The sequence below is a fragment of the Scyliorhinus canicula genome, chromosome 30 (genome assembly GCF_902713615.1).
Source record: "Scyliorhinus canicula chromosome 30, sScyCan1.1, whole genome shotgun sequence".
In the NCBI taxonomy this organism is placed as follows: Eukaryota; Metazoa; Chordata; class Chondrichthyes; order Carcharhiniformes; family Scyliorhinidae; genus Scyliorhinus; species Scyliorhinus canicula.
This window is the reverse complement of record NC_052175.1, coordinates 7,422,680-7,494,768: the sequence shown is the minus strand read 5'-3', so window position 1 is coordinate 7,494,768 and position 72,089 is coordinate 7,422,680. Positions and strand designations below refer to the sequence as shown.

At 45.3% G+C, this 72,089-nt stretch overlaps 1 protein-coding gene across 3 annotated transcripts; it reads left to right on the top strand.

The window, feature by feature from the left end:
• The first annotated feature begins 26,014 nt into the window (after positions 1 to 26,014).
• On the top strand, positions 26,015 to 58,565 carry LOC119958673 (phospholipase A2 inhibitor and Ly6/PLAUR domain-containing protein-like). Of its 3 annotated transcripts, none has more exons than XM_038787247.1 (6): positions 26,015 to 26,210; positions 27,282 to 27,392; positions 41,138 to 41,275; positions 42,354 to 42,497; positions 45,730 to 45,870; positions 55,247 to 56,478. In XM_038787247.1, the coding sequence occupies exons 1-6, from the start codon at positions 26,033 to 26,035 to the stop codon at positions 55,279 to 55,281; spliced, it is 747 nt and encodes a 248-aa protein (XP_038643175.1). In that variant the 5' UTR covers positions 26,015 to 26,032; the 3' UTR covers positions 55,282 to 56,478. The 3 variants fall into 3 exon arrangements, with proteins under 3 accessions (XP_038643175.1, XP_038643173.1, XP_038643174.1); XM_038787245.1 differs by lacking the exon at positions 55,247 to 56,478 and adding an exon at positions 57,507 to 58,565 and having other exon boundaries at positions 26,019 to 26,210; XM_038787246.1 differs by lacking the exons at positions 41,138 to 41,275; positions 55,247 to 56,478 and adding an exon at positions 57,507 to 58,565 and having other exon boundaries at positions 26,024 to 26,210.
• Positions 58,566 to 72,089: the final 13,524 nt, after the last annotated feature.

Genomic DNA, 72,089 nt, shown 5'->3' with positions numbered 1-72,089 from the left:
ATTCTAAGTCATGTCTAATGGCATCATAATTGCCCTTCCCCCAGCTATAACTCTTGCTCTGCGGGGTATACTTATCCCTTTCCATCACTAACGTAAAGGTCACCGAATTGTGGTCACTGTCTCCAAAGTGTTCACCTACCTCCAGATCTAACACCTGGCCTGGTTCATTACCCAAAACCAAATCCAAAGTGGCCTCACCTCTTGTTGGCCTGTCAACATATTGTGTCAGAAAACCCTCCTGCACACATTGTACAAAGAACGACCCATCCAATGTACTCGAACTATATCTTTTCCAGTCAATATTTGGAAAGTTAAAGTCTCCCATAACAACTACCCTGTTACTTTCGCTCTTTTCCAGAATCATCTTCGCCATCCTTTCCTCTACATCTCTAGAACTATTAGGTGGCCTATAGAAAACTCCCAACAGGGTGACCTCTCCTTTCCTGTTTCTAACCTCAGCCCATACTACCTCGGAAGAAGAGTCCCCATCTTGCATCCTTTCTACCACCGTAATACTGTCCTTGACTAGCAGCGCCACACCTCCCCCTCTTTTGCCCCCTTCTCTGACCTTACTAAAGCACCTAAACCCCGGAACCTGCAACAACCATTCCTGTCCCTGCTCTATCCATGTCTCTGAAATGGCCACAACATCGAAGTCCCAGGTACCAACCCATGCTGCCAGTTCCCCTACCTTATTTCGTATACTCCTGGCATTGAAATAGACACACTTCAAACCACAGACCTGAACACTGCCGCCCTCCTGCGAAGTCAAAACTGTGCTCCTGACCTCTCTACTCTCAATCTCTCGCACCCCAAAACTACAATCCAGGTTCCCATGCCCCTGCTGAATTAGTTTAAACTATGCCTTCTGCCAGTCAGCCAAATCTCTATCAATGCCAGGATCTTACTTTTAACACCATGGGCTTTTAACTTATTTTATAGTCTCCAGTGCGGCACCTTGTGAAAGGCCTTCTGGAAATCAAAATAAATCACGTGCACTGCTTGTCCTTTGTCTGACGCATTTCTCAGACACGACCCCCCCCTTTGACAATGCCGTGCTGACTCAGTCCTATTTTACCATATACTTCCAAATACTTTGTGATCTTATCTATAATAACAGACTCTAAAATCTTACCAATTATCGAATTCAGGCTAACCGGTATATAATTTCCCGTCTTCTGCCTCCCTCCCTTCTTAAACATTAGCCACTTTCCAGTCCTCCGGGACACTTGCTGCCTTCAGTGATTCCTGAATTATCATCACTTATGCCTTCACAATTTATTCAGCTATCTCTATTTTAGGAAACTGGATTGCAGTCCATCCGGTCCAGGTGACCTATTCACCTCAGACCTTTGAGTTTCCTCATAACCTCCTTAGTAATGGTCACTGCACTCACCTCTGTCTCCTCTTCCAGGTTAACCTGGAGCTCTGGCATCCCACTGATGTCTTCCACAGTGAAGACTGATGCAAAGTAACTATTAAGTTCGTCTGCTATTTTTTTGTTTCCTATTATTACTTCTCCAGTCACATTTCCCAGTGGTCCAACGTCTGTTTTTGCCTCTCTCTTACATTTAATGTATTGAGAAAAATTGTTCCTATCTTTCTTCATGGTGGTAGCTAGCTTGCACTCACACTTCCTCTTCTCCCGCTTATTGATTTTTAGTTGTGTTCTGGTCGCTTTTAAAGTTTCCCAATCCTTGGCTTCCCACTAATCCTCGCCACTTCGTATCGCTGTTTCCTTCGCTTTTATGCTGTCCTTGACATTCCTCATCAACCATGGATGCCTTTTCCTCCCCTTAGCATGTTTGCTCCTCCTTGGGATGAATTTCTGTTGTGCCTCCCTAATAACCCCCAAAATCTCTTGCCATTGCTGTTCCACTGTCTTTCCTGCTGGACTCCTTATCTAATCAACTCTGGCCAGCTCCTCCATCATGTCTTTGTCGTTACGCGTATTTAATGGTAATATCGTTACATCTGATTGCAGCCTGTCCCTCTCTGGCTGAATTCTGTCATATTGTGGTCACTGCTCCCTAAGTGTTTCTTCACCTTAGTTCCCAAATCATGTCTGCTTCATTGCACATTACCAAATCCAGAATTACCTGTTCCATAGTAGGCTCTGACACGAGCTGCTCCAAAAAAGCATCACTTTGACATTCCACAAATTCCTTTTCTTGGAATCAACTACCATACTGCTTTTCCCAGTCCACCTGCATATTGAAGTCCCCCTGATAATTGTAATATTGCCTTTTTTACATGCCTTTTCTATCTCCTGATTTATTTTCTGCTCCACATCCTGACTACTGCGAGGGGGGCTGTACAGTGTTTGGCCGACTCTGGCGTAACGGAAGTCGTGTATAACTGAAGTCATTGAGAAATACTGGTACAACTGTCCACTGATGGAGCCATGACAAGCGCAAATAAATGAGCCTGTCGTTCTTTCAAGACACGCATCTGAGCCAGAACACATTACTGGAGGTATTTATCAGAGTTTAGGGGCCTCACGGTAGCATGGTGGTTAGCATCAATGCTTCACAGCTCCAGGGTCCCAGGTTCGATTCCCGGCTGGGTCACTGTCTGTGTGGAGTCTGCACGTCCTCCCCGTGTGCGCGTGGGTTTCCTCCGGGTGCTCCGGTTTCCTCCCACAGTCCAAAGATGTGCGGGTTAGGTGGATTGGCCATGCTAAATTGCCCGTAGTGTAAGGTTAATGGGGGGATTGTTGGGTTACGGGTATACGGGTTACGTGGGTTTAAGTGGGGTGATCATTGTTCGGCACAACATCGAGGGCCGAAGGGCCTGTTCTGTGCTGTACTGTTCTAAAAAAAAAGTATAGTTCACTGGGAAGCACGGTCGCGCAGTTGTTAACACTTCTGCCTCACGGCGATGAACCCAGGTTCAATCTCGGCTCTCGGTTACTGCCTGCGTGAAGTTTGCACATTCTCCGCCTGCTTGCGGGTATTTCACTCCCACAACACAATTATGTGCAGGGTAGGTGGGCTGGGCACTCGAAATTGCCCCTCAATTGGAAAAAAAGTTAATTGAGTACTATAAATTTAAGACAAAAGCAGGGTCAAGAACCTTCAACTGATTCATCAATAATCTTCACTCTCAAATAAGAAAAGGAAGTGGGTATTTTCGATGATTATCGTGCTCTATTCATTTCTAGAATATGTACGTACTGGAGCTTCTAGTCCCCATATGTAAGAAATCATGGACATAACCCAGTCTTGGGCGCAATAGTGAATACAAGCATTTGTGCACCAGAATTCCCAGGGAATAATCGATCTGAAATGAATGCAATCTCAGCATCTTGCTGTAATCCAAATTTATTGATATCGTGGGCAGCAGGGTAGCATGGTGGTTAGCATAAATGCTTCACAGCTCCAGGGTCCCAGGTTCGATTCCCGGCTGGGTCACTGTCTGTGTGGAGTCTGCACGTCCTCCCCCTGTGTGCGTGGGTTTCCTCCGGGTGCTCCGGTTTCCTCCCACAGTCCAAAGATGTGCGGGTTAGGTGGATTGGCCATGCTAGATTGCCCGCAGTGTCCTAATAAAAGTAAGGTTAAGGGGGGGGGGGGGTTGTTGGGTTATGGATATAGGGTGGATACGTGGGTTTGAGTAGGGCGATCATGGCTCGGCACAACATTGAGGGCCGAAGGGCCTGTTCTGTGCTGTACTGTTCTATGTTCTATTTTTAGCCCTTCAACAGACATCCGAAGCGTAAGCATTAACTACGATTTTAGAGTAATAGGCCAAGACTGTGCATTATGCATTAATTAAATGTCCACTGTCGACAATACACAACTGAAAGAAGCACTTGCATGGTTGACAACAACGAAAAAACTGAAGAGTTCCCACAAAAATGAAGCACTGATCTTCCGCTCATTTAACATAATTAGCTCAGTTGCTGCAATATGTACCACATGCAACATTTATTGCCGTTGCTGAGCAAAGCTCCACGGATAGGACTTTTAACTTGGGTATGGTGCACTAGTTGGTGCATTGCCCCTCATTGCAAATATATCATCCATCCTTCAATGCTGGATGTTAAAAATATGTAACTCCCTCATTAATACATGGTGCGAAGTGATATAATAGCAACTGAAGGTGTTCAATATCGGTTCAGCACATCGATCTGGAGGGCAGCTGGTCAATGAAAAGTGAGAAAAACAGAACAGGTGACTTCGTATGCATTAGGGAAATGTCAGGCTGATTATATCTACGGCGCTGAACAAGGAGGCCATTCGGCCCATCGAGTCTCTACCGACCCACTTAAGCGCTCACTTCCAGCCTGTCCCCGGAACCCAATAATCCCTCCTACACTTTTTAGTCACTAAGGGCAATTTACCATGACCAATCCACCTAACCTGCACGTCTTTGGGGGAAACCTGACCACCCTGAGGAAACCCACGCAGAAATGGGGAGAACTTGCCGAATCAGAACAGACAGTGACACAGTGGGGAATCGAACCTGGGACCCTGGCGCTATGAAGCCACAGTGCTATCCACTTGTTCTACCGCGCCGCCCATACTCACCACTATATTCGCATTCTTATTCTGGAAGCAGAAGAGACAAATTATGGATATCTATCAAATGAAATTCGTCTCTATGGAATCACTTCCAGAAATTTCGAACATTGTTGCTTCCAGTCATGGTGGTGTTGAAGAATGATAGGGTAGAGTGTGTAGATATTGTGAGTCGTTTTGATATTAATGCAACACGGTAGCATTGTGGATAGCACAATTTCTTCACACCTCCAGGTCCCAGGTTCCGTTCCGGCTTGGGTCACTGTCGGTGCGGAGTCTGAACATCCTCCTCGTGTGTGCGTGGGTTTCCTCCGGGTGCTCCACTTTCCTCCCACAGTTCAATGATGTGCAGGTTAGGTGGATTGGCCATGATAAATTGCCCGTAGTGTCCAAAATTTCCCTTAGTGTTGGCTGGGGTTAATGGGTTTTGGGGATAGAGTGGAGGTGTTGACCTTCCAAGAGCCGGTGCAGACTCGATTGGCCGAATGGCCTCCTTCTGCACAGTAAATTCCATGATAATCTATGATAATCTAATAAAGTTGGACATTTAATAAAACAATAAAGTAGATAATACTTAGGGTTGGACGGGATCATTCCCAGAATACTGAGGGAGGCAAGGCAAGAAATTGCTGGGTCGTTGACAGTAATGTTTGTATCGTCGTTGGCTACAGGTGAAGTTCTGGAGCACTGGAGAGTAGCCAATGTTTTTCCATTGTTTCAGAAGGGCATCAGGGATAATCCATGAAATTATAGGCAGGTGAGCCGTACGTCAGTGGTAGAGAAATTATAGGACAATATTATTAGAGACTGGATGTATTACATTCGGAAACAAATAGAACATAGAACATAGAACAGTACAGAACAGAACAGGCCCTTCGGCCCTCGATGTTGTGCCGAGCCATGATCACCCTACTCAAACCCACGTATCCACCCTATACCCGTAACCCAACAACCCCCCCATTAACCTTACTTTTTAGGACACTACGGGCAATTTAGCATGGCCAATCCACCTAACCCGCACATATTTGGACTGTGGGAGGAAACCGGAGCACCCGGAGGAAACCAACGCACACACGGGGAGGACGTGCAGACTCCGCACAGACAGGGCTTAGTAATGCTGGATAGCATGGTTTTGTGGAGGTGGTGCCCCACTAAGTTAATCGATTTTAGAGGAAGTAGCAAAGATGATAGACGAAGGAAAGGCTGTATAAATGGACTTCCGTAAAGACTTTGCCATGGCACCTCATGGTGGACCGGTACAAAAGGTGAAGTAACATAGGATCAACGGAGAGCTGGCAAGTTGGATACAGAACTGGCTTGGGCATAGAACTCAGAGTGTAGCAGTCGAATGGTGCTTTTCTGAATGAAAGGCTGTGACTAACGGCGTTCCACACGGATAACCTCTGGGACCTTTGTTCTCTGTATTGTATATGAATGATTTTGAAGAAAATGTAGATGGTCTGATTACTAAGTTCGCAAACAACATAACACTTGGTGGAGTTGCGGATAGTGAAAGGGATTGTCAGAGGATCCAGCAAGATATAAACTGCTTGGAGACAGGGACGGGGAAATGGCAGATTGAGTTTAATCCGGACAAGTGAAAGGTAATTCAATTTGAAGGTCCAATGCATGTAGAAATTACGGAACGTGGCAGCACATGTGGATAAAGTCGTCAGGAATTCATATGGTAGGCTGGCCTTCATCGGCCGGATCATTCAATATAAAAATTGGCAAGACATGTTGAAAATGGGCAGCAGGGTAGCATTGTGGTTAGCACAATCGCTTCACAGCTCCAGGGTCCCAGGTTCGATTCCTGCTTGGGTCACTGTCTGTGCGGAGTCTGCACATCCTCCCCGTGCAGAGGGCAGCAGAGCAGAGCATCTGATTGGCTGTTCCGGGGAGATTTGCATACGTGCAGTGCGGTCAGCGTAAGTTGAAGGTGCACCTGCATCAGTGACCCGAGGAGTTCGACGGAAGGTGAGCATCCAGCAGAGGGCAGCAGAGCAGAGCTTCTGATTGGCTGTTCCGGGGAGATTTGCATACGTGCAGTGCGGTCAGCGTAAGTTGAAGGTGCACCTGCATCAGTGACCCGAGGAGTTCGACGGAAGGTGAGCATCCAGCAGAGGGCAGCAGAGCAGAGCTTCTGATTGGCTGTTCCGGGGAGATTTGCATACGTGCAGTGCGGTCAGCGTAAGTTGAAGGTGCACCTGCATCAGTGACCCGAGGAGTTCGACGGAAGGTGAGCATCCAGCAGAGGGCAGCAGAGCAGAGCTTCTGATTGGCTGTTCCGGGGAGATTTGCATACGTGCAGTGCGGTCAGCGTAAGTTGAAGGTGCACCTGCATCAGTGACCCGAGGAGTTCGACGGAAGGTGAGCATCCAGCAGAGGGCAGCAGAGCAGAGCTTCTGATTGGCTGTTCCGGGGAGATTTGCATACGTGCAGTGCGGTCAGCGTAAGTTGAAGGTGCACCTGCATCAGTGACCCGAGGAGTTCGACGGAAGGTGAGCATCCAGCAGAGGGCAGCAGAGCAGAGCTTCTGATTGGCTGTTCCGGGGAGATTTGCATACGTGCAGTGCGGTCAGCGTAAGTTGAAGGTGCACCTGCATCAGTGACCCGAGGAGTTCGACGGAAGGTGAGCATCCAGCAGAGGGCAGCAGAGCAGAGCTTCTGATTGGCTGTTCCGGGGAGATTTGCATACGTGCAGTGTGGTCAGCGTAAGTTGAAGGTGCACCTGCATCAGTGACCCGAGGAGTTCGACGGAAGGTGAGCATCCAGCAGAGGGCAGCAGAGCAGAGCTTCTGATTGGCTGTTCCGGGGAGATTTGCATACGTGCAGTGCGGTCAGCGTAAGTTGAAGGTGCACCTGCATCAGTGACCCGAGGAGTTCGACGGAAGGTGAGCATCCAGCAGAGGGCAGCAGAGCAGAGCTTCTGATTGGCTGTTCCGGGGAGATTTGCATACGTGCAGTGCGGTCAGCGTAAGTTGAAGGTGCACCTGCATCAGTGACCCGAGGAGTTCGACGGAAGGTGAGCATCCAGCAGAGGGCAGCAGAGCAGAGCTTCTGATTGGCTGTTCCGGGGAGATTTGCATACGTGCAGTGTGGTCAGCGTAAGTTGAAGGTGCACCTGCATCAGTGACCCGAGGAGTTCGACGGAAGGTGAGCATCCAGCAGAGGGCAGCAGAGCAGAGCTTCTGATTGGCTGTTCCGGGGAGATTTGCATACGTGCAGTGTGGTCAGCGTAAGTTGAAGGTGCACCTGCATCAGTGACCCGAGGAGTTCGACGGAAGGTGAGCATCCAGCAGAGGGCAGCAGAGCAGAGCTTCTGATTGGCTGTTCCGGGGATATTTGCATACGTGCAGTGTGGTCAGCGTAAGTTGAAGGTGCACCTGCATCAGTGACCCGAGGAGTTCGACGGAAGGTGAGCATCCAGCAGAGGGCAGCAGAGCAGAGCTTCTGATTGGCTGTTCCGGGGAGATTTGCATACGTGCAGTGTGGTCAGCGTAAGTTGAAGGTGCACCTGCATCAGTGACCCGAGGAGTTCGACGGAAGGTGAGCATCCAGCAGAGGGCAGCAGAGCAGAGCTTCTGATTGGCTGTTCCGGGGAGATTTGCATACGTGCAGTGTGGTCAGCGTAAGTTGAAGGTGCACCTGCATCAGTGACCCGAGGAGTTCGACGGAAGGTGAGCATCCAGCAGAGGGCAGCAGAGCAGAGCTTCTGATTGGCTGTTCCGGGGAGATTTGCATACGTGCAGTGTGGTCAGCGTAAGTTGAAGGTGCACCTGCATCAGTGACCCGAGGAGTTCGACGGAAGGTGAGCATCCAGCAGAGGGCAGCAGAGCAGAGCTTCTGATTGGCTGTTCCGGGGAGATTTGCATACGTGCAGTGTGGTCAGCGTAAGTTGAAGGTGCACCTGCATCAGTGACCCGAGGAGTTCGACGGAAGGTGAGCATCCAGCAGAGGGCAGCAGAGCAGAGCTTCTGATTGGCTGTTCCGGGGAGATTTGCATACGTGCAGTGTGGTCAGCGTAAGTTGAAGGTGCACCTGCATCAGTGACCCGAGGAGTTCGACGGAAGGTGAGCATCCAGCAGAGGGCAGCAGAGCAGAGCTTCTGATTGGCTGTTCCGGGGAGATTTGCATACGTGCAGTGTGGTCAGCGTAAGTTGAAGGTGCACCTGCATCCGTGACCCGAGGAGTTCGACGGAAGGTGAGCATCCAGCAGAGGGCAGCAGAGCAGAGCTTCTGATTGGCTGTTCCGGGGAGATTTGCATACGTGCAGTGTGGTCAGCGTAAGTTGAAGGTGCACCTGCATCAGTGACCCGAGGAGTTCGACGGAAGGTGAGCATCCAGCAGAGGGCAGCAGAGCAGAGCTTCTGATTGGCTGTTCCGGGGAGATTTGCATACGTGCAGTGTGGTCAGCGTAAGTTGAAGGTGCACCTGCATCAGTGACCCGAGGAGTTCGACGGAAGGTGAGCATCCAGCAGAGGGCAGCAGAGCAGAGCTTCTGATTGGCTGTTCCGGGGAGATTTGCATACGTGCAGTGTGGTCAGCGTAAGTTGAAGGTGCACCTGCATCAGTGACCCGAGGAGTTCGACGGAAGGTGAGCATCCAGCAGAGGGCAGCAGAGCAGAACTTCTGATTGGCTGTTCCGGGGAGATTTGCATACGTGCAGTGTGGTCAGCGTAAGTTGAAGGTGCACCTGCATCAGTGACCCGAGGAGTTCGACGGAAGGTGAGCATCCAGCAGAGGGCAGCAGAGCAGAACTTCTGATTGGCTGTTCCGGGGAGATTTGCATACGTGCAGTGTGGTCAGCGTAAGTTGAAGGTGCACCTGCATCAGTGACCCGAGGAGTTCGACGGAAGGTGAGCATCCAGCAGAGGGCAGCAGAGCAGAGCTTCTGATTGGCTGTTCCGGGGTGATTTGCATACGTGCAGTGCGGTCAGCGTAAGTTGAAGGTGCACCTGCATCAGTGACCCGAGGAGTTCGACGGAAGGTGAGCATCCAGCAGAGGGCAGCAGAGCAGAGCTTCTGATTGGCTGTTCCGGGGAGATTTGCATACGTGCAGTGTGGTCAGCGTAAGTTGAAGGTGCACCTGCATCAGTGACCCGAGGAGTTCGACGGAAGGTGAGCATCCAGCAGAGGGCAGCAGAGCAGAACTTCTGATTGGCTGTTCCGGGGAGATTTGCATACGTGCAGTGTGGTCAGCGTAAGTTGAAGGTGCACCTGCATCAGTGACCCGAGGAGTTCGACGGAAGGTGAGCATCCAGCAGAGGGCAGCAGAGCAGAGCTTCTGATTGGCTGTTCCGGGGAGATTTGCATACGTGCAGTGTGGTCAGCGTAAGTTGAAGGTGGTTTGTGAAGGGGCTGTTCTCGAGTGACAGCTTTACCCGAAACACTACTTACGTAGTGTCTCCCACCCATCCTCCTCCTCTAACCAAAAAAAAAAGCTCTGTCCATTGGATTGCTAAACTAACAAGTTTTTTATTTTTTTATTTTTCAGTAGTTGGGAAGTTAGTTCAGTGGGAATGGAGGCTAGGGCAGTTGAATGTTCCTCCTGCAGAATGTGGGAGGAAAGGGTCACCTCTAGTGTCCCTTCTGACTACATCTGCGGGAAGTGCACCCAACTCCAGCTCCTCGAGAGCCGCATTAGGGACCTGGAGCTGGAGCTGGATGAACTTCGGATCATTCGGGAGGCGGAGGAGGTTATTGAGAGGAGATATAGGGAGGTAGTCACACCTCAGGTAAAAGAAGAAAGTAGATGGGTTACCGTCAGGGGAGGGAGAGGGAACCGGCAGGCAGTGCAGGGATCCCCTGTGGTCGTTCCCCTCTATAACAAGTATACCATTTTGGATACTGTTGCGGGGGACGACTTACCAGGGGTAAGCAATAGGGCGCAGGTCTCTGGCACAGAGTCTGTCCCTGTTGCTCAGAAGGGAAGGGAGAAGAGGAACAGAGCACTTGTCATTGGGGACTCCATAGTTAGAGGAACAGACAGGAGGTTCTGTGGGAACGAAAGAGACTCACGGTTGGTGTGTTGCCTCCCAGGTGCCAGGGTTCGTGATGTCTCTGATCGTGTTTTTGGGATCCTTAAGGGGGAGGGGGAGCAGCCCCAAGTCGTGGTCCACATAGGTACCAACGACATAGGTAGGAAGAGAGATGGGGATTTGAGACAGAAATTCAGGGAGCTAGGGTGGAAGCTGAGAGCTAGAACAAACAGAGTTGTTATCTCTGGGTTGTTACCCGTGCCACGTGCTAGCGAAGTTGGAAATAAGGAGAGAGAGGAGTTGAACACGTGGCTACAGGGATGGTGCAGGAGGGAGGGTTTTGGTTTCCTGGATAATTGGGGCTCATTCTGGGGTAGGTGGGACCTCTACAAACAGGATGGTCTTCACCTGAACCAGAGGGGTACCAATATCCTGGGGGGGAGATTTGCTAGTGCTCTTCGGGGGGTTTAAACTAATTCAGCAGGGGGATGGGAACCTAAATTGTAGTCCCAGTGTACAGGATGTTGAGAGTAGTGAGGTCAGGGATAGGGTTAAAAGTTCGAAAGAGGGCACCGGCAAGCAGGACGCTGGTTTGAAGTGTGTCTACTTCAACGCCAGGAGCATCCGGAATAAGATGGGTGAGCTTGCAGCATGGGTTGGTACCTGGGATCTCGATGTTGTGGCGATTTCGGAGACATGGGTAGAGCAGGGACAGGAATGGTTGTTGCAGGTTCCAGGATTTAGATGTTTCTGTAAGAACAGAGAAGATGGTAAAAGAGGGGGGGTGTGGCATTGTTAATCAAGGAAAGTATTACGGCGGTAGAAAGGACGCTTGAGGACTCGTCTACTGAGGCAGTATGGGCCGAGGTTAGGAACAGTAGAGGAGAGGTCACCCTGTTGGGAGTTGTCTATAGACCTCCGAATAGTCCCAGAGATGTAGAGGAAAGGATTGGAAAGATGATTCTTGACAGGAGCGAGAGTAACAGGGTAGTTGTTATGGGGGACTTTAACTTTCCAAATATTGACTGGAAATACTATAGTTCGAGTACTATAGATGGGTCAGTTTTTGTGCAGTGTGTGCAGGAAGGTTTTCTGACACAGTATGTAGACAGGCCAACAAGGGGCGAGGCCACATTGGATTTGGTACTGGGTAATGAACCCGGCCAGGTGTTAGATTTAGATGTAGGTGAGCACTTTGGTGATAGTGATCACAACTCGGTTATGTTTACTTTAGCAATGGGCAGGGATAGGTATATACCGCAAGGCAAGAATTATAGCTGGGGGAAAGGCAATTATGATGCTATTCGGCAAGATTTAGGAGGTATAGGATGGGGAAGGAAACTGCAGGGGATGGGTACAATCGAAATGTGGAGCTTTTTCAAGGAACAGCTACTGCGTGTCCTTGATAAGTATGTACCTGTCAGGCAGGGAGGAAGTTGTCGAGCAAGGGAGCCGTGGTTTACTAAGGAAGTTGAAGCACTTGTCAAGAGGAAGAAGAAGGCTTATGTTAGGATGAGACATGAAGGCTCAGTTAGGGCACTTGAGAGTTACAAGTTAGCCAGGAAGGACCTAAAGGGAGAGTTAAGAAGAGCGAGGAGAGGACACGAAAAGTCGTTGGCGGATAGGATCAAGGAAAACCCTAAGGCTTTCTATAGGTATATCAGGAACAAAAGAATGACTCGAGTAAGATTAGGGCCAATCAAGGATAGTAGTGGAAAGTTGTGTGTGGAATCAGAGGAGATAGGGGAAGCATTAAATGGATATTTTTCGTCAGTGTTTACACTGGAGAAAGACAATGTTGTCGAGGAGAACACTCAGGTTCAGTCGACCAGGCTAGATGGAATTGAGGTTCAAAAGGAGGAGGTGTTAGCAATTTTAGAAAATGTCAAAATAGATAAGTCCCCTGGGCCAGATGGGATTTATCCTAGGATTCTCTGGGAAGCCAGGGAGGAGATTGCAGAGCCTTTGTCCTTGATCTTTATGTCGTCTTTGTCGACAGGAATAGTGCCGGAAGACTGGAGGATAGCAAATGTTGTCCCCTTGTTCAAGAAGGGGAGTAGAGACAACCCTGGTAATTATAGACCTGTGAGCCTTACTTCGGTTGTGGGTAAAATGTTGGAAAAGGTTATAAGAGATAGGGTTTATAATCATCTTGAAAAGAACAAGTTGATTAGCGATACTCAACACGAAAAGAAGGGTATATTGGATCTTTTAAAAATATTTTAAGGTAGGAAAGTCTCCTGGGCCGGACGGAATTTATCATAGAATACTGAGGGAAGCAAGGGGTGAAATTACTGCGGCCTTGACTTATATCTTTGTTTCCTCATTGGTTACAGGTGAGATCCCAAAGGACTGGTGAATATCTAATGTGGTGCTGCTATTTATGAAATGTAGCAGGGAGGATCATGGAAACTACAACTTCGGTTTTTGTTAAATCATTGGAGACAATTCTCAGGAATGGGAATAATGCACAGTTGTAAACACATGGAATCGTTAGCGATAGACAGCATGGTTTTGCGAAGGGGTGGTTGTGTTCTCGAGTTTTTTGAGGCGTTGACAAATTTGATTGATGAGGGGAGGGCGGTGGATGTTGTTTATATGGACTGTACAACGCATTTGACAAGTTGCCTCATGGCAGAAGTGAGGTGGTAAGATGGATACAGAACTGGCTCGGTCACAGAAGGCAAATAGTAGCAGTAGGTGTGTTCTCGTGAACAGACGGTTGGGACTAGTGATGTTCCACAGAGATCTGTGTTTGGGTCTCTGTTGTTTGTACTGTACATAAACAATTTGGAGGAAAATGCTACTGGTCTGATGAGTATGTTTGCAGATGACGCCAACATTGTTGGAGTGGCAGATAATGTTGAGGATTGCCAGAGGATACAGCAGGACAGAGGGAAGTTGGACACTTGGGCAAATAAGTGGAAAATTAAGTTGAAGCGGAAAAATGTGAGGTCATGCATTTTGTTAGGTCTAATAGAAAGGGAAAATACGCCGTAAATGTCAAACCTCTTAGGAATATAGAAATTCAGAGAGATCTGGGCGTACAGGTCCACAGATATTTGAAAGTGGCAACACGAGTGGGCAAGACATTCAAGGAAGCAGACAGAATGCTTACCTTCACTGGACTGGGCTTAAAAACTGGCAAATCATGCTACAGTTGTATATAACCTTGGTAAGACCGCACTTGGAATATAGTGCACAATCCTGGTCACCGCATGACCAGAAGGATGTAGAGTTTTGGTGAGGGCGCAGAGGAGGTTTCCCAGGGTGTTGACCGGTCTGGAGGGTGTTAGTTATGCAGAGATGTTGATTAGACTCGGAATAGTTTCATTTCAACGACAGAAGTTGGGTTGACGTGACAGATGTCTACAAGATTATGAGGGGCATGGAGAGAGTGGAAGGACAGGCACTCTTTCCCAGGGTGGAGGGGTCAGTTACCAGGCTGCAATGGTTTACATTCACAGATTATAGGTCATAGAATTTACACTGCAGAATAGGCATACCGATTTCCCTTGGGAAGAGCACCCCTCCAGAGCCTCCACCTCCACCATATGCCCGTAACCTAGGAATCTTACCCCATCGTTTTGGACACGAATGGCAATTTGGCATCGTCCATCTGCCTAACCTACACAGCTTTGAACGGTGAGAGGATACTGGAGCACTCAGAGGAATCACCCACAGACAGGCGGAGAATGTGCAGACTCCGCACATACAGTGACCCAAGCCGGGAATTATTAATAAACATTAAATTATATAAGTCTCCAGGGCCTGATGGGTTCCCACCCCTCCTCCCCAGGATACTGAGGGAGGCAAGGAAAAAGGTGCTGGGGACTTGACAGTAATCTTTGTATCCTCACTGGCTACAGGTGAAGTTCCAGAAGATTGGACAGTAGCCAATTTTATTCCATTGTTTAAGACGGGCAACAGGGATAATCAAAGAAATTGTAAGCCAGTGATCTGTACGTCACTGATAGGGAAATTATTGGAAAATGTTATTAGAGACAGGATTAACTCACATTTTGAAACACATGGACTTAGTAGTGATGGATAGCATGGTTTTGTGAAGGACAGGTCGTGCCTCACTAATTTGATCTTATTTTTCGAGAAAGTGACTAAGATTATAGGTGAGGGAAATACACTACATGTTGTAGATATGGACTTCAGTAAAGTCTGTCACAGGGTACCTCATGGTGGACTGGTACACATGGTGGTGTCACATGGGATCAGAGCAGAACTGACAAGTTGGATACAGAACTGGCTTGGGTACAGAAGAAAGAGGGTAGCAGTCGAAGGGTAATATTCTGAATGGAAGCCTGTGACTCGTGGCGTCCGACAGGGTTCTGTTCTGGGAATCATTCATATACACTGTTGAAGGCCCAATGCATGTAGCAATTACACAGATAATGGTAGAACCTTTGCGAGAATTGGCAGACAGTGATATCTGGGCGTGCGTGACAAACGATCACTGAATGTGGCATGTGGATAAGGTAGTCAAGAAGGCATGCGGCATGCTGGCCTTCATCCGTCGGGGCATTGAATATAAACGTTCAAAAGTCATGTTGCAGCTGCACAGGATCTTAGTTAGGCCTCATTTGGAATATTATGTACAATTCTGGTCGCCGAATTACCAAAATCATATCGATGCTTTGGGAGGGTACAGAATACGTTTACTGGGATGTTGCCTGGTATGGAATGCATTAGCTATGAGGACAGGTTATATAAACTCGAACTGTTCTCACTGGAACTGTAGGGGTTGAGAGGCGACCTGATAGTGGTCGAGGGGCAGCACGGTAGTATAGTGGTTAGTACAGTTGCTTAACAGCTCAAGGGTCCCAGGTTCTATTCTGGCTTGGGTCACTGTCTGAACGGAGTCTGCACATCCTCCCCGTGTGTGCGTGGGTTTCCTCCGGGTGCTCCAGTTTCCTCCCACAGTCCAAAGATGTGCATGTTAGGTGGATTAGCAATGATAAATTGCCCTCAGTGTCCAAAAAGGTTAAGTGGTGGTTACTGAGTTATGGGCAGAGGGTAGATACGTGGCTTGATAGGTTCTGTTTGTAAGGGCTGGTGTAGGCTCGATGGGCGAATTGCCATCCTTCTGCACTGTTAAGTCTATGATTATGACTATGACTACAAGATTATGAGTTACATAGACAGAGTAGATAGTCAGATGCTCTTTCCTCGGTAGGAGAGTCAAATACTAGATGGCAGGGGTTTAACATGGGTCGGGAAAATTTAGAACAGATGTGTGAAGCACGTTTTTACACAGAGACTGGTAAATATATGTAACGCGTTGCCTGGGGAGGTGTTGGGAACAGGTACGATAGCGGCATTTAAGGGGCATCTAGATAAATATCTGAATAGGGTGGGAATGAAAGGGTACGGAGTCTCTAAGTGCAGACTATTTTCGTTCTGGCGGATGCATTGGTCGGCGCAGGATTGGAGGGTCGAAGGGCCTGTTCCTGTCTTGTATGGTTCTTTGTTCTTTGAGGTCAGGAAGCATCTACGAGGATTAACACGGAGTAACTTTAAAATGTTAATCAGGTAGGTCAAATGTATTCGATTTGAAACATTAACTGAGTTACACTTTCCGAACATGTTGACTGCCTTGCTGGCATTTTCAGCGGACGAGATTCCCTATTCCACCAGCCGCCTGTTTCTCGGCCGGGCTCCTTTCGGTGACAACGGGATTCAACCTTCCTGCCGCTTATTTGAAACTATCCCACACCTCCGTGAACGGAATGGCTGGGCCACTCTGCCAGTAGGATAACGCAACAAACGCAACAAACGAGACCTGGATAGCGATTTCAGACTTATTTTCTTCTTTGTTGATATTTAAACAATCTTTGTTGGTTTTTTTAATGTTCTATTTTGTATGTGCCTTGGCCCATAAATGATCCTGGGTTACAAATATTATTCATTAATCACAATTTGATCTAATGTTTAGCTAGGGGTTCCCAAGTATATGATGCCCTTGTCCTTCCTGATGGTAGTGGCTGTGGGTTTGGATGGTGCCCAAGTAATCTTGGCGAGTTACTGCAGTGCATCTTGTGTATGGTGTGCACAGCTGCCACTGGTCGGCGCTGCTGTAGGGTTTCAATGTTTGTGGAAGGGAGGGGCAATGAAGCAGGCTGTATTATGTTTAATAATAAACTTTATTACTGTCACAAATACGCTTACATTAACATTTCAATGATGTTACTATGAAAATGCCCTCGTCGCCACATTCGCCTGTTCAGGTACACTGAGGGAGAATACAGAATGTCCGAATTACCTCTACCGAATTATGCCTTCCGGGACTCGTGGGAGAAAACCGCAGCAGCCAGAAGAAATTTAGTTCTTTAATTAAACAATGAATCATCGATACACAGAAACCCAATTTGTTTTTATTTTCAGTAGCATTGAAATTTCGACGAAATGGACCCGATTGTAGTACTGCTCTTTCGAGCTCTGATACGTGTTTCTGTCAAATGTTACGGCAGGATTCCATTTGTTCGACTAGGGTTTGTGCTCCTCACTACGCCCTTGTGACTGAGTGTTGTTATTGTGTTGCTGCTGTTTTCGCCCGCCTCTGATATTATTTTGAATGTATTCCCGCAGGCAACATCACTGAAACAACTTGCGTGGGCGTTGATTGCTGGCTGCTTCTCAATTCCTGTGTGGAAATTACCTGCAGCATTCCACACATAATAGCGGTGAGTATTACTTAAAATAATTTTATGGAGATGAAACATTTTCCTCGAGAAGGTTATACATTTGTTCTTTATATTGGACACACATGTTCTACTGTTATGCTGAATGTTGTCGACCAAAGGGGGAACTTCTGCAAATCTTGACAACACACAGAACATACAGTTGAGAAGGAGGCCATTCGGCCCATCGAGACTGCACCGGCCCACTTATGTCTTCACTTCAACCCTATTCAGGTAATCCATTAGCCCCTCCGAACCTTTTTGGTCATTAAGGGAAATTTATCACGGCCACAACGTAAACTGCACGTCTTTGGACTGTGGGAGGAAACCGGAGCACCCGGAGGAAACCCACTCAGACACGGCGAGAACGTGCAGATTCCGCACAGACAGTGACCCAGTGTTACCGTGACAATGTTATATCGGAAATGGTTTTTCAATATTTAAACACTGAATAAGCTTTAAAAGTAATAGGATCACATCTAGTTGAAATGTATGTTTGTGCTCAAATGTAAGTCAGTGTCTCGTGTCCTGTTTTAACACACCTTCGTGGATGAGACATGTTTTAAACTGTGCATTTGGAAGGCATGAGCTGCAGACGTTCATATGCCTCGAATAAATTCTTTTTCCGACACTCTAATTAATTTGGGAGTTTAATGTGATCCTGCAAGACACGTGAGCAGCGGATATGAGGGCTATCAACAGACAGCCAGTGTTCACTCCACCTGTCTCTCAAACTCCGACTATTGGAATCCCTATTTTTATGTTCACGTGTTAACACAAGGCGACACAAATGGATGCATTTCGCTACTTCTTTTAACAGTTTTACTGGCGGCCTGTTTCTGTCATAATGTCTCAGTGTGGTGTGTCATTTCTCAGGCAGCTTTATTTTTAAATTTGATCATAGTTCCGACAACAAACTCGTTCTTCCGCTGCTATCTGCATGTCATACATAACATAGGTGAGTATGTGTTGGGCCAACAATTGTTCACAATTGACATAGATGATTTGGAGCTGGGGACCAAGGGCAATGTGTCCAGGTTAGCAGACGACTCTAAGATGAGTGAGAAAACAAAAAGTGCAGAGGATACTGGAAGAACGCAGAGGGATTTGGATAGGTTAACTGAATGGGCTAGGTTCTGGCAGATGGAATACAATGTTGACAAATGTGAGGTTATCCATTTTGGGAGGAATAACAGCAAACTGCATTATTATTTAAATGATAAAATATTAAAACATGCCGCTGTGCAGAGAGACCTGGGTGTGATAGTGCATGAGTCGCAAAAAGTTGGTTTACAGGTGATTAAGAAGACAAATGGAATTTTGTCCTTCATTGCTAGAGGGATGGAATTTAAGACTAGGGAGATTATGCTGCCATTGTATGAGGCCACATCTGCAGTAATGTGTTCAGTTTTGGTCTCCTTACCTGAGAAAGGACGTACTGGCGATAGCGGGTGCGCAGAGATGATTCACTAGATTAATTCCAGAGCTGAAGGAGTTGGATTACGAAGAGAGGTTGAGTAGACTGGGACTGTACTAGTTGGAATTTAGAAGAATGAGGTGGGATCTTATAGAAAATATAAAATTACGAAGGGAATAGAATCGGGCAGGTTGTTTCCATTGGCGGGTGAAAGCAGTTCTGGGGGCCATTGCCTCAAAATAAGGGGAAGTAGATATAGGACTGAGTTTAGGAGGAACATCTTCACCCAAAGAGTTGTAAATCTATGTAATTCCTTGCCATGTGAAGCAGTTGAGGCACCTTCATTAAATGTTTTTAAAAAAAGATAGATAGATTTTTGAAGAATAAAGATATTAAGGGTTATGGTATTCGGGCCGGAAAGTGGAGCTGAGTCCACAAAAGATCAGCCATGATCTCATTGAATGGCGGAGCAGGCTCGAGGGCCCATATGATCTTCTCTTGTTGCTAGTTCTTATGTTCTTATGTTATTGGTGGATTATCGAACATGATTTCACCATAATTCAACAAGGCAGGTGTGGAGAACTACCTGTCTCTTGTTTTCGCTTGTGCATGTCTCCCTAGATACATGTTGCTCTTTCAGAAAGGATGCAACATAGATGCATTGAAGGGGTTTGCTTATCTTATGAAAGCAGCCGGACAGTGGCGCTCCAGTTCACAGTCCTTCCCTGTAACATATGCTGTTGTGTTTAGTTGTGAAGTGAAAACGTGAAGGAAATAATTAAACAGTTAAAAGGAAAAGAACACGTCTTATTTCCGTGGTCTGTTTTAACGTTAACAGCCAAATGCAATCTGTTCCTCATTATCACCTCCTCCTCTCACGGAAAATTACTCTGCTCGAACAGAATGTGGATCATCAGGCATCTGATCCCCTGAGCAATCACACAAGATCGCTGAATAAACGTTCCCAACTTATTTTTGCAGGGCTGCTTCCAGGAACATGTTGTGCAAGCAACATTTAATCCATAACATAAAGGGTTTCGTGTTTATTTGAGGCTGCGTGGGAAACTTATCTCTGGCCATTGCAATAAAAATGTTGATTACATGAAACATGTAATTGCCATGGTAACAATTTATTATGATGCTCAAAGTGTGGAATGATCTCTCTCTGAGTCTTTTTAGTTGTGTGGGAGTATGGGGTTGCAGGGACAAGGCGGGAGATTTAGCCGAAGTATCGTGTCATTTCAGTGCGTCAATGCAGACTTGATGTGGAGAATGGCCTCTTTCTGTACTGTCGTAATTATGTGAATTCAATGGATATCTGTATTTATTGTTCTTACACTACCCACCATTCCGATATATTTTATTTTACCTTTGGATCGTAACGCAATTTAATCGTGTTGTCCACCTCCGTCTCTACTTTATTTTTGTGAATTGTGGAGGGCATTATCTGTTTGAGTCGAACTGTTCTTGTCAATGGATGCGTGCATGCACCCTGTGAGCGCCGTGAGGTTTTGATATTAATACTGCAGTCATTCTCCGATCTCTGCTATCATGGTTATCGAATACCCCTCAGATAATATTGGAGAGTTTATTTCAGCTGAATAGCTACATGTGGGAACTTATGAATATGAATTACGGCTGCACCATTTGCTATATAATAACGGCGACATAAAAAAACATGGAACTTATGTTCGGTTAAGCGATTTTTGGGCACGACCCTTAATAGAAGTGTAAATTTGAACACACGATTTGAATTTTACTTCGGTATTCTGTCATTCCGATGGAAGTGAATAGATAGTAATGACGGTTCAGGGGGATCACGTGTTCGGGCAGTGCGGAGCACGGTGTGTGTTTGGCGTTTTTTGTTATACGTCGGGGTTGGTGCGTGTGTGAGGGTGGGGGGGGGGGGAAAGTTAGCCGTGCCGGGAGAGTGTGAGAGGTCGGAATTTCTACTCCACCCAGCCTATATACAAGTTTATTCATTCGCTTCTTTTTTTGATAAATAATATGTGAAAAATCAAATGATATTGTTACTTTAAATTTAATTTTATTTGATTTATTATTGTCACGTAATGCTATGCAGTGAAACCTATTGTTTATTGCATGATATACAGATAAAGCATACGGTACATAAGGAAATAAGGAGAGAGTGCAAAATGTAATCTGACAGTCGTAGCCAGAGTGTAGATAAAACATCAACTTAATACCCCGTCCGATGATGGCAAGCATGCTGTATGCCTTCTTGACCACTCTATCAACCTGCATTGCCACCTTCTTGGTACAAAGTACCTGAACTCCCAGATCTCTCTGCACATCAATTTTCCCCACGACCCTTCCATTGACCGTATCGTCCGCTCTTGAATTTGATCTTCCAAAATGCATCACCTCGCATTTGCCTGGATTAAACTCCATCTGCCATTTATCTGCCCAACTCTCCAATCTATCTACATTTTGTTGTATTCTCTGACAGTCCTCCTCGCTATCTACAACTCCAACAATCTTAGTATCATCTGCAAACTTGCTAATCAGACCACCTATACCTTCCTCCAGGTCATTTATGTAGATCACAAACAACAGTGGTCCGAGCACGGATCCCTGTGGAACACCACTAGTCACCCTTCTCCATTTTGAGACACTCCCTTCCACCACTACTCTCTGTCTCCTGTTGCCCAGCCAGTTCTTTATCCAGCTAGCTAGTACACCCTGAACCCCATACGACTTCACTATTTCCATCAACCTGCCATGGGAAAACTTATCAAACGCCTTACTAAAGTCCATGTATACGACATCTACAGCCCTTCCCTCATCAAATAACTTTGTCACTTCCTCAATGAATTCTATTAGGTTTGAAGACATGACCTTCACTGCACAAAACCATGCTGCCTATCACTGATAAGTCTATTTTCTTCCAGATGTGAATAGATCCTATCCCTCATTATCTTCTCCAACAGTTTGCCTTCCACTGACGTCAAGCTAACAGGTCTAGAATTCCCTGGATTATCCCTGCTACCCTTCTGAAACAAAGTGACAACATTAGGAATTCAAATACGTCCAGTTAGCAATTAGGAAGGCAAATGGGACGTTAACATTCATGTCGAGAGGGCTAGAATTCAAGACAGGGGTGTATTGAAGCATTATAAGGCTCTGCTCAGACTCCATTTGGATTGTTGTGAGCATTTTTAGGCCCTGAATCGAACGATGGTCTTGTAGCCCAGGCAATACCATCGTGTATCTTTCCTGCACACCATCAAGTGTAAAGATACAAGGGTTTGAGAGATTGCTGAAAAATATTTCTAGTTCTTGCAAATTTGGATTTTGACAGCAATCTTGAAGTTGTTTTACAAACTGCAGATAACATTTTTGAAACTGTACCTTATGTTGAAAAGTACAAACGTTAGAGGAAATACGAGCATTTCGATTAGAAAACTATCAATATATTTCCTGTCATCCGTGGTTTGCCATATTTTTTTTTCGAAGCTTCATTGGAGAGAAATTCTGTTTTTTATGTATGTATGGGGGTCTGTCCATTTGGTTGTATACATCGATGCTTCTGGTTGTCTTTGTATCTGTGCGTGTCTTTGAGTGCATGTTGCCTGTATACTGCGAATATGATAGTGTGTATTTGAGAAACAGACAATGAATTAGAGAGGGCGATAACAGAGAGAGAGAGATGTAAGAGAAATGGATTGAAACACTATTGCCGGAATATCTCATTTTCAGCATCATTATTATAACTCGCAGGGCAGAAAATTGTCTTATTTAACAGTTAACATTGTCGCACGGACCGGTAATACATTTATTGCTTAAATATTTTGTAAAGTATGTACACTCAGAGTCGCATTTATTGAAATGTTGCAGATAATTTTAATAAGCTCCTACAAATATCAACAGGAAGGAATACATCGTGTTTTTAATCTTCCACCATTTGCAATACACACATATATACAAGCACACATACAGAAACAATCAGTCGATCACATATAATAACGACATGGAAGACATGCCAGAAGCAACACTAGGCATGCCTAAGAATGAGGCGTCAACCGGTCGAAGTTACAACATAATACCAATTGCATGCCAACAGCATTTGCAACAAGTAAAGACCGACCGAAGAATGGTATTCCAAAAACTTTTCTGAGGAAGGTTGTTCTTGCTCCCCAGCGAGTGCAGCGAAGGTTTGCCAAACTGATTCGATTGGATGGCAGGACTGTCATATGAGGAGAGATTGACGAGGTTATTATTTTTCTCGCTGGAGGTTAGGCAAATGAACAGGGTCTCACAGAAACTGATAAAATCAAGACTAGGCAGGGTAGATGCAGGGAAGGTGTTCCCGATGCTGGGTGTGCTCAGAACCAGGGGTCACAGTCGAAGGATTCAGCGTTAACCATTCCGGACAGAGATGAGGAGACTGATATGGATAAATATTTAAGAGGCGGCGTGGGAGTGCGAAGTAACGCCTCATTTAAAAATCTGCCAAACAAACTGCTTTTCAAATAAATTCCTGGAACTGTTTTCGGTTTTAACTTCGAAAACTAAGCAACAAACTAATCGCTGCTTTTAAAACAACTTTTGTTCCAATTGGGAATTTAAACCACACTTCCGGTCCGCAATAAACATGAAAGTTGTATTATTGTAGTCTGATTAGAGATGCGGAAGTGAGCAGTCGCGTGTCTCGTCTGAACCTGATCACATTAATTATGGGATCCTGCTCTGTCCAAAATATCCACAGTAAATCCTGCAATGCAGCATTCATGATTTTGCAAAAAACAATGAAATTTAAAGGGCTCATTCGGGTGTCAAACCAAGTGCTCATATTCTCCAAGTATCTTTTTATGACTGAAGAATAGTTATTGGTTTCACGGCGCTCGAATTAAATGGGAGGTCGATTTGATTTGGGAAGGCATTTGAAATCATTTCACTGACGGTTTCAGGAGGATATCTCCAGCAGTCCAAGTTTTACTCCAGCTTTTTTACCCTGCATCTGCCTCTCCATCTGAGCCTTCCCGCCCACCATCTTGGTGTCGAATGACAGATTGCCTCATTACACCCTGTTCACTCAACTAAATACTGTGACACATGAATCCAGTGCCTGGTATTTAGCATTGGAGGTGATGGATGAGGAACATATTATCCAGGATCGAAAGGTCGAGCTGTTTCAATGGCCGAGTGGCCTAATTCTGCTACTACATCTTATCAACCGTTGAAATTATGAACAGGAATGCACCTTTGTGTTAATATTTGATCTCTTACTTGCGCCGTGTTGATTTAAACGGTCTCCTCTGTTGATCTTGTGTTCAGTGAGGTTTTCATAGAATTTACAGTGCAGAAGGAGGCCATTTGGCCCATCGAGTATGCACCGGCTCCTGGTAAGAGCACCCTACCCAAGGTTAACACCTCACCCTATCCCCATAACCCAGTAACCCCACCCAACACTAAGGGGTATTTTGGACACTAAGGACAATTTATCATGGCCAATCCAACTAACCTACACATGTTTGGACTGTGGGGGGAAACCGGAGCACCCGGAGGAAACCCACACACACACGGGGAGGATGTGCACACTCCGCACAGACAGTGACCCAACCCTGAATCGAACCTGGAACCCTGGAGCTGTTAAGCGATTGTGCTATCCACAATGGTACCCTGCTGCCCTATTGCAAAAGCCCGAAATTGTATCACTCTGAAACTCTGAGCAATGTGTTCCCTTCAGGCAACATAACTCAGAAAGTTACATATGAATTATTTATCATGGTTATTATTGCTAACTTGATCGTAGAATTTACCATGCCAAAATTCCCGACATCTTTGGCCGTCGGCTGCCCAATTATAACGGTGACCATGTCTGTAAATGCAAACAAGATACATGTTTATTTGTAAAAATAACTATTATGAAATATGCAGCACATGCTCCTGGTTAACTGTGAACTAATAGCTTCCCCCACCGTCCACAAACACACCCACGACAGAAAAACAGAGAACAGTGGAAACGGGTAAAAATAATTCGTGAAAGGCTGTGTCTTTGTTTCAGTGATGGGTTTTAGTGCATTTTTCTCCACAATAAACTTGCACATTACATTTTCTGTTGCAGCCTGTAATGTTCACTGTAAATTGGTTGATCTATACATGTTCACTGTAGATTAGCTAATTCAGTTTTCGCAAGGCTTCTTCAGATAAATAGTTGCCCAGAACATTGTTTGCACAGTCTGTAACGGTCCCCCGGAATACATATGCAGTCAAGCCCCCAGTCCATTCAGAAATACGGATAATAATAATAATCTTTATTGTCACAAGTAGACTTACATTAACACTGCAATGAAAATACTGTGAAATTCCCCTAGTCGTCACATCCTGGCGTCTGTTCCGGTACACAGGGGGATAATTGAGAATGTTTAATTCACCTTACAGCACATCTTTCGGGACTTGGAAGAGGAAACCGGAACACCCTGAGGAAACCCACGCAGCCACAGGGAGAGTGTGCAGACGCATCACAGACAGTGACCCAAGCCAGCATTCGAACCTGGGACCCTGGAGCTGTGAAACCATCGTGCTATCCACTGTGCTACCGTGCTGCCCATTTCTTCCCTGGCGACGAATGCAGGAGAGAGGGTAGGAAGAGTTTTCCCGGTAGTGCCGGGAACAAATTGAAACCTTGGGACTCGGAAAATCATGGCAGTGCAATAAAGTCCAATCACCACTTGTTGCTGGGCATGACACAGCCCTCTGGGCCATTCCATTCGTCACCAGTCAATCACTAAAACCGATTCTCAACTTATCTCTATCACTGGGCACCAGTGGGCGGCACGACCAGTATGAAACTAGAGTTTAAACCAGCACATCCTTCTGGATTCTTCTGCTTTCATTAAAGATATAGCCTACTTGCCGCAAATAAATATGTCAATTCATTACCATTGGATCAAAAATGTAACTGTAAGAATAAAACAAAGGAGTACCAAGGAATAAGCAGGAGGTACAAAAGCGAGACCCTTACAGTAATCTGCTTCCTCCAGTGGATCCACTGTCTTGTTTGTAATAAATGCAGTACAAATTTACTCAACTGATCACTCCCCATAACATCGACTCTTCTCCTGCTTGCCAGCCATATCATCACACATTGTAACATCTATCCCAGATGTCAATATCGCCAAAAAATCAAGGCATTAAAAATATCCGCTGATGTTTGTTTTGACATGTTATGATTTGCTTTGTTTTTGCTTTCTTCCTGTTGTACTCTCAACAATAATCACTCAACACATTTCTACAGACTATACTCACATTTCCATATATGTTACGTAAGCAGTATCATTGCGAAATACAGGTGTCTTACAAAATCTTATTCTTGTTAAGGTGCAAAATGACAGGAATGTTGAACAAAGCTATAAGCTGTGTGTCATCTGATTTGTCAGACCAACCTGTTAGTATATAATGTGCATTGGATTCACCTGTGCAGAGTTGGCTTCCGCTGTTACTTTGAAAGGTCTAAACACAGAAAGCAGGCAACTTTCCAAAGAGAGAGAGAGCAGATATTTGGGAAGGGCAGAAAAGCGAACGAATATGAAGTTCTTGTTTGTTATTGCCATCGTCTGCAATTATGCAACTGAAGGTAAGGTTTCTTTTAAATAAAGTTCTGAATGCGTTTGATGCTGGGATTTATTCACTACCTACAGATTTTTATAAATATTTAACGTCGGATCTGCAAGCCACGTGCATGGCGACCAAGCACGCAGAATGACGCCAGGTGCATTTTTCTAATAGACTGTCAACGAATTGATATGTTCCTACCCTCAGCTTTGTCCAGTCCAATATTAATTGTCTTGTCAAAATTAGAGTACAAATTGAAACCACTTCTTCCAGATAAAAGAGAACTTGTGTTGACGAAACTCAACAGAAAATGTAAGTAAAGGCATCAATACAACTTCCAGATTTTAATTGTGTTTGAACTCTTTCACCACCTTATAATTGCATGAAGGTTCGTTGCGGCAGATCTGTGCTGGAATATGGCCTGTTCACACGTCTCCTCGAACATTTACACCTTCATGTCACCAATATCTGAGGGATGGGTGGATGACATAAGGGAAAAATAAATTGATAGACAGATGTGGTTCGATGAAAGGGATGTTAGGAAGGACGTCCACATTGATAATACTGGCATTAGCCAAAGGGGTTGTTTTACTGACTTACATTATGGGTAATTCAAATCACATGAATCTATTGGTACGAACGTGTGTATTTATTGTCTGTTAGTTAAAGCACTCAATTAAATCATATAATTCTGTATGAGGTAATCATAGAATTTACAGTGCAGAAGGAGGCCATTCTGCCCATCGAGTCTCCACCGGCTATTGGAAATCCAACCTGGCACCCTGGAGCTATGAAGCAACTGTGATTGCAATTGTGCTCCCGTGCAGGTAATGTTGGGCCCTTTGGCGTGGAGATGGCATTTGACCAGTCTTCGAAAGTTCTGAGCGAACACAATCAATTATTAATTTAACAATGTGATCAGATTTCTCTTAAAAGTGTGGTACGATTTATACGTTTATCGTGTGATCAGTTGTCGTCGGTCAGTATTATGAACGTTTTCGATACTGCGAGGAAAATGGATAGAACCAGCCCACTGAAGCGCCACACAGTGAATTTCTGAAAATGGCTGACTTTTCCCTTTTTTTTCATTCAGCAGTGCGACCTATTATCTGTTTCAAATGTTCTGGAAGAACATGTCAATCTACTGACGAAGTCTGCACTACGGAGCCCAGCTGCCAGACCATTTCGATCACACGAGCTACCGGTAATGTAAATGCAATAAAAAAACGTTTTATGTACCATACAAATCGTGAACATTACAGACGCTGTTAGTGAATGCAGAGACGCGTCCCTCATTCTAAACTGCTCAGCATCGAAAGTAATTGTGAACAAATAATGAAGATAAGAGGTGATTTATACATTCTATTAATATAAAGTGTCTCAGTGCCACACATTTGCCTTAATATCGGAAGTGTTTCAGAGTGAATAGATTAAATACATCACAGTAATGTATTTTCAATGCCAGAAAGTTCTCAAAATGAATGAGCTTTGAGCCAATAAACCAACGGAAGGAGGATTTGTTTTGGGTGGAGGGCAGGGAATTATGTCAAATTTGAAAACGCTATCCCAGAGTGGCACAGCAACAGTACAAAGAATATATGACTGTTATCAATGGGTATGAAATTAAAAGGAAAACTACTTAAAAGGGTGAATTGGACGTTCTGAATTCTCCCTCAGTGAGCCCGAACAGGCGCCGGAATATGGCGGCAAAGGGATTTTTTTACAGTAACTTCATTGCAGTGTTCATGTGAGCATATTTGTCACAATAATAAAGATAGTTATTACTGGTATTAATATTTATATGTAGCGTGGGGGTAGCGTGTGTTAATGTGTGTGCCATGGGAGTTGTGTGAGTGGAATTCATTGACTAGCCGTGTCATGAGTTAGAACTGAAACAGTAAAGTAATCAAACATTCTAATGATGTATAATTTCATTACTCTACAATGTCGAACGGAGGCCGATTCTGGCAATTGGTTTGAAAAATAAATTGATAAGTAGGTTCTGAAGTTGTACGGATTGGCAGCAGTCTACTGATTAATGTGGGTAGCCTGAATGTTGATTGATGCAAAAGTCATGGATGTACGTTCGTTTACGAATGAATGAGCAATAAAGTTCAGAGCCTACAAAACACCATGATCCTAGCCTTCTCTACTATCTTGAAAATCAATATATACATTTTGTATCCCTCTATCCGTGACCCAATGTTGTTCGGCTGCATTCTGGGTGCATTGTGCTGTCTTGTGGATGGCTGGTTGTATCATATGTCGAGGACATGTGAAAACAAAATTCGGTCTGGTCAAAGTGAGACCTGGCTGGGCCAATAGACAAGCTCAAAGCACCATGATTTCATAAAGCCAAGCAGACAGATTGTTTTCTCAGAGTCTCTGCTGACACAAAATGAAATTTGAAAATACCAATAGCTGACAGATGTAAGGGTAATTTCAGCTGCAATCAATCCAAATTGTTGTTCCAAATAATGTTGCAGAGGGATAGTGCAGCGATAAGGCCCTGTTGGTGCTAAAATGACTGACTACAGATATGTTGCAAGGTTTTGGTCAACTTATAATGGCCCAGCCCTATTTATGGAGAGTTTGCAATGTCCTGATCAAAAGTTTGCAGAATGCAACGACCAGGAACTCCGAGCAGGCACCTGTGACCACAATGTCTGTAGTGGGCTCTGCACCGAGAGTCTGCGTTCCCACGACTCACTGCTAGCCTATGGATCACCGTTTCGTTCCTTAGGCGCTCATACCGCTGGTGCTGTACTGGGGACAGTCGCAGAGTGAATAAGGCTTCTGATGCAAGGTCAAAAATAGGTTTTATTTCAAACAAGGTGAAATCACCAAACTTACACGACAATAAAACAAGTTGGATGAGGGAGAAAGAAGGAACACACAACATAAAACAAACAACGCCAACCTCCGACGTCCCTCTCCTGACTGACTGGATTTTTTTTGCACTGGAGTGCTGAGCTTGTGGCATTTGAGTGCTGCAGTGAGAGTTTGGTGACTGAGGGAGTATAAGGGTTCATTTTTATTTAAAGTCTAGTATTTCTTTTATTTAGTTAATTAACTTAAAAGTTGCTGTTTCGTCTATAAGAAGGTGAATTTTGAATCAGCTTTAAACAAGGTTCTACTTGTACTTACTTGCAGCTGGAGCTTGTTAATTAGTTAATTGCATTAGGCCAGTTTTCAGAGGCTAGAGTCACAGTATAAATAGGAGATAGTTACAGTGCAGACTTTGTTTGCACTGGAGTGCTGAGCTTGTGGCATTTGAGTGCTACTGTGACAGTTTGGTGACTGAGGGAGTTACGTGAGGAGGGAGTAAGGTGCTCCTTACATTTCATTTCCTATATTTATCAAAGAGCGTGAAGGGAGCCAGGAGTTTAGAGTACAGCTGACAGGAAGCAGAGTCGGAGGGCGGAGGTCCAGTTGGACCACGGGGCAGCTAATTCAGTAAAGTAAGAGGAGATGGAGGCTAGGGCAGTTGCATGCTCCTCCTGTAGAATGTGGGTGGTGAGGGATACAACTGGTGTCCCCGCTAACTATTCCTGCGGGAAGTGCACCCAACACCAGCTCCTCAGAGACCGTGTTAAGGAACTGGAGCTGGAGCTGGATGAACTTCGGATCACCAGGGAGGCAGAGGAGGTTATCGAGAGGAGTTACAGGTAGGTAGCCACACCAAAGGTACTCGACAAGAGTAGCTGGGTTACAGTCAGGAGGAAGAAAACTAACAGGCAGCCAGTGCCGGGATCCCTCGTGGCCGTTCACCTTCAAAACAAGTATACCGTTTTGGATACTGATGACCTACCTGGGGAAGGCCCCAGCGACCAGGTCTCTGGCACTGAGTCTGTCTCTGGGGCTCAGAATGGAAGGGGGAGCATAGGAAAGCAATAGTAATAGGAGATTCAATGGTTAGGGGAATAGATAGGAGATTCTGTGGTGGCGAGCGAGACTCCCGAAAGTATGTTGCCTCCCGGGTGCCAGGGCCAGGGATGTCTCGGATCGTGTCTGCAGGATCCTGAAGGGGGAGGGTGAGCAGCCAGAAGTCGTGGTGCACATTGGTACCAACGACGTAGGTAGGAAAAAGGGTGTGAAGGTAATAAACAAGTTTAGGGAGTTTGGCTGGAAGTTAAAGGCCAGGACAGACAGTGTTGTCATCTCTGGTTTGTTGCCGGTGCCACGTGATAGCGAGGCGAGGAATAGGGAGAGAGTGCAGTTGAACACGTGGCTGCAGGTATGGTGTAGGAGGGATGGCTTCAGGTATTTGGATAATTGGAGCGCATTCTGGGGAAGGTGGGAACTGTACAAGCAGGACGGGTTGCATCTGAACCAGAGGGGCACCAATATCCTGCGGGGGGGGGGGAGGTTTTCTAGTACTCATCGGGAGGGTTTAAACTAATTTGGCAGGGGAATGGGAACCGGATCTGTTGTCCAGCAACTAAGGAAGCCGATATTCAGGACGCCAAAGCACGTAGTGATGTAGTTGGGAAGGTAACACTGAGAAAGGAGAGTACTTGCAGGCAAGGAGATGGGTTGAAGTGTGTATACTTTAATGCAAGAAGCATCAGAAATAAGGTGGGTGAACTTACGGCATGGATCGGTACTTGGGACTACGATCTGGTGGCCATCACGGAAACTTGGATAGAAGAGGGGCAGAAATGGTTGTTGGAGGTCCCTGGTTATAGATGTTTCAACAAGATTAGGGAGAATGTTAAAATAGGTGGCGGTGGCATTGTTAATTAGAGATAGTATAACAGCTGCAGAAAGGCAGTTCGAGGGGGATCTGCCTACAGAGGTAATATGGGTTGAAGTCAGAAATAGGAAAGGAGCAGTCACCTTGTTGGGAGTTTTCTATCAGCCCCCTAATAGCAGCAAAGATGTAGAGGAACAGATTGGGAAACAGATTTTGGAAAGGTGCAGAAATCACAGGGTAGTAGTCATGGGTGACTTCAACTTCCCAAACATTGAGTGGAAACTCTTTAGATCAAATAGTTTGGATGGGGTAGTGTTTGTGCAGTGTGTCCAGGAAGCTTTTCTAACACAGTATGTAGATTGTCCAACCAGAGGGGAGGCCATATTGGATTTAGTAATTGGTAATGAACCAGGGCAGGTGATAGATTTGTTAGTGGGGGAGCATTTTGGAGGTAGTGACCACAATTCTGTGACTTTCACTTTAGTTATGGAGAGGGTAGGTGCGTGCAACAGGGCAAGGTTTATAATTGGGGGAAGGGTAAATACAATGTTGTGAGACAAGAATTGAAGTGCAGAGGTTGGGAACATAGGCTGTCAGGGAAGGACACAAATGCAATGTGGATCTTGTTCAAGGAACAGGTACTGCGTGTCTTTGATATGTATGTCCCTGTCAGGCAGGGTAGAGCTGGTCGAGTGAGGGAACCATGGTTGACAAGAGAGGTTGAATGTGCTGTTAAGAGGAAGAAGGAGACTTATATAAGGCTGAAGAAACAAGGTTCAGACAGGACGCTGGATGGATACAAGACAGCCAGGAGGGAACTGAAGAAAGGGATTAGGAGAGCTAAGAGAGGGCATAAAAAATCTTTGTCAGGTAGTATCAAGGAAAACCCCAAGGCCTTTTACACATATGTGAGAAATATGAGAAAGACTAGATCGAGGATAGGTCCGATCAAGGACAGTAGCGGGAGATTGTGTATTGAGTCTGAAGAGATAGCAGAGTCTTGAACAAGTATTTTTTTCAGTATTTACAATCGAGAGGGGCCATATTAATGGAGAGGACTGATAAGCTCGAGGAGATACTTATCAGGAAGGAAGATGTGTTGCGCGTTTTGAAAAACTTGAGGATGGACAAGTCCCCCGGGCCTGACGGGATATATCCAAGGATTCTATGGGAAGCAAGAAATGAAATTGCAGAGCCGTTGGAAATGATCTTTTCGTCCTGTCTGTCAACAGGGGTGGTACCACAGGATTGGAGTGTGGCGAATGTCGTGCCCCGTTCAAAAAAGGGAATAGGGATAACCCTGGGAATTGCAGTCCAGTTCGTCTTACTTCGGTGGTAGGCAAAGTAATGGAAAGTGTACTGAGGGATAAGATTTCTGAGCATCTGGAAAGGCACTGCTTGATTAGAGATTGTCAGCACTGATTTGTGACGGGTAGGTCTTGCCTTACAAGTCTTATTGACTTCTTTGAGGAAATGACCAAGCATGTGGATGAAGGTAAAGCAGTGGATGTGGTGTACATGGATTTTAGTAAGGCAGTTGATAAGGTTCCCCATTGTAGGCTTGTGCAGAAAGTAAGCTGGCATGGGATAGTGGGAAATTTGGCCAGTTGGCTAACCGATAGAAGACAGAGAGTGGTGGTGGTTGGCAAATATTCAGCCTGGGGCCCAGTTATCAGTGGCGTACCGCAGGGATCAGTTCTGGGTCCTCTACTGTTTGTGATTTTCATTAACGACTTGGATAAGGGAGTTGAAGGTTGGGTCAGTTATTGTGCAGATGATACGAAGATTGGTGGAGTAGTGGATAGTGAAGAAGGCTGTTGTCGGCTTCAAAGATACATAGATAGAATGCAGAGCTGGGCTGAGAAGTTGCAGATGGAATTTAACCGTGACAAGTGTGAGGTTGTCAATTTTGGAAGGACAAATAGGAATGCGGAATACAGGGTTAACGGTAGGGTTCTTGACAATTTGGAGGAGCAGAGAGATCTAGGGGTCTATGTTAATAGATCTTTGAATGTTGCCACTCAAGTGGATAGTGCTGTGAATAAGGCCTATGGTGTGCTAGCGTTCATTAGCAGAGGGATTGAATTTAAGAGCCGTGAGGTGATGATGCACTGTACCAAACCCTGGTCAGGCCACATTTGGAGTACAGTGTGCAGTTTGGTCGCCTCATTTTAGGAAGGATGTGGAAGCTTTGGAAAAGGTGCAAAGCAGATTTACCAGGATGTTGCCTGGAATGGAGAGTAGGTCATACGAGGGAATGTTGAGGGTACTAGGCCTTTTCTCATTAGAACGGAGAAGGATGAGCGTCGACTTGATAGAGGTTTATATGATTATTAGGGGAACAGATACAGTCGACAGTCAGATACTTTTTCCCCGGGTGGAACACACCATTACAAGGGGACATAAATTTAAGATAAATGTTGGAAGATATAGAGGGGCTGTCAGATGTAGGTTCTTTAACCAGAGAGCACTGGGGGCATGGAATGCACTGCCTGTTGAAGTAGTTGAGTCGGAAACGTTAGGGACGTTCAAGCGGCTATTGGATAGGTACATGGATTAGGGTAGAATAATGGAGTGTAGGTTAACTTCTTAAGGGCATCATGGTAGCATTGTGGATAGCACAATTGCGTCACAGATCCAGGGTCCCAAGTTCGATTTCGACTTGGGTCACTGTCTGTGTGGAGTCTGAACATCCTCCCCGTGACTGCGTGGGTTTCCTCCGGGTACTGCGCTTTCCTCCCACAGTCCAAAGATCTGCAGGTTGGGTGGATTGGCCATGAAGAATTGTCCAAAATTCTATGATTAACCTAGGACAAAAGTTCGGCGCAACATCGTGGGCCGAAGGGCCTGTTCTGTGCTGTATTTCTCTATCTCTATCTATCACAGGAAGGCTGTGATTTTATTGGTAAATGGGGAATCTGTGTTACGCTTGAAAACCCGCGTTACTGCAGTTTATAAATTGATTTCAGACAGAAATAATAAGGAGAGGTTTTTAAAAAATAGTTCTTAAAATAAATTATTACAGTATTGAGAACAAAATTAAGAAAGAATTAACTAAAATGGACATCGATATGCATGTGACGCGTTGCTGCTGAATGATGTTTGAGCTCATGGATCCATTATGATTCTAAGTGAGCACATCTGGACGATGCGTTGGTTGCTGAGAAACTCCGTCTCAGAGTTAATGAACTGAAGTCAGATCATTGTTCTTTGCGGCACACCCAGGAGGGGGAGAGGTACTTGGACACTGTATTCCAGCAAGCAGACAGAACCCTTCGAATAACTAACACAAATTCGGCCAGTGGTCAGTGACAGGAGCGTGTGACTGCGAGTGAGGCAGGTGGCGAGATCCAAGAGGGAAGGTTTCAGGAGTCTCAACCTTTATCCCTGTCGAACAGGGTTGTTTATCTTGTGCACTGTGTGGAATGCAATGGAGACAGTAGGGAGGATGAGCAAACTGACAATAGAACCGTGGTACAGGAAGCCATTCAGGTAGCGGGAGAGAAAATAAATGAAGTTGTAATCAGGGATAATATAATTGGGGACATTCACACTGTCCGGGTCACCCTATGGCGAGTATCGAAAGCCTGGTGCTCGTTTTCTCATTTATGCTCCAGAGAAAATTGGAGTGGGAGGGAAATTATCCAGTTACCATGGTACACCCTGGTACCAACTACATGGGTAGAACAATGACAGAGGTTATGCGAAGAGGGTATAAACATCGAGCGGCTCAATTAAAAATCAGAAACAAAAATCTCTTTATTACAAACCTGAGCTACGAGCTAATTGCCACAGGGTCAACGGGTTAAGGATGTAAATGGGTGGCTCATAGATTGGTGTGGGAGAAATGGGTTTAAATTCAAGGGACATTGGCGCCATTACTGGGGAAGAGGGGGACCTTTTCCGAAAGGACGGATTGAATCTTTCAAACAAATTGAGATTGAAACTGAACCCCAAATAGGCCCAGTTTATGAAATGACAAGAACAACATTTGGAAAACGAAAAATAGAAGAAGGTGGATGATTTGGACATAGATGGTTTGTAGTTGGGGGACCAAGGGCAATGTGTCAAAGTTTGCAGATGACACTATGATAAGTGTTCAAGCGTAAAGTGCAGAGGATACTGGAAGGCTGCAGAGGGATTTAGATAGGTTAAATGAATGGGCTAGGGTCTGGCAGATGGAATACAACGTTGACACATGTGATGTTATCCATTTTGGTAGGAATAACAGCAAACGGGATTATTATTTAAATGTTAAAATATTAAAGCATTCTGCTGTGCAGAGAGACCTGGGTATGCTAGTGCATGAGTCACAGAAAGGTGGTTTAGAGGTGCAATAGGTGATTAACTAGGCAAATTGAATTTTGTCCTTCATTGCTAGAGGCAGGGAGTTTAGGACAAGGGAGGTAATGCTGCAATTGTATAAGGTGTTAGTGAGGCCACACCTGGAGTATTGTGTTCAGTTTTGGTCTCCTTACTTGCGAAAGGACGTACTGACACTGGAGGGCGTACAGAGAGATTGACTCGGTTAATCCCACAGCTGAAGGGGTTGTATTACGAGGAGAGGTTGAGTAGACTGGGACTGTACTCGGTGGAATTTAGAAGGATGCGGGGAGATCTGATAGAAACATATAAAATTATGAAGGGAATATATAGGATAGATGCGGGCAGTTTGTTTCCACTGGCGCACAAAAGCAGAACTAGGGGGCATAGCCTCAAAATAAGGGGAAGTAGATTTAGGACTGAGTTTAGGATGAACTTCTTCACCCAAAGGGTTGTGAATCTATGGAATTCCTTGCGCAGTGAAGCAGTTGAGGCTCCTGCATTCAATGTTTTTAAGGTAAAGATAGATAGTTTTTTGAAGAACGAAGGGATTAAGGGTTATGGTGTTTGGGCCGGAAAGTGGAACTGAGTCCTCAAAAGATCAGCCATGATCTCATTGAATGGTGGAGTAGGCTCGAGGGGTCAGATGGCTTTCTACTGCTTCTAGTTCTTGAAATGACATGAAAATTAAATGAAAACGCTTATTGTCACGAGTAGGCTTCAATGAAGTTACTGTGAAAAGCCCCTAGTGGCCACTTTCCGGCGCCTGTCGGGGAAGGCTGGTACGATAATCGAACCGCGCTGCTGGCCTGCTTGGTGTGCTTTAAAAGCCAGCGATTTAGCCCAGTGAGCTAAACCAGCCGCTGGTTCTGTAATTGCATTGCCACATTGCTATTCCCAACTAATATGAGATCACGCAGATCATTTTTAGATCTCGTTGGCACTTGTAGAAATCATATTTACGGACATGCCACAAACTCTGCTCCCCTATCAAACCTATTAAAGAAAAAGATCCCCTGGGAATGGAATAAACATCATACTCAATCCATCCTCGACCTTACGTAAGCTGTAGTCAAGACCTGTAGGTCCCTGAACCTGAATCGCCTTGTATTCATGAAGTTGCAGCCACAGAAAACTCTATTTCAGTAGTCTTACTGGGAAACGGAATGATAAGGATCTATTTTCTGTGCATATAGGTTACTAACTCCTGTGGAACAAGGCCTTGCTGTCTGTGAAAGACATTTACACGCAATATTTTACGCTGTGCAGCACTTCTTATAAATATTCAATTGAATACGTTTTCCATTCTGACAGAACAGACCAGTCTCAAATTGTTATTGGATGGAAGAATAAAAGATGGCACAGTGAGCTATCATCGCATGGCCCGCTGGACCCTGATGCTCCAGGGATGGGGCATAGCTATACAAAGAACCAAAACACCCACCCGCTTAGCGTACAGTTTCATTTATAGTGGAGAGCGAAACGAGTGGCAAATTCGCACCTTAAAGGATCCTTTGTGTCAACATACAGAAGAGTTGGAAAGTCAAAAAACAGACACCAAACATGCACTAAAACAAACAACAATGCAACAGAGAACGTGAAAGATATGGGTAGGAAGGACACCCAAACCCATGAATTTGTTTATTGTAGATTGTTCTATGGTGGAAGATGGCGTCCATAAAACGAAATGAAAATTGCTTATTGTCACAAGTAGACTTCAAATGAAGTTACTGTGAAAAACCCCTAATCGTCACATTCCGGCGCTTGTTCGGGGAGGCTGTTATCGCAATCGATCAACGCCTGCCTTGGTCTGCTTTAAAAGCCTGCGATTTAGCACTGTGATAAAAAGGATGTGACATTCATATTGAAGAATCAAAAGGCAATTTCATACATAAATTAGACTTACAATGTCCAGCGCTATGAGTGCACAAGTATCTCACCTAGCTGCTGTGGCTTACGTTGGATTTTCAAACTAGTATTTCCAACCCCAGCAGAGGGTTACTATTCGGGAAGTATGTATGTGTCCAACAGCCTCACATATTTACTACCTCGGTGGGAAGCCAGAGGCTTCAGATCTCCAGATGGTGAACCTTTGCCCTCTGGCGTACTCCTTAAATATATCCGACCACACGCCCAAGGCCGAGAGCCTGAAGTCAACTGTTACTCTTTCCGATATTAATTTGTAATTCAACACTCTCCCTAACTGCCATATTAAACCACATAGGAATTTGCACTGTCTGTTAATGTGTACAATGGAAACCCATGAAAGTGTTCCGCGTTTCTGATGCTAAATAAGGCAGGGAAAATTTGTGCGTGAATTGTGCATATTTGGTGCAAAGTTGAAGTTCATAATTACAGTCGGAATCCATCAACGAAGGACTGAATTAATTAAAACTTAATCAATTGTGTTGATGGATAGAAACAACAGCCGCAATTTTACAGACGATCACAATTCTGATCTGCTGGTTTAAATAAGAAATGGTCACAAAATAAACTTTACTTCCCGTGGCTCCAGTTGCTGACCAGTACCCGTCCCACGGCGAGACGGCGAGAATGTGCAAACTCCACAAAGACCCGGGACCGGGATCGAACCCGGATCCTGAGCCTCATAAGACCATAAGACCATAAGACATAGGAGCGGAAGTAAGGCCATTCGGCCCATCGAGTCCACTCCACCATTCAATCATGGTTGATTTCAACTCCATTTACCCGCTCTCTCCCCATAGCCCTTAATTCCTCGAGAAATCAAGAATTTATCAATTTCTGTCTTAAAGACACTCAACGTCCCGGCCTACACCGCCCTCTGTGGCAATGAATTCCACAGACCTACCACTCTCTGGCTGAAGAAATTTCTCCTCATCTCTGTTCTAAAGTGACTCCCTTTTATTCTAAGGCTGTGCCCCCGCGTCCTAGTCTCCCCTGCTAATGGAAACAACTTCCCTACGTCCATCCTATCCAAGCCATTCATTATCTTGTGTTTCTATTAGATCTCCCCTCAAACTCCTAAACTCCAATGAATATAATCCCACGATCCTCAGACGTTCATCGTATGTTAGGCCTACCATTCCTGGGATCATCCGTGTGAATCTCCGCTGGACCCGCTCCAGTGCCAGTATGTCCTTCCTGAGGTGTGGGGCCCAACATTGCTCACAGTATTCTAAATGGGGCCTAACTAGTGCTTTATAAAGCCTCAGAAGTACATCCCTGCTTTTATATTCCAAGCCTCTTGAGATAAATGACAACATTACATTTGCTTTCTTAATTACGGACTCAACCTGCAAGTTTACCTTTAGAGAATCCTGGACTAGGACTCCCAAGTCCCTTTGAACTTTAGCATTATGAATTTTGTCACCGTTTACAAAATAGTCCATGCCTCTATTCTTTTTTCCAAAGTGCAAGACCTCGCACTTGCCCACGTTGAATTTCATCAGCCACTTCTTGGACCATTCTCCTAAACTGTCTAAATCTTTCTGCAGCCTCCCCACCTCCTCAATACTACCTGCCCCTCCACCTATGTATCATCGGCAAACTTGGCCAGAATGACCCCAGTCCCGTCATCTAGATCGTTAATATATAAAGAGAACAGCTGTGGCCCCAACACTGAACCCTGCGGGACACCACTTGTCACCAGTTGCCATTCCGAAAAAGAACCTTTTATCCCAACTCTCTGCCTTCTGTCTGACAACCAATCGTCAATCCATGTTAGTACCTTGCCTCGAATACCATGGGCCCTTATTTTACTCAGCAGTCTCCCGTGAGGCACCTTGTCAAAGGCCTTTTGGAAGTCAAGATAGATAACATCCATTGGCTCCCCTTGGTCTAACCTATTTGTTATCTCTTCAAAGAACTCTAACAGGTTTGTCAGGCACGACCTCCCCTTACTAAATCCATGCTGACTTGTCCTAATCCGACCCTGCACTTCCAAGAATTTAGAAATCTCATCCTTAACGATGGATTCTAGAATTTTGCCAACAACCGAGGTTAGGCTAATTGGCCTATAATTTTCCATCTTTTTTCTTGTTCCCTTCTTGAACAGGGGGGTTACAACAGCGATTTTCCAATCCTCTGGGACTTTCCCTGATTCCAGTGACTTTTGAAAGATCATAACTAACGCCTCCACTATTTCTTCAGCTATCTCCTTTAGAACTCTAGGATGTAGCCCATCTGGGCCCGGAGATTTATCAATTTTCAGACCTTTTCGTTTCTCTAGCACCTTCTCCTTTGTGATGGCAACCATATTCAACTCTGCCCCCTGACTTTCCTGAATTGTTGGGATATTACTCATGTCTTCTACTGTGAAGACTGACGCAAAGTACTTATTAAGTTCCTCAGCTATTTCCTTGTCTCCCATCACTAGATTACCAGCGTCATTTTGGAGCGGCCCAATGTCTACTTTTGCCTCCCGTTTGTTTTTAATGTATTTAAAGAAACTTTTAATAAATTATGAGGCAGCATTGCTAACCACTGCGCCACTGTGCCATCCTGACTGGGAAGAAATATTAATATGAACTGTCAATACGTTGGTGTGCAGCTGAGACATTGGAATGACAAGAATGTATTGAGGGCAAAATAGAACTTCAAAGGGGCAATGACTAGATGGTGGCTTCTGAAGATTAATATGGGGAAAGCTGAGCTGTTGCATTTTAATAGGAAGAATATAGAGAGACAATGGACAATATGGTACCATTGTAAGTATGTGCAGGAGCAGACGGACTTGGGTGAATATCTGTATAAATGATTCAACGTAGCAAGGCAGGTGTAACAATGATTTAATGAAGTAGATTGTATTATTAATTGGGGAATATAGTATTAGAGCAAGGAAGTTATGCTGACTTTATATACGGCTCTAGTTAGATCCCAGCTGGAATAGTGTTTCAAGTTCTGCGGCCAAAAATTAGCAAGCCTGTGAACGTATTTGAGAGATTGCAGAAGAGTCTAACAAGAATGATTCCGTGTAAGGAACATGTTCGGAAGATAGATTTGTGAAGTTCGCACTTTTTGCTTCGAGAGAGGCGAATACGGCGATTTGATAGTGATGTTCAAGACCATGAGGGGGCTGCACAAAATGTTTCCGATCTTAAAAATTATTTGAAATGATTTTCAATGAAGTAAATGTGAGTTGTGAAAAAATAATTTCATAAAACTAATAGTGTGGTCTCGATATCGCGGATGTCTTGTGGAGGAAAATTAATCGAGCGATTCCAGAGGGCATAATATCACTACTTGAATAAAAACAATGTCGAGGAGAAGGACTAAGGCGAGATCCGGTGCAGGCTCACTGGGACAAATTATTTCCGCTTGTGATGTACTACTTTGCTGAATTTATGGATATAACAGTGGCACTTCATCCATATCTACCTTGGGTAGAGGCGAAGAAGAGCCAGGAAAGCCATCTAAGCAGTGGGAATGAGAGAAATCGATGTTGCCTTGATGGTGAAGTGTCAACGGTGAGGACAAAGGCCGATTGAATTCAGAGAAGTATTGAAGTTGAATGGGAATAGGAGAGGTGGGGCGATTATGTATGTTTATGCCTGTGCGTGTATGTGCAGGGTGTGGGGAGGGGGTCGGTGACAGTAGCGAGGATATATGGATGTAGATGATCGTTACAAAGTTTTCAAAATTCATAAAAGTGTTAATAGATTTTGAAAATTTGGAAGGGTTTGAAAAAGTGCTGCAACTATTCTAATTCTGTCATTAATTTTCGTTTGATTTGAAAGTAGATTGATTTCAGGCTTCCTCGGATTATAATGTGTAAGTACGGTGAGGAATCTGCCTTGTGGCTTTCATGGTAACGGACATGAAAACGACATTCCCCTGGTTTCTTCTGGCGCTGGGACGTTGCAGCTCCAAGATCACTGCCATTACAGTCATACTGAAAGAAGTCCAAAAAATAAAGCATCAGTTTCACTCCTATCTGTGTTTATTTATAGGAGAGAGCATTGAAACGTTCATTGAACAAGGATGTGCGCGGACCACTCAAGCAGTATCTTTCACTAGTGGCCTCACTTTTGGCTGGAAGGGCGTCAAATCATGTAGCGTTGCGTCTTGTAATAAACAGAGTGCACCAGGTAATTTTTCAGAATGTTCTTTTCTCACGGGGAGCCAATTTTTTTGACAGGATGGATTTACTCCTCAAGGCCACATTTGATCGTTCTCTCATTGTGGCAGTTTTCACGTGCTAGAATTATGACAATGGTGGCGCTTTTCTACCCCTCTTACCACTTTAGACCTATTTCTTTTATCCACCTTGTGGTCTCATGCCAGTATAGCCATTTAAATGATTTGCTAATATGAGTTCTAGAATCGTTTATATGGATTTTAAGACATCATAATATGATGATGAAAGGGCTATGTCAAAAGAGAGTCACTGAGGGGCAGCACGGTGGCACAGTGCTTAGCATTGCTGCCGACGGCGCTGAGGACCTGGGTTCGAATCCCGGCCCTGGGTCACTGTCTGTGTGGAGTTTGCACATTCTCCCCGTGTCTACGTGGGTTTCACCCCCACAATCCAAAAGATGTGCAGGGTAGGCGGATTGGCCACGCTAAATTGCCCCTTAATTGGAAAAAATAATTGGGTACTCTAAATTTAAAAAAAATGAAAGTCACTGCTGTAATTCCGATACTTCAGACACAACATCCTTGCCAACATGTCTATTCCAAAAGTATCGTCCACCATGGCATAGATTTACCAATCAAACTATACAGAGCTGCGCATAAACTCAGCTGACCACGTACCATTGAGTTCAGCCTGAGTTTCCCATCGAATAACTCCTAAACACTTGAGGTAATAGTGTGAGCCCTTAAATTGGCAAACATAGAAGAACCGTTAAGAATGTCGGCCTTGTGATTCCGTCATTGAGCTTTGATTTTGCTGTGTTGTTCTGTCGTGTGTGTTAAAGAGCTGGCGCCAGTTTTATCGCCAAGGCCAGCATTCCACCCCAGGGACATGAGCATTTCAATGAGCTGCACTGAAAACTGATAATGGGCAGGGACCAACACTAACGACTGACTATAGCGTCCGAGAAAGAATTGGCCCCAGAGAGTTGACGGGCACATTTCACACCAATTGTTCTGTTTTCGCTAAGAGTTACTTATCGCACTGATAATTTCGCAGGAAAGACTCCTTCACGTTTTTCCGACTTTCAGATTCTGCCAATCGGACCGAGAATGGACTGGAATGCTTCGGATGTTACGCAAACACTTCTGATTCCTGCACGAATCACCAAGCACATGTGAAATGCGTGGGCCAAGAGGATCGTTGTTTCTATGGATCAGGCCATCAAAGTTTGGGTATGTTTATAATTTATTTTCCTTGAGCTGATGCTCTATGTTCCTGATTTTTCCTCATAAATTAATGTCTGCCAACAATATTCAGAAATAACAGAACTAAAATCAAAAGTAATCATGAAATTTCTCCGTCACACACTCAATTTGATTGGAGTTCTCTTCAGGGTCAGAGAGTCACAAACTGAAAGAGAACGAGAGGAGTCTAATTGATGGGTATAGACATAGAACGATACAGCGCAGTACAGGCCCTTCGGCCCTCGATGTTGCACCGACATGGAAAAAATCTAAAGGCCATCTAACCTACACTATGCCCTTATCATCCATATGCTTATCCAATAAATTTTTAAATGCCCTCAATGTTGGCATGTTCACTACTGTTGTAGGTAGGGCATTCCACGGCCTCACCACTCTTTGCGTAAAAAACCCACCTCTGACCTCTGTCCTATATCTATTACCCCTCAATTTAAGGCTATGTCCCCTCGTGCTAGCCACCTCCATCCGCGGGAGAAGGCTCTCGCTGTCCACCCTATCTAACCCTCTGATCATTTTGTATGCCTCTATTAAGTCACCTCTTAACCTTCTTCTCTCTAACGAAAACAACCTCAAGTCCATCAGCCTTTCCTCATAAGATTTTCCCTCCATACCAGGCAACATCCTGGTAAATCTCCTCTGCACCCGTTCCAAAGCTTCCACGTCCTTCCTATAATGAGGCGACCAGAACTGTACGCAATATCTTTTGTAGTCACAGTGAAAGAGCCTTTAGTTTGTCCCAAGTCTCGGTGGCACTGCTGCCACACAGCACTAGGGACACGGGTTAAATTCCAGCGTCGGGTAACTGTCTGGAGTTTGTACTTTCTCCTCGTGTCTACATGGGTTTCCTCCGGGTGGTCTGGTTTCCCGCACAGTCGAAAATGTTCGAATTGAATATTAAGGATTGGCCGTGTTCAATTGTCCCTTCGTTTCCATGGATGTATAGGTTAGATAGGGTTGTGGGATAGAATGGGGGAATGCTCCTTGGCCGGATGCAGTTGCAGAGGGTCGATTAATACTCGATAGACCCAATGGCGTCCATCTGTACTGTCGGTATTCTTTGACTCTAACATCCGTTCTTCATGGCCGGCCAAGAGCCTGAATACAGCAACATGTACCCACAATCTGTATTATGTGCAACAGGCCCCTCTTCAATGTCTGAACATACCCTTATATATTTGTGATTGACTCAGCACCAATAACAGGCAGGGGCCAAATGGGCCAACAGATTTTCATTCCTGAGCTCCTTCCTTTTATATTCGTATTTTGGAGCGAGCCTCTCGCTGTGAAACACTAACTATCCTGGTGTGTTATGGAAACTGGAGCAGGACAGAGGGTAAGAACCCTGCGGTGAGTCACTGTTCTCCGAACTCTCCAAATGCCTACAAACATCCACAAGTCATGGTGTGGAGCCTGTTCCACTTTCCTGGATAATTGGAGATGCTACATCCCTCAGTTACCTTCACACCACTCAGCGAAAATCAGCTCGCTTGGCTTGTCTGGTTTAGAATCCCAGATCGGTCATTTGAATTTAAATTATCAATAAGATCAGGAATTAAATATGCAATTATTATTGACACCTCTCTAAACAAAACGTCCACGCACTCGATTGAGACGAGAAGTCCGCATGAATACCATCTACACGATGACTTGTAAGAACTCACCATGTCTACTTCGACCTCATCGTCCAATCGGACGATCTTCAACTTCAAGATGAACGCTGAAAGCAGAAAAAAGGAACATTGCCAGATGAATATTCTCTCCAGGATGGCAAAGCTCACTGCCACTGGTTCAGAACCCTAAAACAACTTCCTTACCGGTGGGTGGACAGGGGGTTTCATGGAGGGAACATGTTCGGCCTCTACCATCCCATTTCCTTCTCTGTTGTGCATTTCCCACAAAGTGATTATTTCCAATCAATCTCGGGCAGATCCTGCTTGCATACAATAAAACCGATCACACTAAATCCAAATTTATTTTCCCCAACTTATCTATTTACTCACGTGACACATCACGTGACATGAAGATTACAACCGAGAACGCCTATTCTGTTACTCGCGAATACTTGATGCCATCTCTCTGTCTACCTATGCCATTGGTACCATCATATACCATGACCTCTGCCTTATAATCTTTCCCGCTCAGGATGCCCTGCAGCTGTTCAATGGTATCCCGGACCCGGGCGCCAGGGAGGCAACACACCGTCCAGGAGTCACGTTGACGGCCAAAATGGTGTATGTCTGATACCCTGACTACAGAATCCATTTCTATTGCTCTTCCTCTATTTCCCCAACCTGTCCAAACAGGCTGCCAGTGGTTGTAGGAGCTCGGCTCTGTCCGGACTCCCTGGAGGAACAACCCTCATCGATCTCGAAAATGGAATACCGATTTAACAAAGATACCCCAGAAGCTTCCTGAACTCCCTACCCGTTTCTCTGTTGTATTGCCTGCTGATCGTCCCTTATTTTCCTAGCACAATGTCCTTCAGCTGCGATGTTACCATCTCTCTACAGGTGCTATCCACGATACTCTCAGACTTGCCGATGCTCCAGAGTGTCCCCAGCCGCCATTCGAGCTATGAAACCCGAGTTTCTAGGAGCTGCACCTGGAAATACATTCTGCACACTTGCTGGTCCCAAGGCTTGGACATGGCCCCAGATGTTCAGATGGATCAGGAGGAGCAGATCACGGCTTTGAGCTCTTCAGCCATGACAAACCTCCAATTTAGCACTCTATTGCAGCATCAGGTTAGCACCCCAGTGCAAACAATGTCAGCACTGTAAGATGGCCCAGTTTTATACTGTCTGAAAACGGATTAATCCAGCTCTCGACGAACAAGTTGCTTCTACAAGCATAACCCGAGTGAACATTCCTCTTTGAAATCAAATGGGGCCTTCTAAATTCATTTACTAATTAAAATAAAGATTACATTTAGATAAAAGTGTACCCTTAATTAACCCCTAATTTCCCTCAGTTACAAAACTTCCGCTTTAGCACTCTAATGCAGCTGATGTCGCACTTCAGTACAAACTTTACAATATGTATGGAAAACCATTAAAGTCGCATTAAAACGTGATTCTCAAACGCTTGGATGGATATAATATTGCAAAAACAGCATCAATACCATTATGTAGTCGGATAATAACATGGTTCCTCATAAGGATCAATTGTATTCAATGGTAAACTATTTTCTGTCTATTTCCAGCATCGATTGGACCGACGTTTTTTGCCAGAGGATGTGTTACTCAGAATGTCTGCGATGGATCAACAGATCTGAATGACTTCCTCATAAATCTTAGTGCACAGACCATGTGCTGTGAGGGCATCTTGTGCAATGTTGAAAGTGGTAAGTATAATGATGATACAGTCTTTTTTTGAATTATTCGTTTTATAAAAAATAGAATGCCCAATTCATTTTTTCCAATTAAGGGGCAATTTAGCGTGGCCAACACCGTTGGCATGTGGGGGCGAATCACACAAAAACAGAGGGAGAATGTGCAAACGCCACACAAAAAATCGACCCACATACGGGCTCGAGGCTGGGACGTCGGCTCCGCGAGACAGCTGTGATAACCACTGCGCCACCGTTCTACTTCCAATGATGCCACAGTCGCAGTTGAGCGCGTCAGTCACAATTTTCGTTGTACCATAAGCAACCTGGAAGGGCGTTCAACCCTTGTGTTGCTGAATTAAGTGTCAGAAAATGCGCTGTTTGGTATGTGAATTTATTGAAGCCCCTTCACACTCAGCTATTTTGAAACAATCTTTTTCGAACATAGCTGAAGAGTCACAGGAAGATATAATAAATGTGGCCATCGCCATTAGAGCCAATTACACTAATTCAGTGCTCCCTGTCTTTCGATGTTTTTAAACCTATTAAGATTCAACCTCTCCAGTATTTACATTTTTTGTATATGATTTATTGATATTGTTCCTATTGCACTTGGACACACTTTATTCGAAATCATAGCGACCACAGATTAAACACATTTACTCACCACCTCCCCGCTCCACCCCATCCTGTAATTTCATAGATTTCATAGAATAGAATTTACAGTGCAGAAGGAGGCCATTCGGCCCATCTGCACCGGCTCTTGGAATGAGCACCCGACCCAAGCCCATACCTCCAACCTATCCCCATAACCCAGTAACCCCACTTAACACTAAGGGCAATTTGGACCCTGAGGGCAATTTAACCTGGCCAATTCACCTAACCTGCACATCTTTGGACTGTGGGAGGAAACCGGAGCACCAGGAGGAAACCCACGTACACACGGGGAGAACGTGCAGACTCCACACAGACAGTGACCCAAGCCGGGATTCGAACCTGGGACCCTGGAGCTGTGAAGCATTTGTGCTAACCACTATGCAACCGTGCTGTGCATTAAGCACATACATGCTACGCTATGAATGTCGAAGCGTTTCCGCCTCGAGAACAAGTACATGGAAGCCAAACAGCGCTCATCCCATTCTTTTAAAAAAATGTAGTGTACACAATTCATTTTTTCCAATTAAGTGGCGATTTAGCGCTGCCAGTCCACCCACATCTTTGGATTGTGTGGGCGAAATCCACGCAGATACTGTGACGATCTGCAAACCGATCCTTCATGCAGGCGTCTCGAACAAATGCAGTCCACAACCGGTAATATATTTCCACTTTTGATTCTGTCAATAAACTTGAAATAATTACGAACATGAGGTCCCCAATTACTTGCTGCACTGGAGTCCCAAGTATTTGGTTGCCTTGTGCGATGGGCGGTGGTGCCACAGTGGTATTGTGATAGGAGTAGTAAACCCAAGTTCAAATCCCGCCACTGCAGATGGTGAAATTTGAATTCCATTAATATCTGGAATTTTAAAGTCTAATGAGTCCAATGATGTTGATTGTACTAAAACAAAATCGGGTTCACTCATGACTTAAAGGAGACAAATCTGCCGTCCTTACCTGGTTGGCCGACATCTGGTTCCAGACCCACTACTTGGGTGGCATGGTAGCACAGTAGTTAGCACTGCTACTTCACAGTTCCATGGTCCCAGGGTCGATTCCCGGCTTGGGTCACATTTTCTGCAGAGTCTGCACCGTCTCACTGTGTCAGGATGGATTTCCTCCGGGTGCTCCGGTTTCCTCACACAAGTCCCTAAAGACGTGCGGTTATGTGATTTGTACATTATGAACTCTCCCTCTGTGTACCCGAACAGGGGCCTGGGGCGTTTTGCAGCAACTTAATTGCAGAGTTAATTTAAGCCTACTTGTCACAATAAAGAGGGTTATTATGTGACCCCCCCCCCCTCCCCAGTCCTCAGCAATATGGACGTCACTTAAATGCAATTCGGGATGGAGAATAAATGCTGGTACAGATTGTGACGCCCAGATTTCATGAAATAATATAAAAATAAATAAAATCATTCAAATCTCAAAAATAGAAAATATCAGAACATCTATTTGATATGTCCATTCCCAAACACTTTTCCACACAATATGAGGTACTTCAACTTACTGTGAAATACCATTACCATGTGAAGTATCCCCTTAAAGCCGCCGTATATGTTCATCACACACTGCATTCAGAATAACAACGAAAAGTTCCTCCCATTTCGAAAGAAAGAGAAAAGTCACCACTAATCTCGGGGCAGTTTAGAATTCAGTAAAGAAGGACGAAGAGATTGATGAAGAAGGGGAAAGTAAAGTACGAATGGAAGATTGCAGGGAACATAAAGACTGACACTAAGAGTTTCTACAGATATGAGAAGAGAAAAAGATTGGTAATAAGAAATGTAGGCCCACTGCAGACAGAAAGAGGGGAATGCATAATAAGGGAGAAATAAATGGCTGAGCAATTAAATACATACTTTGGTTCTGCCTTCGCAATTTTAAACACAAGTCAGACCCCAGAAATGTTGGAGAATGAAAGGTTTAGTGAGACGGAAGGCCTGAGGGAGATCAACATTAGTAGAAAAATAGTGCTGGGTAAACTGCTGGGATTAAAGACTGATAAATCCCCAGGGCCTGATAATCTGCATCGCAGAGTGTTTAAGGAGGTGGCTCCGAAATTCTATAGACTCTGGAATTGTCCCTACAGATTTGAGGGTAGCTCAAGTCTCTCCGATATTCAAAAAGGGAGATAGAGAGAAAGCAGGGAATTATAGACCAGCAAACCTAACATGGGTAGTGGAGAAAATGCTTGAATCCGTTATCAAGGACTTTATAGCGGAATATTTAGAAAGCAGTGTCAGGAACAGTCAAGAGGTAACAAGTACAGTCACAAGGGGGAGCTAGTCGATGTGGTATATTTTGACTTTCAGAAGGCGTTTGACAAAGTCCAGCAGAAGAAATTATTGTGCAAACCTAAAGCACATGGGATTGAGGGAAATGCATTGAGGGGGATAGAAAACTGGTTGGCAGGGAGGAAACAAAGTGCAGGGATAAATGCGTCCTATTCAAATTGGCAGGCAGTAACTAGTGGGGTACCACAGGGTTTGGTGCTGGTATCCCAGCTATTCACAATATTCATTTTGGAATCAAGAACAGGAAGGCAGATTACTACCAGAATGGTTGTCAATTGGGAGAGGGGAGTGTGCAGCGGGACCTGGGTGTCCTTGTGCACCATTCGCTGTAGGTAAGCATGCAGGTGCAGCAGACGTTAAAGAAGGCTAATGGTATGTTGGCCTTCATTGCAAGAAGTATCGAATATAGAAGCAGCGATGTGTTGCTGCAATTGCAATTGTACTGTGCTTTGGTGAGGCCACACTTGTAGTATGGTATGCAGTTTCGGTCTCCTTCACTGAGGAAGGATGTTCTTGCTCTCGCGGGAATGCAGCAAAGGTTTTCCAGAATGATTCCAGGCATGGCGAGACTATCGTATGAGGAGAGATTTACTGGATTGAGATTGTTCTTGCTGGAGTTCAGAAGAATGAGTGGGTCTCATAGAGACTTATAAAATTTTAAGAGGAATAGACAGGGAAGATGTTATCAATGATGGGTGTATCCAGAGCCAGGGGTCACAGCCTGAGGATTCAGGGTGAGCCATTTCGGACAGAAATAAAGAGACACTTCTTCACATAAAGAGTGTTGATCCTGTGGAATTCAATGCCACAGCAAGTAGTGGCTGCTAAAACGTTGAATATATTCCAGAAGCGGCTGGATACAGCACTTGGGGAGAATGGGATCAAAGGCTATAACGAGAAAGCAAGATTATGCTATTGAGTTGGATGATCAGCTATATCGTGATCAGTGGCGGAGCTGGATCGAAGGGCCAAGACACCTCCTGCTGCTCCTATCTTCTATATATCTATGTATCGATTTACATCTTTGTAGTATCAAAATATATTGTCACGGTACATAAGTCCGTCAAAATAGACTTCAATGTCTGAAACTCCTGCGCTAATCCTTGAAATATGACACTAGTGAGGTCTTAACAACTTGTAAATCTCAATTTAACTTTGCACTCTGCTTTCTGGGTTAATAATCCATTCTGGCACAAGTATTAAAAATACGTCAAACAGCCCTTGTCTTGTTCAATAACAGTTTGAATGACACATTATCAAGAGTCTTTTGGAATTTCGTGACTAGTACTCCATTATTTAAACAAAATCTTTATTGTCACATGCAGGCTCACAGTAATACTGCAGTGCAGTTACTGTGATAAGCCCCTAGTCGCCACCTTCCGCCGCCTGTTCGGCAACACAGAGGGAGAATTCACAACGTCCAATTCATCTAACAGCACGTATTTAGGGACTTGTGGGAGGAAACCAGTGCACCCGGAGGAAACTTATGCAGGGGATGGGTACCGGAGCAATTGGTCAGAACGTGAAAGCATTGAGGGCGAACGATGGAAAAGGGCCATTATGCCTCTGAGGAAGAGCCGACAGGGAGAAGTTGCTGAAAACAGCGGGTCAGGTGCCATGAAGTGCATATTTTTTCATGCAAGAAGTATTGCGGGTAAGGCAGATGAACTTACAGCTTCTGTTAGTTCTTGGGACTATGATGTTGTTGCCATTACAGAGACCAGTTTGTGGAAAAAACGAACAAAGAACAAAGAAAATTACAGCACAGGAACAGGCCCTTCGGCACTCCCTTCCTGCACCGATCCAGATCCTTTATATAAACCTGTGGCCTATTTTCCAAGGTCTACTTCTCTCTGTTCCGCATCCGTACATATATCTGTCCAGATGCATCTTAAATGATGCTATCGTACCCGCCTCTACGACCTCCGCTGGGAAAGCGTTCAAGGCACCCACCACCCTCTCCGTAAAAACCTTTCCACGCACATCTACCTTAAACTTCTCCCCTCTCATATTGAAATCGTGACCCCTTGCAATTGACAACCACGCTCTTGGAAAAATCTTGTTGCTATCCACCCTGTCCATATCTCTCATAATTTTGTAGAACTCAATCAGGTCTCCCCTCAACCTCCGTCTTTCCAATGAAAACAATCCTAATCTACTCCACCTTTCTTCATAGCTAGCACCCTCCATGCCAGGCAACATCCTCTCTAAAGCGACCACATCCTCCTATTAATGTGGCAACCAGAACAGCACGCAGTATTCCAAATGTGGCCTACCAAAGTCCGATACAACTGTAACATGACCTGCCGACTGTTGTCCTCATTACCCCGTTCGATGAAGGCAAGCATGCTATACGTCTTCTTGCCCACTCTATGACCTGCGTTGCCACCTTCAGGGTACAATGGACCTGAACTCCCAGATCTCTCTGTACATCAATTTTTCCCAGGACTCTTCCATTGACCATATCGTCTGCTCTTGAGTTAGATCTTCCAAAATGCATCACCTAGCATTTGCCTGGATTAAACTCCATCTGCCATTTCTCTGCCCAACTCTCCAATATATCCATATTTTGCTGTATTCTCTGACAGTCCGCCTCGCTATGTGCAACTCCACCAATCTTAGTATCATCTGCAATCTTGCTCATCAGACCACTTATACCTTCGACCAGATCACTTATGTATATGACAAACAACAGTGGTCCGAGCGCGGATCCCTGTGGAACACAACTAGTCACCTTTCTCCATTTTAAGACACTCCATTCCACCACTACTCTCTATCTCCTGTTGCCCAGCCAGTTCTTTATCCATCTAGCTAGTACACCCTGAACCCCATACGACTTCACTTTTTCCATCAACCTTCCATGGGAAACTTTATCAAATGCTTTACTGAAGTCCATGTAGATGACATCTACAGCCCTTCCCTCATCAATTAACTTTGTCACTTCGTCAAAGAATTCTATTCGGTTTATAAGACATGACCTACCCTGCACAAAAACATACTGCTTTGACTGATAAGTCAATTGTCTTCCAAATGTGAATAGATCATATCGTTCAGTATCTTCTCCAACAGTTTGCCTACCACTGACGGCATGATCACAGGTCTATAATTCCCTGGATTATCCCTGCTACCCTTATTAAACAAAGGAAAACATTAGCGAATCTCCAGTCCTCTGGGACCTCACCAGTGCTTATGGATGATGCAAAGATATCCGTTAAGGCCCCAGCTATTTCGTCCTTCGCTTCCCTCAATAACCTGGGATAGATCCCATCCGTTCACGGCGACGTTTCCAACTTAATGACTTTTAGAATACCCAAAACCTCCCCCTTCCTTATTCCGACATGACCCCCTATTTAACATCCATCCCTAGCCTCAAAATTCATCATGTCCCTCTCATTGGTAAATACCGATGCAAAGTACTCATTAAGATGCTCACTAGTTTCCTCTGACTCCACGCATAATATGCCTCTTTTGTTCTTGAGTGGGCCAATTATTTTTCCAGTTACCCACTTGCTCCTTAGCAAGAAGGACAGGATTGGCAGATAAACATTGCAGGATTTAGGTATTTCAGGCAGGGTAGAGGGGGATGTAAAAAGGGTGGCAGGGTTGCGCTACTAGTGAGGAAGAACATCACAGCTATACTACGGGAGGACTCCTCAGAGGGCAGCGTGGCTATATGTGTAGATATCAGGAATAAGAAGGGTACAGTCACAATGTCGGGGGCCTTCCAGTAGCCAACGGGAGATAGAGGAGCATAAAGGTAGACATATTTTGGCAAAGAGAAAAAGCAACAGGGTTGATGTGATGGGAGACTCCAACTTTTCCAATATTGACTGGGACTCACTTAGCGCTAGGGGCCTTGACGGGACAGAGTTTGTAAGGAGCATCCAGGAGAGCTTCTTAAAACAATATGCAGACAGTCCAACTAGGCAAGAGGCTGGTCTGGACCTGGTATTGGTGAATGAGCCAGGCCAGGGGGTTTCAGTAGGGGAGCACTTCGGGAACAGTGACCACAATTCGTTAAGTTTTAAAGTGCTGGTGGACAATGACAAAAGTGGTGCTCGGGCGAATGAAAATGAAAATCGCTTATGGTCACGAGTAGGCTTCAATGAAGTTACTGTGAAACGCCCCTAGTCGCCACATTCCGGCGCCTGTCCGGGGAGGCTGGTACTGGAATTTAACCGTGCTGCTGGCCTGCATGGTCTGCTTTAAAAGCCAGCGATTTAGCCAAGTGAGCTAAACCAGCCCCATGTAAACGGCAAATGTGCTAAAGTGGGGGAATGCTAATTGTAACAATATTACGCGGCAAATTAGTTATCTAATTTGGGGGAGGATGTTTGAGGATACATCAACATCTGACATGTGGGAGGCATTCAAATGTCAATTGAAAGGAGTTCAGGACCGGCATATTCGTGTGCGCAAGAAGGATAAATACGGCAAATTTCGGGAATCCAGGATAACGAGAGATATTGTAGGCCTCGTCAAAAAGAAAAAGGAGGCATTTGTCGGGGCTAGAAGACTGGGAACAGACGAAGACTATGCGGAATATAAGGAAAGCAGAAAGAAACTTAAGCAAGGGGTCAGGAGAGCTAGATGAGGCCATGAAAAGTAATTGGCAAATAAGGTTAAGGAAAATCCCAAAGCGTTTACACGCACATAAAAAGCAAGAGGGTAGGCAGGGAAAGGGTTGGCCCACTGAAGGATAGGCAAGGGACTGTACGTTTGGAGCCAGAGGAAATGGGCGAGGTACAAAATGAATACTTTGCATCAGTGTTCACGAAAGAGAAGGAATTGGTGGATGTTGAGTCTGAAGAATGGTGTGTAGATAGCCTGGGTCATATTGAGGTCCATAAATACGAGCTGTTGTGCGCCTTGAATAATATTAAGGTTGATAAGCCCCAGGGCCGGATCGGATCTATCCCAGAATACTGAAGGAGGCGAGAGAGGAAATTGCTGAGGCCTTGACAGGAATATTTGAATCCTCACTCTCTTCAGATGATGCCCCGGCGGACTGGACAATAGCCAATGTCGTTCCTTTGTTTAAGAAGCGTAGCAAGGATAATTCATGGAACTTCAGGTCGGTGAGCCTTACGTCAGTGGTAGGGAAATTACTGGAGATAATTTTTCGAGACAGGATCTACTACCATTTGGAAGCAAATGAACGTATAAGTGAGAGCAGCATGGTTTTGTGAAGGGGAGGTTATGTCTCACTAACTTGAGAGAGGTTTTCGAAGTCACAAAGATGATTGATGCCGGTAGGGCAATGGATGTTGTCAACGTGAATCTCAGTGAGGCGTTTGACAAGGTCCCTCCTGTTTGACTGGTCCAAAGTTGAAGTCATACGGGATCAGTGGTGATCTGGCAAGGTGGATACAGAACTGGCTAGGCCAAAGAAGGCAGATAGTAGCAATGGAAGGGTGCTTTTCTAATTGGCGGACTGTGACTAGTTGTGTTCCGCAGCGACCAGTGCTGGGGCCTTTCCTGTTCATAGTAGACATAAATGATTTGGAGGGAAATGTAACTGGTCCGATTAGTAAGTTTGCAGACGACACAAAGATTGGTGGAATTGCGGATAGCGACGAGGACTGTCAGAGGATGCAACAGTCTTTAGATCATTTGGAGACTTGGGCGGAGAGATGGTAGAAGGATTTTCATCCGGACCAATGTGAGGTAATGCATTTTGGAAGGTCGAATGGAGGTATTGAATATACAGTGAATGGTAGAACCCTCTAGAGTAGTGAAATTCAGACAGATCAAGGTGTACAGGTCCACAGGTGACTGAAAGGGGCAACACAGGTGGAGAAGGTAGTCAAGAAGGCATCCGGAATGCTTGCCTTCATTGGCCGGGGCTTTTAGTATAAGAATTAGCAAGTCATGTTGCAGCTGTCTAGAACCTTAATTCGGCCACACTTGGAGTATAGTGCACAATTCTGGTCGCCACACTACCAGAAGGATGTAGAGGCTTAGAGACGGTGCAGAAGAGATTTACCAGGATGTTGCTTGCTTATGGAGGACATTAGCTAGGAGGAGCGGTTGAATAAACTCGGTTTGTTATCACTGGAACGACGTAGGTTGAGGGGCGAGGTCTACCAAATTATGAGGGGCACAGACAGAGTGGATAGTGAGAACGTTTTCCCCAGCGTAGTGGGGAGAATTCCTAGGTTTAAGTTGCAAGGTTTAGAGGAGATGTACGAGGCAAGTTTTTTTACCCAGTGTGCAGTGAGTGTCTGGAACTCCCTGCCGGAGGATGTGGTGGAAGCAGGGACGGTAGTGACATTTCAGGGGCTTATTGACAAATTCATGAATTGGATTGGTTTCGAGGGATATGGACCCCGGAAGTGTGGAAGATTTTAGTTTAGACGGGCAGCATGGGCTTGGTGGGCCGAAATGCCTGTTACTATTCTGTACTTTTCTTTGTTCTTTGTTTGTTCTTTGTTCAGACACGGATAACGTGCAGACTCAATACAGACAGTGACCGAAGCCGGGAATCGGGACCGTGGCGCTGTGAAGCAACAATGCTAACCGCTCACGCCTCTTGTTGATCACAAAAGCAGTTCACTACATTGTCAAACCGGATTTCCTTTGAAAGTCCATGCTGACTATTTTGTATAACTGATCGTGCCAGAGCATTCTAAGTCCATTCTTCAACCGTCGCTAATAATAGATTACACAATCTTTCCAAAAACTGTTCGGTTAGGTCAATGAACGTCGAATTATATATTTACTTGCTCCATCTTTAGATGAATGGTCATCTTACACACGTGATCTTCCTAACCAAAGATACAATTTCAGAATAAATCATGTAATAGCCTGTGCTCCCCTTATTTCTGCTATTATACCTGACAGTTTCCTACGAGGTGGACTAAACGAATTTGCGGCTTTTAGTGATTTAAATTTCACCAGCATGTTAACTCGGCTGACATTAATTGCATGAATTTCCTTCCACTGATGAGCGTTTTTGCTAATCTCTATTTCTGGAAACAAATGTTAATATTCCACTGTGAAGGGAAACCATTACTTTTCTTGGACAGACTGCCGTCTAAGACGTCTTGTTGTTTCGTAACTGTGAAGAGGAACAGCTCTCAGTTTACATAAAATGAAACTTTCGAACTATTTACGGCAGCAGGCTGTGTGATGCTCTTATTTCCTGTGTTTCATTTATTTCAAATTCCTGCCTAAATTATTTTCGTATTGTGTGCCCTCACTGTTTTGCAAGTTATTGGGTGACGGTTGTTGGTTGCTAAAACTTACAGTCCTCGGCATACTATTATTCTTCTAAAAAACATTTCAAGGCTCTTTTTAAGTTTTACTATGCTATACGAAAATTCCAGACAAAGACATGTATTAACTTTTCTCCCTCCAATTACATTTTCAGTAGAAAAATTCAGTCTGTTTGGCAAGTTTACCAGAGCCAGTTCTCCAATCATACCTGTATCAATAGCTTAATTTCAAGAGTAATATTGCTGCCTGGTCGTAAAGCAGGTCGCTCTCAAAGGGAATATGGAAATCGTTTCTATTTTAAGCTGGTTTCCCAGAGGATAATTTACTGGGAGATTCCCAAAGTTTAATAGCATATTTACTCACTTTAAGTAATTAACGTAAATGTTTTTTCTTAATCTGAAGAAAATATTAATTTCCATTTTTACGTGATGTGAGCGCAAATGTCTATTACGCGAGAGAAACTGTTTGCAGCTTATTCCATCTATTTTTATAATAAATTTAGAGTACCAAATTATTATTTATTTATGTTCCAATTAAGGGGCAATTTACCGTGGCCGAACCACCTAACCTGCACTTATTGGCCTTGTGGAGGGTGAAAGCCACGCAGTTATGGGGAGAAAATGCAAACTCCACACGGACAGGGACCAAGGGCCGGAATTCGAACCCGGGTACTCAGCGCCGCAATCCCAGTGCTATCCACTGCGGTACATGCTGCCCTACACTATCTATTTCACGATCATTTTTAATTGTTTTGCATCAGTATTTTCCGGAAATGTCCGCAGTGAAAAACAACTAGTCCTAAAACACTAATTTCGAAGGAGTAACATTTCCGGGAATTAGATAAAGTGCAGCGTTTTGATTCATCATGTCAATCTTTGTTGCTCTTCTCCAACGCCTTGATTATATTCTTAGATTCCTGCATTTACTCAGGGCCTCTACAATGCAGTTGGAATCACACCAATAATAACTGTAAACTTTGATTTTGCAATGATTTTTTTAAATTTCGAACAATTAGTTTTCCCCAATTAAGAGGCGATTTAGCATGGTAAATCCGCCAAAGCTACATATCTGCGGGTTGTGGGGCCGAGATACATGCAGTCACGGGGAGAATGTGCAAAATCCACACCGTCAGTGACCCAGGGCCGGGAATCGAACCCAGGCGCTCAGCGCTGTTAAGTAACAATGCAATTCTCCAATGCTGAAGTGAGTGTTCTCACGCAGTGGAATACTATTTTTACCGGACGGCAATGATGAATAAATTTAAGTTTTAGAACCCAGTAGACTTGCATCCTTCACTTTAAATGACTCGCCCACTCACAGAAAGATACAAATATTGAGAACGAATGTGTATGCTATGCGCATTGATGGGTAACAAAGATATATTGAAAACCAGTCCTGCACCTGGGGAAGGAAAATTAATAAATTCAGAACAAATTTGTTAATTTTCATGTGTCGCATCTTGTGTGTATGCCCTTTTAGAATCCTTAAACATAGTAAAGACAACAGACCAGCCGACAACAGATGCAAAGAACACATCGGCGACTGGAGCTGTAACTCAGACCACGTCTCCACCTGTAACTGACACGTCTCCAGCTGCAGCTGATACAATATCTCCAGCTGCAACTGATACAACGTCTCCAGCTGCAGCTAATGCAACGTCTCCAGCTGCAACTAATACAACATCAACTGCAGCTTCGAAGTGCGCATCAACACCGGTTGCGATACTGTGTCTTCTCTTTCTGTTTGCTCACAAGGGGAAGTAATTCCATTGTTTCCTTAGTTTTCGCGTCATGGCTAACTCGGGCTTATTAATATTTCTGATTATTTACAACAATTTGCAGCAATTTGCAACCGCGCGACACTTTAGCACAATGGTCTAGGATTCAATTCAGTCTTCGGGTCACTGACTTTGTGGAGTCTGCACGTTCTCTCCGTGTCTTCGTGGGTTTCGACAAGGTTCTCCGCTTTCCTCTTCTCGTCAAACATGTCCAGTTTAGGCGGATTGGCCATGCTAAATTGCCATTTGAAGTCCAAAAGGTTAGGTTAGATGTGGTGACCGGGTTATGGGGTTAGGGTGGAAGTGTGGGCTTATTTAGGGTGCTATATTGAAGGGCCGATGGAGACTCAATGGGCCGAATGGCCTCCTTCTACACAGAAAAAAAACTCTATTAATTTCTTGCAGGAGCAGCTGATAGAGCAGCAGCTGGTTCTTGAGCGCTGTGTCTCTGCACAATTTTTACTTTTCTTTATCCGGAAGTACGACCCACAATTATTTTCTTATATCTCTGCTATGTTCCTGGAAGATCCTGGTTCAATTCCTGGAGCCCAGCTAAGTCAGGGAATTTTTTTTAAAGGACGGAGGCGTTCGCAGTGACCGCTTGGCTGCTGAGTTCGCTTGTGCTTCAGACATGCTGTTGATTTCGGGATGATGCCGGCTTTCAATTCTGAGTGACGATATTGACGACGTTTTCGGCTCCCGGCTACTCTTTATTGGTGCTTTCGCTGATGGAATCTGAGCTATCACAAGAAACATAGTTGAAGAAGAGTAGAACACCCTGTCACCCAATCCAGCAAAGTCCGGTTGGCAGATCACATTCAGTATCTGTGCGCCGGGTATCCCGAGGGAAATGGACGATGATTTCCGATACATATGAGTGAATTGGCTGTCATGCTTTCATAATCGCGGTTTGAAGGCTGCGTGTTACGAATACGGTAGAACACATTTTGCCCAGCCTTCGAGGCCTGTGCGTCAATCGAAGACTCTGACCAATTGTCTTGAGTTGCCTGTCCTTGATGTCTATCGAGAACGATTGGAGGCGGCTCCCACGTAGTGTCTTCAGGAAACACTGAGGCGTAGGTTTCTCTTTGCAGGGATTCTCCCGACTTTCTGGCAGAAGAGTTTATGTAAAATTCTGAGTTTTATTGACGAGGACAAATGGTAGGAATCTCTTCGTTATTCGGGCCTATTTGTATCTACTTTTGTGCTTCAAGATATCTGGCTTTCTTCAAAGTGCAAGAGTGATGTGAGTATGCTTGGCAGGTCGGCACCTCTTGTGCGTTGTTGATACCAGTGCAGCTCGACTGAATACATAATAAACATGTGTATCCTGGTTAGGTGGAGTGTAAGTGAATCGACGGGGTACGTCGATTTAGTAAGAGTGTTTCACCTGAGTACCACTTTGAGAGCTTGTGGACTGTTCTCCTTCTTGAGATTTGGTGAAACGGTGGATGGCGTATCCTATTGGCTGCGGGAGCTGAATGGGAATCGGAGTCCTCCGGTTCACACTTGTTCCACCTTCTTCGATCTGATGTTGTGCTGTGTTTCACTTCCAGACTGTCTTCATTGGTGAGACGTTGACTGCAACAAGGGGGGGGGGGCGGTGCACAGGGGAATGAAGGACGGAGGAGGGCAGAGATAAGCATGTTGTGTCTTATCAGGTTGTGCGTTTATGTTCCAGGGATCCCATTAGCTAAATTGTAACTTGGTGCACTATGTCTGACATATCCCGGTTTTCCTCTCGCTCTCGGGTTTCCTTCCTTTGTATGGATGCTGATACAGTCTCCGATTTGCTACAATTAATTGCAGAGATGTTCTCTCATCGTTTCACGAGTGGAGGAGAGTAACAATTTCCCCAGAGATAGCCTATTGATTGTTAACTTGCAAACTGTTCTTCTCCTTGTTCGTGGGATTTACTTTTGAAAATAGTTTCCGGCGATGGTAGGGAATAAACGGTGCTTTGGACTTTCAAGTGGAGGAGGAGGTCTGGTCTGGTCGGTGTTGCGAGTCTAGGCCTGGTGTATGTATTCTTACTTCACTGGCTCCTGCATTGGAGAGTGCGCACTTCATGCACTCTTCATGTACCAATGACGGTGTACTTATATTCCTCCTTTTTCTTCTGACGGACACATTCCATTGCTTTGAGGTCTCGCGATTTTGTGTTAGGTCCGGATTCCTTGTTTTTCACAAAGCGTTTAGCTGTGCATGTATCGTCATCGTGAGGAGACCGCGCAAGATGTTGTCTGTGGTCCTGTGTTTTCCTGTTGCCCTGAAATCCACCACTCTTCCAATATCCTTTCGTTATCTTTGCAAAAGGAGACGCCTACTGCAATGATTTGTTATCCGCACCATTTGTATAGAAACGTGGTAAGGCTGTACTTGGAATATTGCGCGCAATTCTGGTCACCACACGTACCAGAATATCTGGAGGCTTTGGAGAGGGCTGAGGAGGTTTACCAGGATGTTGCCTGGTCTGGAGTCTGGGTTGAATAGACTGGGACTGTTTATCATTAGAAAGACGGAGGTTGAGGGGTTACCTGATAGAGGTCTACAAGATTATGAGGGACATTAATCATATCATAGAATCATATAATTTAAAGTGCAGAAGGACCGCATTCAGACCATCGAGTCGACACCTGCTTTTTGAGAGTGGGTGGGCAGGCACTCGTTCCCATGGTGGAGGAGTCAGTCAGCAAGGAGCATAGGTTTAAGATCGATTGGACAAAGTTGAAAGGAGAAGAACGAGGCAGGCTTTCACGCAGAGGGTGGTGAGTGCCTGGAGCCCGTTGTCAGGGAAGGTTCTGGAAGCAGACACGGAGTTCAAAAGGCTTCTTGACAAACACATGGATTATAATAATATAGTAATTAATTATAATAAACTCTATTGTCAAAAGCAGGCTTGGATTACTGCACTAATATTACTGTGAAAAGCCCCTAGTGTCCATATTCCGACGGCTGTTCGGGAAACAGATGCTGAATTCAGAATCCCCGATTTACCTAACAAGAACATCTTTCGGGACTGGTGGGAGGAAACCGAAGCAACCGGACGAAACACACGCAGACACAAGGAGAAAGTGATACCCTGGCGCTCTGAAACAACAATGCTACCCACTATGCTACCGTGGAAAGTATGGGTATAGGGGGATATTTCACAAGGTAGTGCTCTGGGATTTGGCAAAGGTTGATATTCTGACAGGTAACGTCTTGGAGGGCCGAAGGTCCTGTTCATGTCCTGCATTGTTCTTTGTGCTTTGTTTATTTGTATTGGTATCTGCTGATCATTGCTATTTGGATATGTGGAAAAATAAAATGATGCACTGTATTCAGTTTTGGGGATTGATTGCTTGCTGCTAAATTTAGAATAGAAAACAGCCAATAAAATGATTCATTAAACGTGCTTTTTCCGCTGATATGTCGAATGTAGACAACGTGACACCATCCCGCTCCCAACAGACCTTCCACCTTGAGTTGGCGCTGTTAATCCGAATCTTTCTACGGAGGTGAAGTTGAAAGGAATTATTTCCTGAACATCACTGGTGCAATCCACTCAAAGTACGCTCTTTTTTTAAATTGACTGGAGATAAAGAAACTCCCCACACTAACTGTGAAGATGCGGAGTAATGGAGTGGGAAAACCGGGAAGCAAACCAGTCTGTTTCAATTTAAGGTTGCGGCGATTCATCTGTTCTAATTCTTCAAGATATATTATTTTTCGATTTTACTTCTCCATTCTGCATCATTCCTTCAACATTTCCTTTGCTCTCTGTATTGATTTCTTCATTGCCCTTTCTCCGGTCTTCTTTCTGAATCTCCATCTATCTTTCTCCTCACTTAAAATTTCAGATTTTCGCTGTGTCACTCACCACCTCACTCTTTTCTGGATCTCGCTATTGTTCCCATTTTGTCTGTTTCCATTTCGACAATCTCTACCTCTCCCGCCCCCTATTCACGCATCTGAATGTGTTTGCGCCTCGTTCAAACTTTGTATGTCTCTTTGTTTATCTTTCTGCATACATCTCAGTCCACTGTCCCTCCATTAATACAATTCTTACTAATCTCCAAGTTTCTGCATTTCTGTTTTTCTCCCCTTGAATTGTATCGCATTTTCCCCAATCCTATTGTTGCATACTTCTTTGGCCTGTTTGGTCATGTTATTGTGTGTCTTTCGTCTCTGCCGTTACACATGCTTTCAAGTGCTGCGTTCGGTATTGCTGTCTCCAGTTCTATAAACCCGGGCGTACTTCATTTACTGTTTCAGTATCTTGTTTTTCAGTGATACTGAGAAAGTTAAAGGAAAGGGAAGGAAAGCGGAAAAGTGAATGTTTGATGACCTTGGGGTGATATTTCTCTATAGTCAGGGCATAGTAAGACAGATAGAGGTACACTTGATGTACAGTAAGGGACAGATGTCCCTAAGGGTAGCAGGGTAGCATGGTGGTTAGCATAAATGCTTCACAGCTCCAGGGTCCCAGGTTCGATTCCGGGCAGGGTCACTGTCTGTGTGGAGTCTGCACGTCCTCCCCCTGTGTGCGTGGGTTTCCTCCGGGTGCTCCGGTTTCCTCCCACAGTCCAAAGATGTGCAGGTTAGGTGGATTGGCCATGCTAAATTGCCCGCAGTGTCCTAATAAAAGTAAGGTTAAGGGGGGGGGAGGGTTGTTGGGTTACGGGTATAGGGTGGATACGTGGGTTTGAGTAGGGTGATCATGGCTCGGCACAACATTGAGGGCCGAAGGGCCTGTTCTGTGCTGTACTGTTCTATGTTCTATGGTCTATGTCAATTCCCGCAGATATAGATTGGCTGTTTGTAAATTCTCATCTAAGCGGCCACTCAAGTGATGGCTGTAGAAAAGTTTCAATTTATTCTTCTTATTATTTTAAACCTTGTTCATCAGTCACTCTGTCAAGGAGATGTATTGTTTACTTAAGAACATAGGCATCTCAGTGAGTACCTGCGCAGTCGATAGCAAATTGGGCGTGCATATGTGATGTTTATTGGAAGCATCATTTCCGACAGCTACATTTTACTTAATTGCTTTTGCTCATCTCAAGTTATGTCACCACTCATATCAATGAGTCTGCAAACAGATTGTACGATAATTTTGATTTTCCTCCTGAACGTATCTCATAAAACGTTCACAACCTTTTAATGTTTCTTCCTATTTTTTCTCTCTCTCTCAGGGAGATTTCATTTGAAATTTAGACGGCGGAAAGATAGAATAATTTTACTCCGTTTTCACGGTCTCTCCATGTTTCTCATCCACACCCCTATAATGTTCAAACGACATCAATCTGTCTTGTGGATATTTTGATTGGTTTGGGACCAGATATGCGTGTGTGTTGGGGAGGGGGGGGGGGGCGGGGGAGGGGGGGGGGGGGTTTGGCTGGGAAGGTTTTGCTGTCTATCTGTTGGGACATTGTTCCTCGGGGGTTGTGTTTGGCTCATTGGTTCTGCAATCAGCCTTGCTTTATGGGATCGTGCTGTGCGAATTTAGGCCCCATTCTTTCCGACGCAGCGAATGCGCGTGCATTCCACACAGCCAGTTCAGTGGCGGAGTAGCTTGTACATCACTCCCATATCCGAACCCGCGCCCACCAAGGCTCAATCAAATTCCCCGTTGTAAACCGTCCATCCAATATAAAACATGTTGACAGCGCATTGTAAATTATAATGATCAGACAAGAACATTGGGTTGGGTTTAGGGCACTGGGGAGAGCCCGGGTAGGAAATATGGACAGAAGCAACAGGGAGGGTAGGAGAGCTTGGGGTGTGGGTAGTGGAGGTAGTCAAGGTTATCGTTGAATATCAGGTCTTCAAGTGGGCGTCGCCACGCCACGAAGAAATGCTAGATAAGGGAATTAAAGTGGGTGGGGGCTGAGGGGGTCAGTCTGGATGAGGAGAGGGAGGATGGTGGAGGGAGTGGGGAGGCAAAGCGCCCAATATGTCGGATTTGGTTAACACGTGGACGGATACGGGAGCCATCTTGGATGAGCACGATTCAGAGAGGTGATGGAGGGTTGAGCGCAAGAAGGCTGATGGTAGACTGTGAGAGGGGGAGTCCTGACGTCCTGACATGGATATTCTGCGTGCTAAATGGGCTATTTAGCCAGATCTCGAATCTTGCACACTGAGTCTGTGTGAGTCCAACACAGATTATTACTGGGCTCACTGCGATTACCCCCATTATCGACCTCCTGGATCTGTGTTATTCACCCCGTTGCCGATCAACTGGGATTGAGTGATTCCCCTCGTAGCCGATCAGCTGGGTCTGAGTGATTCCCCTAGAGTTATCAGCTGGTTCTGAGTATTCCTACTGTAGCCAGCCAGCTGGGTCTATATTATTCCCGCATTGCTAATTAACTGGATCGGAGTGTTTCCCCACGGTTGCACAGCTGAGTGTGTTTGTATCCCCGGTAGCCGATTAGCAGAATCTGTGCGAACCCCACCCCATAGTTTATAACCTGGGTCTCACAGATTCCCCCGGGGGCGATCAGCTGTTTCATTGCTTTTCCCGCCATGACCGTTCTTCTGGGTCTGTGTGACTCCCCGATTTCCGGTCAGACGAATATGAGTGATCGCCCTATCGCTGAGCAGCTGAGTCTCTCTTCGTCTCCCATGGCCGACCAGCTGGGTTTGTGTGATACCCCAATGCCGATCAGCTGAATGTATGTGCCTTCCCCATGGCAGAGCATCTGGGCTCTGTGTGACTACTGCATATTCAATAAACTGGGCGTCTGTGACACCCCCACGGCTGGTCAGCTGGTTGCGTCTGAAGCCCCCAAAGCGGTTGAGCTGGTTTTATGTAACTCCCCAATGGCTGATCAGCTGGGTCTGTGTGACATCCCCACGGTAAATCAGCTGGGTGGTTCTGATACCCCATGGAAGATCAGTTGGGTCTGTGTCACTCCCCCATGCTGGTCAGATCGGTGTGCATGACTGCACCATGTGTGACTCCGCCATGGCCGATCAGTTGTGTATGTGAGATTCCCTTCAGGCCGAACAGCTGTGTCTGTATGATACCACCGCCCCCCCCCCCCCCATGGGTTATCAGGTGCATGTGTGGGAATCACCTGTGGTCCATCAGCTGAGTCCCCATGGCCGATCAGCTGTGTGTGCGAGTCTCACAGGCGGAACAACTGGTTGTGAGTCCTCCCATGGAAAATCAGCCAGGTGTGTATCAGTACCCCATGGCGGATCAGCTGGGAGTGTCTGCCTCCCCCATGGCCAATCAGCCTGCTCTGTTCTGCACACTGAGACACAGCCTGTGCCCACACTGTGCCGCAGGCAGAGACACAGACAGATTCAGCCCCATATCCCACACTCACTGCTCACCAGCAGCAGGTTATGCTGCAATTTTATAAGGTGTTAGTGAGGCCACACCTGGAGTATTGTGTTCAGTTTTGGTCTCCTTACTTGAGAAAGGACGTACTGGCACTGGAGGGTGTGCAGAGGAGATTCACGAGGTTAATCCCAGAACTGAAGGGGTTGGATTACGAGGAGAAGTTGAGTAGACTGGGACTGTACTCGTTGGAATTTAGAAGGATGAGGGGGGATCTTATCGAAACATTTAAAATTATAAAGTGAATAGATAGGATATATGCGGGCAGGTTGTTTCCACTGGCGGGTGAAAGCAGAATTAGGGGGCAAAGCCTCAAAATAAGGGGAAGCAGATTTAGGACTGTTTAGGAGGAACTTCTTAACCCAAAGGGTTGTGAATCTATGGAATTCCTTGACCAGTGAAGCAGTCGAGGCTCCTTCATTACATGTTTTTAAGGTAAAGATAGATAGTTTTTTTGAAGAATAAAGGGATTAAGGGTTAATATGTTCGGGCCGGAAAGTGGATCTGAGTCCACAAAAGATCAGCCATGACCTCATTGAATGGCGGAGCAGGATCGAGGGGCCAGATGGCCTACTCCTGCTCCTAGATCTTATGTTTCCCCTCCCGACCGACCACCTCTCCTCACCCCACCCTCCCTGCCGCCGCCAACTGCCTGTGCACTGAGTCATTTCCCAGAAGGCAGCACGACCTTGTCGGGGACCTTCCCCGACAGTTTTACGTCATCTCCCGTGGCAACGTGGGATACCCGCCCCTCATCTCTTTTATGCAAATTGGCTGCCGAGCATATCTCCTGGTAACGCAAGATGGCTGGGTCGGGCTGAATGCTGGGACAGGCTGGTTGTGGCGCAGATGCAGTGGGGGTTCCAGCTGCCCATTGCCCTATTTGAGGTGATTTGGATTGTTAAGGAGATGGACCAACAATTCCAGTTTCAATGTCAGCTCGGCAGCGCTGCACCCCATCCCCCACCCTCGGCCCCCACTCTTCAATTCTCTCCAGTTTCACCGCCGCAGAGTTTTTAAGCAGAGAGCCGAGTGAGCGCAGCCCCATAACCTTACCGCCACCCCCCCCCCCCCCCCCCCGCCATTCGCATATCACCCATATATATTTAGGTGAACTCAGCGGAGGTGTTTCTGACTCACATTGTTGGGGACCTGGTGCTTCTGACTCACTTTGAGGGTGAGGAAGGTGTGTTTCTGAACCACTTTGACAGGGCTGCTTCTGAATAACTCAGGTTAGCCTCAACATTCTCCCCTTCCTCCCCTTATTTCGTATTAGATCCAAGTCCTGCACACTCCCTTCCCCGCCACAGCCTATCAGAAAGTATAGAAACGTCACACCGTGGCAGAAAAAGAGGCCGCTCAACCCATAACGTCACTAGTTTGGGAAACATTTACTAGCCCCCCCCCCACGTCCCGCCAATCCTAATCCCACCCCACAGCCCACCCGGTCCGTAGCCCTCTCTTCGCTCTGCAGGTTAACAGCTCCTCAGCTGCAGAGGTCTAATTGAATGAGCCCGTTTTTGCCTCAACCACCAATTTAAGCAGAGAATTCCAGACACCCTCTGAGTGTAAAACGTGATTTTGATTTTTCCTCTTCCATTCCCCTTACATGTGCCTCTCAGCCCCTCCCCAACCCTCAGTAACTGACCTCTCTCTGCTCGGGGAAACAGGCCTTTCCGTTTGTGGGCCCCTCAAAATTTCGGTTTGCTCACTCAGGTCAGTTCTCAACCATCTCTGCCCTCAGGACAACAACCTGAGACGAACTAATCTTTCCTTTTAGAATGGTAGAATCAATTCAGTGGAGAAGAAAGCCATTTGGTCAGCAAATCCGCACCAACCGTTCAAATGAGTGGTATAGCCATATTCACTACCCCGTCCACCCTTCCCTATCCCCGTGAACCGGTAAGCTAATCTGCAGGTCCCTGGACACGAAGTGGCCAATGCACCTATCTCGCAATCTTTTGTCTGTGGTAACAGACTGGAGTACCTGAAGGAAACCTCAAGCAGATTCGGGGGAACATACTAACTCTGGCCATGACCGGAATCCAACCCGGGACACTGGCGCTGTGAGGCAGTAGCGCACCCAGGCTGGCATCAATTTCCCAGCCCTGGCGACACTTGTGTAAATGCAAATGATGCTTCAATCCAATTTAGCTGCCTATTTAATATTGGTCAATCGCCAACTCTGAAAAACGACAAATACACAACTGTTGAAACAGAGACTCTGTGGAAATGTTCGCATCCTTATTCAGAAAACAATGTCAGAGTTATTGAAGTGTAGAGGTAAATCTCTACGATAGCCATTGACCGGGTATCATAGTATAATAGAATTACCAGTGCAAGTCGGTCTAGACGGCAGCGGCCCTCACAAAGAGCACCCTATTGAAGGCCACGTTTCTACCCAACTCCCGTATCCAGTAACCCCCACTGAACCTTATTTGGACACAAAGGGCAATTTTGCATGAGCAATCTACCTAACGCGCATATCTTTGAACTGCGGGAAGAAAACAAACCCACGCACACACGGGGAAAAGTGTATACTCCGCACAGAGAAAACCACAATGCAGTCCAGAGTGAAAAGTAATTGCACCAAGATCGAAGTTGCTCCCGAAATTGGGCATTGCCCGGGATTCACAACAGAGCAGAGATTCCAAACACAAAGCACATCTGAGGTGACAAAGGGGCAGCAGGCCGAACTGAAGAGTTGAGTTTGGTGAACATACATGTGTTTGATTCTGGCGGCGCAAACTTTGCGAACCAGCGTTCTGAGGCCGAGAGTCGTAAGGGTGGGATCATACGTTACATTGGGCCTTTCAGTCTCACCAGACTATTTCGCTCACTCAGACATTCCCGAGCAGGTGCAGCAGGACCATTGGACTTCATTCAGGTTCGGTGGATTGGCCATAGTAACTTGCGCCTTCGAGTCCAGGGAAGTGATAGGGTAAGGGTTAGGTTACGGGGTTATGAGAATAGACGACGATAGGCGGGGGAGTAGATTAGGGCATTGGGCTCTTCCGGAAAATTGGTGGAGTCTTGATGGGCCAAATGGCTTTCTTCTTTACTCAGAGCCAGGGTGTCATAAAGTACATAAAAGGCCCTTCGGCCCATTGTGTCTGTGCTGGTCATAATCCACCACGTAACCTTCCTAATCCGATTCTCCAGTACTTGGTCCATATGTCTTGTAGGAAGTCTATGAAATTCCATACAATTTGATCTTGAATTCCATGATTGAATCTACTTTCACCCAACTGTTATGTAGGGCGTTGCAGATATTATCCACCCATATAATAAAAAATAATTACTAATGTCAAATGTCAGCTCTATCGCCATACCATCTTATATTCTTCACTACTGACCTTCACTTCATCGCGAAGTCCGAAGTGGGATGTTGGCTGAATAGATGATGAGCGCCATACACGGGTCCTTAGATACGGAAATGGAAAATACGACCACATTCAGCAGGTCAGGCAGCATCTGTGGAAAGAGAAACAGAGTGTGAGCAATATCTGCCACAGAAGTGCAGTGAAGGCTCACCAGACTGATTCCTGGGAGCGAGGATTGCCGTCTTGCAGAGATTGGGATGAATGAACAAAGAAAAAAGAAAATTACAGCACAGCAATAGGCCCTTCGGACCTCCGAGCCTGCGCCGATCCAGATCCTTTATCTAAACCCGTTGCCTATTTTCCAAGAATCTACTTCGCTCTGTTCCCCACCCGATCATATATCTGCCCAGATGTGTCTTAAATGATGCTATCGTGCACGCCTCTACCACCTCCGCTGGCAAAACGGTCCGGTCACCCACCACCCTGTGCGTAAAAAACTTTCCACGCACATCTCCCTTAAACTTTCCCCCTCTCACCTTGAAATCCTGACTTGTAATTGACACCCCCACAATTTGAAACAGCTTGTTGCTATCCACCCTGTCCATATCTCTCATAATTCTGTAGACCTTAATCAGGGCCCCGCTCAACCTCCGTCTTTCCAACGAAAACAATCCTACTCTACTCAACCTTTCTTCATAGCTAGCACCTTCCATACCACGCAACATCCTGGTGAACCTCCTCTGCACCCTCTCTAAATCATCCACATCCTTCTGGTAATGTGGCGACGAGAACTGCACGCAGTATTCCAAATGTGGCTAACAAAAGTCCTATACAACTGTAACATGACCTGCCGTTTCTTGTACTCAATAACCCATCTGATGAAGGCTGTATGCCTTCTTGACCACCCGATCGACCAGCTTTGTCACTTTCAGGGTACAATGGACCTGAACTCCCAGATCTCTGTGTACATCAACTTTCCCCAGGACTCTTCCATTAACCATATAGTCTGCTCTTGAGTTAGATCTTCCAAAATGCATCACCTCGCATTTGCCTGGATTGAACTCCATCTGCCATTTCTGTGCCTAACTCTCCAACCTTTCTAAATTTTACTGTATTCTCTCAGAGTCCTCCTCGCTATCTGCAACTCCATCAATCTTAGTATCATCTGCAAACTTGCTAATCAGACCACCTATACCTTCGTACAGATCATTTATGTGTATCACAAAACAACAGTGGTCCGAGCACGGATCCCTGTGGAATGCCACGAGTCACCTTTCTCCATTTTGAGACACACTTCCACCACTACTATCTGTCTCCTTTTGCCCAGCCAGTTCTGTACCTATATGGATAGAACACACTGAACCCCACACGACTTCACTTTTTCCATCAACCTGCCATGGGAATCTTTATCAAATGCCTTACTGAAGTCCATGTATATGACATCTATAGGCCGTCCCTCATCAATTATCTTGATCACTTACTCACAGAACTCTATTAGGTTTGTAAGGCATGACCTTCCCTGCACAAAACCATGTTTCTTATCACTGATAAGTCTAATTTCTCCAAATGTGAATAGATCGTATCCCTCAGTATCATCACCAACAATTTGCCTACCACTGACGTCAAGCTCACGGGTCTATAACTCCCTGGATTATCCCTGCTACACTTTCTAAACTAGGGGACAACATTAGCAATTCTCCAGTCCTCCGGGACCTCACCCGTGCTCAAGGATGCTGCAGTTATCTGTTAAGGCCCCAGCTATTAATCCCTCGCTTCCCTCTGTATCCTGGAATAGATCCCATCCGGCCCTGAGGACTTGTCCACCTTAGTGCCTTTTAGAATGCCCAAAACCTTCCCCTTCCTTATGCCGACAGGACCAAGAGTGTTTAAACATCCATCCCTAGCCTCAGCATCCGTCATGTCCCTCTCCTTGGTGAATACCGATGCAAAGCAGTCATTAAAAAGCTCACTCACTTCCTCTGACTCCAAGCATAAATTCCCTCTTTTTTCTTTGAGTGGGCCAATCGTTTCTCTAGTTACCCACTTACCGACTGAAACTTCAACCACTCTGCCTGGATCATTCCCAAATACCAGGTCCAGCGTGGACCTTCCCGATTTGGACTAATTACATACTGCTCTAACAAACTCTCCTGGATGCTCCTTACACATCCTGCTCCATCTACGACTCCAACACTACATGCATCCCATTCAATGTTGGGGAAGTTGTGAGAAGAATGAGAGGGGATTGAATCGAAACGAATTCAACTCTGACAGTGTTGGACACGCAGGATATAGGGATTTTCTTTACTGTGCGTCTAGAACAATGTGTCACTGCAAATTCCTTCTCTTCAAACAGTCTCGAGTGCCCTCCTCAATGCCGAGATTCAAACATTCTGCCAATATGCCAATTATTTCAGAGCCTGTTTCAGCCTGCCCCACAATTCTCAGAATCAACATAATTACCCAGAGTCCTTCAGGGTCCGGTCGTGCTGATCTATCTTTGACCCAAGTCAAAGTATGGTATGGAGGGAAAATCTTATGATGAAAGGCTGATAGAGTTGAGGTTGTTTTAGAACATAGAACATAGAACGATACAGCGCAGTACCGGCCCTTCGGCCCTCGATGTTGCACCGACATGGAAAAAACTAAAGGCCATCTAACCTACACTATGCCATTATCATCCATATGCTTATCCAATAAACTTTTAAATGCCCTCAATGTTGGCGAGTTCACTACTGTTGCAGGTAGGGCATTCCACGGCCTCACCACTCTTTGCGTAAAAAAACTAGCTCTGACCTCTGTCCTATATCTATTACCCCTCAACTTAAGGCTATGTCCCCTCGTGCTAGCCACCTCCATCCACGGTAGAAGGCTCTCGCTGTCCACCCTATCTAACCCTCTGATCATTTTGTATGCCTCTATTAAGTCACCTCTTAACCTTCTTCTCTCTAACGAAAACAACCTCAAGTCCATCAGCCTTTCCTCATATGATTTTCCCTCCATACCAGGCAACATCCTGGTAAATCTCTGCACCCCTTCCAAAGCTTCCACGTCCTTCCTATAATGAGGCGATCAGAACTGTACGCAATACTCCAAATGCGGCCGTACTAGAGTTTTGTAAAGCTGCAACATGACCTCATGGCTCCGGAACTCAATCCCTCTAGTAATAACGGCCAAACACACCATAGGCCTTCTTCACAACCCTATCAACCTGGGTGGCAACTTTCAGGGATCTATGTACAAGGACACCGAGATCCCTCTGCTCATCCACACTACTAAGAATTTTACCATTAGCCAAATATTCCGCATTCCTGTTATTCTTTCCAAAGTGGATCACCTCACACTTCTCCACATTAAACTCCATTTGCCACCTCTCAGCCCAGCTCTGCAGCATATATATGTCCCTCTGTAACCTGCAACATCCTTCCGCACTGTCTACAACTCCACCGACTTTAGTGTCGTCTGCAAATTTACTCACCCATCCTTCTGCGCCCTCCTCTAGGTCATTTATAAAACTGACAAACAGCAACGGCCCCAGAACAGATCCTTGTGGTACGCCATACGTACCTGAACTCCATTCTGAACATTTCCCATCAACCACCACTCTCTGTGTTCTGTCAACTAGC

Coding starts and splice junctions, on each gene's coding strand:
- LOC119958673 (XM_038787245.1), top strand. CDS start 26,033: ATGTGCATTGGATTCACCTGTGCAGAGTTGGCTTCCGCTGTTACTTTG. Junction 26,211..27,281: donor CTGCAATTATGCAACTGAAG/GTAAGGTTTCTT, acceptor TTTTTCATTCAG/CAGTGCGACCTATTATCTGT. Junction 45,871..57,506: donor CTTGTGCAATGTTGAAAGTG/GTAAGTATAATG, acceptor ATGCCCTTTTAG/AATCCTTAAACATAGTAAAG.